General features: G+C 52.7%; 2 protein-coding genes and 2 long non-coding RNA genes across 4 annotated transcripts; 2 read left to right on the forward strand and 2 right to left on the reverse strand.

The window, feature by feature from the left end:
• The first annotated feature begins 9,076 nt into the window (after positions 1-9,076).
• LOC146764715 (uncharacterized) lies at positions 9,077-11,734 on the forward strand. Its single transcript, XM_085563626.1, has 2 exons — positions 9,077-9,088; positions 9,198-11,734. Exons 1-2 carry the CDS (start codon positions 9,077-9,079, stop codon positions 9,936-9,938), a joined length of 753 nt encoding a protein of 250 aa, XP_085419752.1. The 3' UTR covers positions 9,939-11,734.
• Positions 11,735-24,402: 12,668 nt separating this feature from the next.
• Positions 24,403-34,962, reverse strand: LOC144248461 (uncharacterized). Its single transcript, XR_013341741.2, has 2 exons — positions 33,534-34,962; positions 24,403-24,790 (listed from the first exon to the last, which is right to left on the reverse strand). It is a non-coding gene; the product is annotated as an uncharacterized LOC144248461 (long non-coding RNA).
• Positions 34,963-36,050: 1,088 nt separating this feature from the next.
• On the reverse strand, positions 36,051-44,542 carry LOC144248460 (olfactory receptor 14A16-like). Its single transcript, XM_085563690.1, has one exon. The coding sequence runs from the start codon at positions 41,692-41,694 to the stop codon at positions 40,762-40,764; it is 933 nt and encodes a 310-aa protein (XP_085419816.1). The 5' UTR covers positions 41,695-44,542; the 3' UTR covers positions 36,051-40,761.
• A 14,644-nt stretch (positions 44,543-59,186) lies between these two features.
• Positions 59,187-59,779, forward strand: LOC146764716 (uncharacterized). The gene is made up of 2 exons (XR_014950530.1): positions 59,187-59,319; positions 59,601-59,779. It is a non-coding gene; the product is annotated as an uncharacterized LOC146764716 (long non-coding RNA).
• Positions 59,780-62,438: the final 2,659 nt, after the last annotated feature.

Consider the following 62,438-nt stretch of genomic DNA (forward strand, 5'->3'; position numbering starts at 1 on the left):
AGATCTTCCTCTCTCCCTGAGGGCACAGGTTCTCATCACTCTGCTCTTTGTCTGTTCAAACTTCTCGTGGGATCACAGCTACTGCAACATTTGCTTACTTTAGCATGGAGGCCTTTGCTGAGCAAGTCATCTCCCCATACTTTTCAATGCCTTATAGTAAAAAGAGAGTCTGATGTATCAATGACATCCTTCTCCATAGCTTTAGCAGAGGATTTCAGCCCCAAGATCAAGGCATCTCCTCATCCCTCCCACCTGGGACTCAACTTCCTCTTCCCTGCCCTCGGTGTGTCCATGCTGCTCCTCTGTGTGCCTGCCCTGTGTCCTTTTCTCTCACTGGAGGGAGGATGGCAGCACTGGCAGAGTCAATATCTCCCGGGGCTGCAGATGGTTCCGTGAGCCCAGCTGAGCTTGGTGGCTAATTCTTGTTTTGGCCATGGTCCCTGGACATGAAGACCAGTTCTTTTCCACATGAATGAAGAAACAGAGTGCCACTGTTTTAGGGGTGGATGAGAGTTGACCACCAGAGGCAAAGGCCATCCAGAGCTGCCTGATTGTGTTCTAAGAGATACCCTTACAAATAGGAAATTTTTTAGGGAGGGTACCAATTTTGGCAATGGACATCTGAAATAGCAGACGGTTATTTCCATACAGAGAAGAGCACTGAGCCCCAGTGCTCCAGGAGCTGATGAGGGGCAGGCCTTGACATTCCAAGATCAGCTAGACCGGTCAGGTGGCCCATGGCAGGCCAAGCCAGCCAGACCTGGTCCATGTTCTCCTATCCCATGGGGCCCCACTGTGTCCCAATGGTCCCTTGCTTCCAGGAGGCCCTGAGGTGTCACAATGCCCCCTTGGTGACACCAGGCCCTGAAGGGTCGGAATGGTCTCCATGGTTCCATCAGGCCCCACTGAGTCATAATGGTCTCTGGGTCCATGAAGCCCCGCGGTGTCACCATGGCTCCTTGGTTCCATGGGCTCCAGTGGTGCCACAATGATCCCCTTGGTTCCATGAGGTGCCACGGCGTCACAGTGATCTCCATGGGAAGGAAAGAACCGAGCCCCAGTGTGGCAGGGGCAGCCACCAGAGGCCAAGGCCAGCCAGACTTGATGGTACTGGCAGATTTTGTCTGGGAGCAACCCTTGAATATAGGGATATTTAGAGGTGGCATCCTAGTTTCAGACATGGACACCCGGAGGAGAAGGTCTGTTCTTTGCATGGTAAGAAAAGCACGGAACACCGGTGTTTGTGGGGCAGATGAAAGGTGGCCACTAGAGGCCTAAGGCAGCCAGACCTCTCTGTCCTGGTAGCTTTTTTCTGAAAGCAACCCTTGGATAGAGGGAATTTTGGAGGTTGAATTCCATTTTTGGTCATTTCTTCATACATAAGGACAGTTAATTTCCATAGGAAGGAAAGCAGCAAGCCCCAGTGTTTCGAGGCAGGTGAGAGGCAGCCCCCAAGGGTCCAAGGGCAGCCAGACTTGTCTTTCCTGGCATTTCACTTGGGAGAAATCCTTGGCGGTATGTAGTTTTGGAGGTGGAATCCCAGTTTTGGCCATGGGCGCCTGGTCAAGATGGATGGGTTTTTTCCTATGGGTAAGAGAAGCGTGAACGCCAAGTGTTCTGGAAGAAGACGAGAGGTTGCCTTAGGCCAAGCCAGCCAGATCTGGCTCTCCTGGCCCCTTTTGTTTAGGGGCTATCCTTGGACATATGGCATTTTGGAGGTGGAATCTCAATTTTGGCCATTTTATTAGGAAGGAAAGCACAGAGCCCCCGTGTTTCTGAAGCAAATAAGTGCCAACTCTCAGGAAGACAAGGCCAGCCAAATTTGTCAGTCCTGGCACCTTTTTTCTGGGAGCTATCCTTAGATATAGGGAATTCTGGTGTCAAATACCCAATTTTGGCCATGTGCGCCTAGTTGAGGTGAATGTTTTTTCCCATAAGAAAGAAAACTACATGGTCCCAGTGTTTCATAGGCAGATGAGAATTGGCCCCTGGGTGGTCCAGGCAGCCAGACCTGTTCCATGTTCCATTGGTTCTGTGGGACCCCACAGTGTCACAATGGTCTCCTTGGTTCCATGACGACCTGGAGTGTTACAATGTTCCCCTTGCTTCTGCAGTGTCACAATGGCCCCATGCTTCCATGAGCCCTTGCAATATCACAATGGCTTTGTGGTTCCACAAAGCCCTGATGTGTCACAATGGCCCCTCGGCTCTGTGTGCCCTCGCTGTGACACTGTGGGCTGCACAAGGTCACCATGGACCCTTGGTACCTTGGGCTCTCTGAGTTCCACAATGGTCTTCTTGATTCCATGATGGAGCATGGTGTCACCATGGCTCCTTGGTTCCATGAATTTCTGCAGTGTCACCGTGGTGTCCTTGGACCTGGACTGTCACAACTGACCCTTAGTTCCATGAGGTTCTGCAGTGCCACCGTGGTCGCTGTCAGAGGCTGGATGAGATCCATGTCCCGAGACACCTTGGGATGCTCGGAATGCCCGTGTGGGGCCGGGGGCGGGTCAGGCCTTGGTTTGTGGTGGGACAGAGCCCCGCCCCCAGCCTGGCCTGGCAGAGCTGTCAATCACACAGCAGGGGCAGTGCTGATTGGCTGAGCTGTCAACCAATCACACACCAGCAGCTGGTGCCTACCCTGACTCTGATTGGTCAATCACCTGGCAGTCCCACCCCAGGGGCGGGCCCATGGAGGCCCAGGGGGTTAAAAGCCGGAGCACGAGGCCAGCCCATGGTCTGGATCCTGCCTTCTCCTGGGGTTCCTCTGTTGGCAACACTGGAACCTGAGAAGTTTGTGCCTCTGTGCGTCTTTCTATAGATCTTCTGTCTTTCTGATGTTCTCTATTTCTCCTCTTTCTAATCCTAATTACTTGGAACTATTTTGGGTAATTTAGCGTATTAAGGATTAAAGGTTTTTAGGTTAAATCGACTAAGTTAATGAAGTTAATGCTATGATAAGAGTTTTATGTTGAAGTGGATGTTGTATTAAACCCTTTGCCGAAGTCCCTTGATTGTCTATATTTTGCCAGAAAAATTTTGTGTTATTTTGGCCTCTTAGCTCTGTTGGTTGGAGCATGGTGCTGGTATCACTGGGGCTGTGGGTTCAATCCCTGTGTGGGCAATTCGCTTAAGAGCTGGACTTGATGATCCTCGTGGGTCCCTTCCTACCAAGAATATTCTTTGCATCTGGCTATTGTGAGAATATCTGGTTGGTGTTTCTCCTGTGCACCAAACTCAAGTAAAAGAACCTTTGGTGACCCCCAGCATTTCAGTGTTCTGGGGTGTTCCAGCCCTGCAGACTCACAATGGCCTCTTGTTTCCATGAGGCCCCACAATGTCACAATGGCCCCTTTGATCCATGGGCCCCAACACTGCCACAATGATCCCCTTGGTTCCACAACTTCCCACAGTGTCACATCGGACCCTTGGTTCCATGAGGATCTGCAGGGTCACACAGGTTTGTGACATTTGTCCCTGCTGCCCCTCACATCCCCCTGCCCCACAAACAGCCCTGAGCCACCCGTGAGGGACAGGCCCTGCTGTGCCTGTCTGGGCTCAGGGCTTGGCCTTTCTGCTTCCCCCAGCCAGCCCAGGCCTTGCTCAGCATTGCAGTTCCCTGCTCTGAGCCTTTGGATCCCTGCAATCCTGGCCTCAAGGATCTGCTCTCTCCAGTCCCTGGGGAGCCTTTGGCAGTCCCTGCCCTCAGTGGGGCCGAGTGATGCTCCAAGGGACTTGGAGTTTTGCTTCTGACTCCTTGAGCAGCTTCTTCAGCCTTCTCTCAGTGCCTCATGATCCTGGACAGGGGCCCAAATCAACCGCGGGGATCATGAAAATACAGAAAGCCCTTGGAGGCTCTTTTTCTTCCTTCAATCGTCTTCAGTGCTCCAGGCCTTGTGCAGCTGATTGGAGTCAGTCTGCAGTTCTGTTAAGGAGGAAGATTTCAAAGTACACATCATGATTTTTTTTTTCTTCAATCAAGTGAGTATTTTTTTATTTCCCAGTTTGGAGAAGAGCTGATAGAAGCATTTCCCAGGTGATCCTGACACTGAACTTCTCCAGAGGAGGTCTGGGCATGTACCAGAATGAGCCCCCTGAGGGCTGACTCTGTTTGGACAAGCTGCTCCTCACCCCCAGCCTCACCATGTCTGACATCGCCCACCTGGCACTGACATCCCTGTGCCCTGCAGCGGAACCTTATCCCTGAGCTCTGCAGCTCCATGTCCCAGCCCATTGCACCGTGTCCCACCTGCTCTCCTCAGGGCTCTGCCTGCACACAGACCCAAGAGAAGTTTTCCTGTTGGGAAGGAAAGAATGGAAAAGCCTGAGCAGGTTTCCTGAACAACAAACCCCACTCAGGAGCCACCTGCTCAGTACAGGCTGCCTGGAATGGTGTCACCTTTCTACAAGGGACAGTGTGACCAGAAATGATCACTGGAAGCAGAATTCTCTGAGTCTCCCAGCTGAATTCTCTATCCCAGCCCTTTCCCTGGATCTCTGTTGCAGATGGAAGCTGCTGGTGCCAGCCTCACCTTTAACCTCTCTTTGGAATGCAAACAGATGTTCCCAGCTGTGTTAAGCAGGATTTGCTCAATGTTTCTATAAATCTTTTGTGTTCCCCATTGAACGAAGGGGCCATTTTGGCACTGAGGGCATGACATGGAAGCAAGGAGTCAATTGTGACCCTGGGGTCCCATGGAACCAAGGGGCCACGGTGACACAACAGGGCCACGTGGATTCAGTGGTCCATTGTGACACTGTGGATCCAAGGAGACCATGGAGACACCCCCAGAACCTCATGGAACCAAGGAGTCCAAGGTGACCCAGCGGGGCTGCATGGAGCCAATGGTCCATGGTGACACTTCCCATCCAAGGAGGCCATTTGGATACTGTGGAAGCTCATGGAGCGAGGTAAGTAATTGTGACACTGAAGAACTTCATGACACCAAATATCCATGGGGACACAGCAGGGCATCATGGAACCCAGGAACTACTGTTGGCAGTGTGGAAACTCCTGGAACCAGGGGCTGTTGTGGCACTGCAGCACCAACACAGCTGCTGCACCTTGTCCCCTGCCCTGCACAGCTCCTTGGGAGGCACAGCAGGAGCAGCACCCTGGGAACCTTGGGAATGCCCTTCTGGGATCCGTGGCACACACTCCCAGGGGCTGGAATTCCAGTTCCCAGCCAGGAAAAGATGTTCCTGCCCTTGAAGGAAAAGCTCTTATGAAGGAGCCAAAAGCCAAGTAGAGCAGGATCCTACAGTGACATTTCACTGCCAGCCTTCCTAACTTCACCCATGGTTGTCGTAGCTCATGGATTGGGAATGAAATCAGGACAGGGTCTTTGGTGGGAGCTGCCCTGGGTCAAAGGAGACACTGAGAGAGAAACAGAGCAGGCAAAGGAAGGCAGGAGAGAAAGGAGGTGTTTTAGTTTGGAAAGACAGGTGTCTTCTAAGGAAGGCAGGAGCCTCCCCTGAAATGGAAAAATGTAGAATCTTTCAGAATTGTTATAAATTTGAAATTAAGGGGGCCTGTCAGGTAAAAAAATATGGGAGCAGGAATAACAGTTTTTTATTAGGGAAGAAAATAGAACTATAAAATAAACAATGCAGTAAACTAAAACAACAATGACAGAGTGAGAATACAATGTGACTCCCTGTTGGACAGGGTGTTGGCTGGAGTCCAATGGGAACTGTGGGTGCAGTCCTCCAGGAGTGTCAGGTGTGGTTCTGTTGGAGAAGTGATCCTGTAGGAATGGGTGTCTTCTTCTGAAGAGGAAGAGGCAGCTGTTCCTCTGAGAAATCCAGCCCAGAAAAAGCTGCGTTGGTGGGCCAGAATCTCAAGACTAGATGCAGGTAGGAATGCTTGGCTCCTCCCTCTGGGCGGAACATCTCACAATGGGGTGTTACAGTTCTTATCAGTCATGCAGTGACATTCAATAGCCCATTATCAGCAGCTGTCTCCCCTGAGGGAGGATTAACTGTGGAAGAGATAAGGAAAAACTGCCCACTTAACACAGGACAACTGCCATACAGATGGCAAATAGAACACATCTTGCTTTTCAGTCAGGGACAGGAGGACACAAACACAATCAGCTGAGAAGGCAGCAGTCTGAAAAGCAAACCAGAACTGACAGAAAATGAATGGGACAGAAATCAGTAATCCTGAAAGTTTTATTTATTATCAAAATAAATGACACCCACCCGTCCCCACACAATCCTGATCCCACACCCTCAAATTTGTATCTCACTTCTCCCAATCACCTTCCAACCCCATCTCATCCTGGAGGCTGAGGAATTGAGTAATTTTGGCATGGGAGTGAGGTGGGAACCAGCCATTTTGAGGTGGGATTGAGTCATTTTCGTGTGACAGACAAATCCACCTTGGCTTTTAGAGCGCAAAAATATGGAGAATACTCCCAGATAACGCCCAAGAACCCACAAATCCTCCAGAATATGTTACCAAACTGTAAATTCCACCTCAAATACCTCTTAAATGGTGGGACTTTTGACATCTCTGGTCAATACTCTTTTTAGTAATTTTTCAGGTGTTTTTAAATGATAAAGACAAATCAGAAGAAAATTAGAGCCAAACTGTCTTGGTTCGACAAGACAGGAGTCTGTAAAAGAGGGCAAAGCCTCCTGTGCAATGGAGAATGGCAAACCCCCCTCCCTCTGAATTACCAGGATCTTTAAATTAAAAGGCTCTCAGGCAAAGATATGGGAGTGGGAGTAACAATTCTTTACTAGGAGAAAACTAGACAACAATTTAAAAAAAAGGCAAATGCAATCGGTACAAACAAAACCAGTGAAAGAAAAAGTCCAGAACCTGAGGGATGCCAGTATCAGTTCTGCTGGGACAATTGCTTCCCTTGCAATAGTTGATGAGTTGCAGCTGCAGTGGTGATCTTTAGAAGGGTATAGTTTTCCTCGGAAGATCTGGTGGCAGTGGGGCCGGTCTTCCTCTGCGCCGGGGTTGCCTCTGAGCTCCGCCGCCGTCGGCTCAGCGCGCGCCGGCTGCTTCGCTGCGAGTGCCGCCGAAGAGAGAGCTAGAGAGAGCTGCTTCCCCAGGAATCCCGCGAAGAGAGAGAGAGCTGCTTCTCTCGGAATCCCACGAAGAGAGAGAGAGCTGCTTCTCTCGGAGTCCCGCCCAGAGAGCTGCCTCCTCTCCCCAAAAAGCTACCCCTTTAAACAACAATAGAGTGCTTGGCTTCCCCCCTCTGGGTGGGACCCCTCACGGTGTTACATTTACCAGCCCTTCATTGAATCAGTCAATGGTGTATAAACAAACCATTGCCTCTACAGGGCAAAACCATTGTCTCTGAGAGAGATAACAAAAACCTGTCCAACCGGTTTTGCCTTCAACAGATGGCAAATGGAATACAAGCTTATCTTACAACCCAGGACATAAACCAAAACCCAAGACCCCTTGAGCATCCCCTGAGCACTGGACAAAACAAATTCAGCAGAAATCAAATTTAACCCTCTATAAAATGCCTTGAGGAAGTTTTGCTCTTCCCACAAGTCACTTCTGATGGAAACACAAACAAATCCCAAATATTAATAGACCAACAACAGAAGCAATTCTGTGGTAATTCCAAATTTCATCAGTTCCAGCACAGCTCCAGCTCCGATGCTGGCAGGTTCCAAAAAACAAAACATTGAAATTTGTCCCAATACAGATTATTAAAAGGAAGGGAACAGTCTGTGTGGCTGTCACAAAGGTGACAGGGATGAAGAAAATAATGATTCTCCCCCCAATCTTTTGAATTCAGGAGTTATTTCGGAATAACTTGAGCTGGGCTTCTTGTAGGACTTTAGTAGCCTTGTGTTTCTCACCTTGGGGTGAATGATCCTTGTCAGTCTCGCTGGTATCATTTGTTCCCTTTCCTCCAGTGATTTTAACAGACTATTCAAAGCAGTTTTCAAAGCAGGAAAACAAAATATTTTCTTTACCCTGGCCACCCACAGCTTCCACTTTCCTCATAAGTTCTCCCAAAAGTTGCTCAGAGGAAGCTGCATCGAAGTTTCCAAGAGTTCCTTCGGAAAGAAGCAGAACCTCTGCAGAGGAGGGAACCATGCTGTTGTCAAAGACACTTGGGGTCAGCCAACAGTGCCCTGAACTCACTGTGCAAAGTAATATTGCAGTTTGGTTAATAAAATTGTTAGAGAGATGCCCCTGCCCCAAATAAGGTGCTAACAACACCAAATCCAAAGTGAATTTTACTGACCAGTAAATGTGAGGTAGAGAGAGATGGAAAGGAAGAGAAAAGGGGAGAAAGCAAGGGAGTGACAGGGACAGAGATCTCCCCTGGTGCAGGGCAAGTGTGACATTGTCCCCTGTGTGCGTGGCCTTCCCAGGGTGGGGGTTTTACACCTGAGCCAGTTTGGGTAAGGGGGGTGGTGTTCACCCCCCACCCCGAGCAGGGATTGCCTCACTGTTTCAGGTTACAGTGTCAGATGTAACCAAAAGTGTTTTCAGTCCCCATCTCCATAAACTGTTATCAACAGGTGGGGCAGTGTTCTTTATCTCTTCCATGGCTCAGCCCTGATAACGCCCTCCAGGGGCCATCTTCTGTTAATGGGCCACTGAGTGTCACTGCAGCACTGATAAAATTACATCATCCCATTGTGGGATGCTCCGCCCAGGGGGAGGAACCAAGCATTCCTGCCTGGATATAATCTCACCCTTGCAACACCACGATCACCTTGCCTACTGGATTCCCAGAGGACAAGAGCTCCATAAGCACCACTGGACCTTCAGAGGAAGACCAGACCCTTCTACAGGATCGCCACTTTGACAGAATCACGTTCATCACTCCAGCTGGACTGCAGCCACCATTTCATCAGACTGCTACCACCACCCTGACCAGCGGGGTATCAGGTTATATCCTGACTCTGTGAGTTTAAACCAGTGTTTCTGCATCATTGCCTTGATCTTAATTATCTTATTCAATTGTCCTTCTGGCTTAGACTGTCCCCCTGGTTTGCCTTCCAACCAGTAACAAACTCACTGTGCTCATCCCTTGTTTACCTCCCAAAACAGGATTTCCCATACCCAAACATTCGCCAGATGGAGGAGAAGGTTGCAAGGAAAAGAAAGATGCCCTGGGACACCGAGGCAGGTGAGGAGGAAGTCAGTGCCCCTTTCCCCCTCTCTCCTGCTCCATCTCCCAGCTCAGCCTGGCTCCCAGCTGCAGGACAGCCCCACTGCCGTTGTCCTCCTGCTGGGGACGCACTGTGGGAGATCTCCTTGCCATTCCATCTGGCACGGAGGCAAATCCCACCTACTCCTTGTCCTTCCTCCCCCAGACAAGGAGAAGAAGATAAAGACCAGGGAGGATAAATCTCCGCAGCAGAACCTCTTGGAAGAGGCCATTTTGAGCAGCTCCATGGTGCAGGAATACAACAGTGAGGAAAAGCCCCAGAGATGCCACAGGAGGAGGGGCTGCAATGCCAGCCCAGGGTGTTCTGAGGAGGAAAGTCCCACTCTGTGCCGGGAAGGTGGGCAGAGATTCAGCCAGAGCTCGGAGCTGGTGGTGCCTGAGCAGCATCATGATGGGGAGAAGCCCTACAAGTGCTTGGAGTGTGGGAAGAGCTTCAGGAGGAGCAACAACCTGATCCACCACCGGATGATCCACACTGGGGAATGGGCCTACGAGTGTGGGGAGTGTGGGAAGGGCTTCAGCTGCAGCTCTGCCCTTGTCACCCACCAACGCATCCACACTGGGGAGAGGCCCTACGAGTGTCCTGAGTGTCAGAAGAGGTTTCACACCAGCTCCACTCTCCTCCTGCACCAGCGGCTTCACACGGATGAGAGGCCCTTCTGCTGCCCGGACTGTGGGAAGGGATTCAAGCGCAACTCCACCCTCGTCACCCACCGGTGCATCCACACCAGGGAGAGAGGCCCTATGAGTGCGGGGAATGTGGGATGAGCTACAGCACAAGATCCAACTTGATCCGCCACCAGATCATCCACACTGGGCAAAGGCCATACAAGTGTGAGCAATGTGGGAAGGGCTTCAGCCAGAGGTCCAACCTCATCATCCACCAAATGATCCACACTGGGGAGAGGCCCTATGAGTGTCCTGAGTGTCAGAAAAAGTTTAAGACCAGCTCTAATCTCCTCTGCCATCAGCGGATTCACATGGATGAGAGGCCCTTCCGCTGCCCCGACTGCGGGAAGGGCTTCAAGTACAACTCCTCCCTTGTCAAGCACCGGCGCATCCACACTGGGGAGAGGCCCTATGAGTGTCCCCGGTGTGGGAAGAGCTTCACCCAGAGCTCTCACTTGACCAAACACCAACGGAGGCACTAGTAAGGGAAGCCCGGTGAGTCCCCCAACTGCATGAAGAGCTTTGTACACTGCTCCAGCCTTATCCCCCATGGGAAGACCCATGCTGTGCACAGGCCTGGTGACCCACATTCGCTGTGATCCATGTTGGGAAGACACCTGACTGGTCATCTTTTTGGTTTGGCCTTAACGTTCTTCAGATATGTCTTTATCAATTAAAACACCTGAAATAGGACTGAAAATAAAGTAATTATTCAGATATTCCCAAAGTCCAACCCTTTAACAGGTATTTGAGATTAAATTTATAGTCTGGGGACATATTCTGAAGGATTTGTGGGTTCTTGGGGGATTTCAGGCTGTGTTCTCCACAGCTTTGCACTCCTGAAGACAAGATGGATTGATCTGTCACCTCAAAATTACTCAGCCTCACTGAAAACACCTCAATCTTACCCCAAAAGAGCTCAATACCACATCAAAATGGCTTGTTTCCGCCTCAAAAAACTATAACCCATGACAAAATACCCAATTCCACAACCTCCAGGGTGAGATGGGGTAGGAGGGAAACTGGAAGAAGTGGGATCCAAATGTAAAGGGCGTAGGATCATGATTGTGTGTAGCTGGGTGTATGGGATATATTTTGAAAGTAAATAAAACATTCAAAATTATTGCTTCCTGTCCCATTAATTTTCAGTCAGTTCTGTTTTGCTTTTCAGAATGACACCTTCTCAGTTGATTGTATTTGTGTCCTCCTTTCTCTCCTGCCTTCCTTTGCCTGCTCTGTTTCTCTCTCAGTGTCCCCTTTGACCCAGGGCAGCTCCCACCAAAGACCCTGCCCTGATTTCATTCCCAATCCATGAACTCCAACCACCATGGGTGAAGTTAGGAAGGCTGGCAATGAAATGTCACTGTAGGATCTTGCTCCACTTGGCTTTTGACTCTTTCACAAGAGCTTTGCCTTCAAGAGCAGGAACATCTTTTCCTGGCTGGGAACTGTAATTCCATGCCCAAGGAGTGTGTGCCATGGATCCCAGAGGGGCATTCCCAAGGTTCCCAGGGTTCTGCTCCTGCCGTGCCTCCCAAGGAGCTGTGCAGGGCAGGGGACAAGGTGCAGCAGCTGTGTTGGTTCTGCAGTGCCGCAACAGCCCCTGGTTCCAGGAGTTTCCACACTGCCAACAGTAGTTCCTGGGTTCCATGATGCCCTGCTGTGTCCCCATGGATATTTGGTGTCATGAAGTTCTTCAGTGTCACAATGACCACCTCGCTCCATGAGCTTCCACAGTGTCCAACTGGGCTCCTTGGATGGGCAGTGTCACCATGGACCATTGGCTCCATGCAGCCCTGCTGGGCCACTATGGACTCCTTGGTTCCATGAGGTTCTGGGGGTGTCTCCATGGTCTCCTTGGATCCACAGTGTCACAATGGACCACTGGATCCACGTGGCCCTGCTGTGTCACCATGGCCCTTTGGTTCCATGGGACCCCAGGGTCACAATTGACTCCTTGCTTCCACGTCACCCACTCAGTGCCAAAATGGCACCTTCGTTCCATGAGAAACACAAAAGATTTATAGAAACATTGAGCAAATCCTGTTTAACGCACCTGGGAACATCTGTTTGCATTCCAAAGAGAGGTAAAAGGTGAGGATGGCACCAGCAGCTTCCATCTGCAACATGGATCTAGGGAATGGGCCAGGACAGAGAATTCAGCTGGGAGACTCAGAGAATTTTGCTTCCAGTGATCATTTCTGGTCACACTGTCCCTTGTAGAAAGGTGACACCACTCCAGGCAGCCTGTACTGAGCAGGTGGCTCCTGAGTGGGGTTTGTTGTTCAGGAAACCTGCTCAGGCTTTTGCATTCTTTCTTTCCCAACAGGAAAACTTCTCCTGGGCCTGTGTGCAGGCAGAGCCCTGAGGAGAGCAGGTGGGACACGGTGCAATGGGCTGGGACATGGAGCTGCAGAGCTCAGGGACAAGGTTCTGCTGCAGGGCACAGGGATGTCAGTGCCAGGTGGGCGATGTCAGACATGGTGAGGCTGGGGGTGAGGAGCAGCTTGTCCAAACAGGGTCAGCCCTCAGGGGGCTCATTCTTCTACATGCCCAGACCTCCTCTGGAGAAGTTCAGTGTCAGGATCACCTGGGGAATGCTTCTATCCGCTCTTCTCCAAACTGGGAAATAAAAAACCCCACTCATTTGATTGAAGAATAAAAGGTCATGAGGTGCACGTGGAAATCTTCCTCCTTAACAGAACTCCAGACTGACTCCAGTCAGCTGCACAAGCCCTGGAGGCTTGCAGACAATTGAATAAAGACAAAGCACCCGTGAGGGCTTTCTGTATTTTGATGATCCCCACTGTGGTTTTGGGACGGAGTCCAGGACCCTCAGGCACTGAGAGAAGGCTGAAGAAGCTGCTCAAGGAGTCAGGATCAAAACTCAAAGTGACCTGGAGCATCACACGGCCCCACTGAGGGCAGGGACTGCCAAAGGCTCCCAGGTTGTGGGAACTCAAAATGTCCCTCAGATATTTTTAGAGGTTCCAGGCCTTGGTCAGAAGCATTTTTGACCCTGGCAGACAGCTGGAAACAGCTGTGATTTTGTGTTTGAACCATGGAATGAATTACCAAATTTGAAGGTGGAACAAGCAGTCACAAAAGGTTAGATAGAATAGTAAAAGTAGTTACAAAGTAGAGGGGAAATTTTTGTTAGTATTGTACAGAGGGGTTTTAGCACATGTACAGGGGCGGGGTTTTCTATTGTACATGGGGGTCAGAAGTTCTAAGATGGATGAAAGTGGGCTGATCCCATTCTTCCTCCTTCTTCTTCCTTGCCTCCATGTTCTTGGTGATGTTGGCACTCACAGGTTGGTTTAGAGTAGAAAAGCACTTGGTAATATATGTAGTAGGTATCGGGGAATAACTGTAAACATGTAATACATAATATATCTCATAAAAGATAGCAGCAGCCCTGGGCTGGTAGAGAGAAGAAGACACTGGACAGTCAGGGTGTCAGGAGTGTGTGCGTCTCTACCCAGGCCGCTGATCAAAGGGCCGCAGCCCAAGAACCTAATCTGTTAGATAACTAGCAATAAATCCTCTTGAGACCGAACAACAAGAGGCTGCAGAGTATTTCTTTGGACGCACGGGTTGGAGGAGAAGCTTTACCACCACACGAGACCCCAAACCAAACCTGGGGTTCTCACATCTGGCGTCCCTGTGCGGGCATCAGCAAGAAGACCGAAAAGAAACATCAAACAACCTCCAATCTGCATTAGCGGAGAAGAAAAAAAAGAGAAGAGCAGAGCACACACACTCGCAGCAAATTCCAAGAAGAGAGGGAGCAGACAGCTCGAGATAAGAACCTGACCTTCACTGAAACAACTCATCTCGGGGACTTTCCAGGGAGGAGATGACCCAGAAGCGCGCCTGGGATCTCTCACCTGTGACCTGCTGGACGGTGATCAGTGCCATCTCCGGACTGACCTCAAGCCGACACAGCTTTTGGTGAGAACGGTCAAAATTAAGAACATGGGGGGGAATTCTCCCAAGAGGAAAAAGAAATAGTATCTGCCTTCCAGGGCATCATCTCTGCCCATCCGGTGGAGATTGCTCAAAAGGAGATGAAAGATTTATTATTGTGGGTGAGGTGTAACTTCCCACACTCAGATCCAGATTTATCGTTTGAGCCAAATTTTTGGCAGGAAATTAATAAGCAATTATATTATCAGGCTATAAGAAATAATAAGCTTGCCGCAAAACTTTTATCTTCAGCAAGAACAGTTTTAGAGTCACTCTCACAACGCGGCAGCTCAAGCCAGGCAGCTACGGCTCCTGGTGACAAACAGAGCGGGGGACAGTCCAGCCAGCAGCTTGGGACAGCCCCTCTCACCACAGACACAGGACAGGCAGGATTGCTTCCTGTGGAACATCAGGGAGATGATACCCCATCGCGTCCCGTGTCCCCGGGCTCTCACTGTTCCTCAGTTTCCCAAGAGTCCCTAAGCTCCTCCGATGCAGAAATTCCCCAGACAGAGGCAGGCGAGCCAGGCACAGCCGCGACCCTCGGTGGGAGGAAGACATTGCCCAAGTCCAAACTCATGGCAGGGATGGCAGCGGTGGCGGCTCCGGTGGGGGAAGGTGCGAACGTGAGTGCAGAGCAGGGGGAGGAGGGAGAGGAAAGCGCCTCCACATCTGCGCAGGCTGGGAGTTCAAAACAGCCCGCGCAGAAAGCGAGGCCGGGGAGAGCGGCGGGGGCGGGACGGATTGGGGTGAAAGCGGGGGATGCGAGTGCGACGGTGGTACGCTCGGAGCGCCCGGGGACGCGTTCAATGTCGAGAATCCGTGAGGCCGCAGAAGCGGCCGCCCAAAGGGCGTGGGAACTTGGCTCCCTGACCGCGGCAGCCAGGGCTGCTGAGGAAGCGGCAGAGGGACAGCGGGAGGCGTTCCTCACTGCAGCTCAGGCGGCGGGCACGTGTGTGAAGGTCGAGCAAAACCCGACAGCCACGGGTGGAGGGGATTTCTCACATTTCGAACGCGCGGGACAGGCACACAGGGGGCGGAGCCGGCGCGCGCGGGCTGTGGGTGCTGGCATGGAGCCAGGAGACGGGCAAAGTGAGACAGAGACATCAGGGTTGGAATGGGAACAGGAGGGCGGTTGTGTCAGCCTTGTGGGGGACGGCAGTGGCTCTGATTCGGAGGCGGTGCGGGGCGGAGCGAGGCCAAAGCATAGCCAGGGTCGGAGCAGGAGTGTTCACTCCCCTGAGATGACGCAGGCAGGGATGGGGCGTGGCCAGGAGGTAAACATTCCTCAGGGCACCGTTCCATCACAGTTCCCATGGCAACAGACAGCCCAAGGCCAGGGCCAATCCCTGTCTGCTTCTGACATGACCGAATTAGAACAGTTGTTACAACAAGAGTCAGTTTCATCAACTGCAGGGATTGCAAACGTGAATCAGTTGTTAGGAGAAATGCTCAAAGGTTTATCGGGAATTAGTGCGGGATTTGCAAATGTAAATCAGTTGACAGAAGAGATGCTAAAATGTTTATCGGAAGTGCAGATTGAAGAGCAGAGTGCGGTTCTGACCTCAGCTGGTCAGGCGGCAGCGCCATCTAGCGGCGGAACCACAACATTGCAACAGGCTTCGCAGAACTTGTCCGGTCAAGGCACTGCGCCACCCAGTGGTGGGACTGTGACATTGCAGGACTTTTTTCCAGTCTCTTATAAGAAAAACTCCAGGGTGAAAAAAGTCACATCTGCACGGCAGCAGGAACCTCCACTGACACCGGAACAGTGCGGGACTCAGGACACTTCTGCTGAGGTGCAGCAACGGGAGGAAACTATATGCATCACTGCTTCAGAGGGTGTTCCAGCTTGGACAGTTCCAAAATCAAGGTCTGCCAAACTTTCGGGGCAGGGAGAGTCAATTTTAATATCGAAGGGGGTTGTTGAATTTCTTTTACAATATTGAAGCACAGCCTTGGAGTCACAGCCAGAACTGTTGGTTCATCTTCCAAAAATTTTCCAAATAATGCAAGGCAGTCGTGTGTTCTCCTCCACAGCAGATGCTTCACTTTTCTCCAGAGACTTCCAGCCTTCATCTTCGCAGATGCTGCAGACGCTGTTGGTATCAGTGAGTGCTGCTGCACCAGAACTGCAGCCACAGCAGATGACTCCACTCTACAGGCAAGTACCCACTGAATTTACAGCTTTGCAGAGCGCAAAAGTGGACTGGCAGGACATTCGAGCAGAGTTGGAGAAAGAGAAAGGTTTATTGCAGGGCTCGGGAATTATAATGATGCCGGTGAACTATGACGCTCAGGGCCAAAACCCGAGATGGGAACGCCTGGACCGTGGAGCAATCAAAGATTTAGCTAAGGCCATTCGGGACAATGGGTTGTCATCACCATATTTCAAGCAAATGTTTAAAAGTATTTTTGGAATGTATGACTTAACACCGTATGATCTTAAATATCTTGCGACATCAGTTCTTACAGACACCCAAGCTCTCGTGTGGCAGAAGGCGTGGAGGAGATCCCTGGAGGAGCTGAGAGCCAGATACCAGGGCAGGCCGAATGCGAACCTCACCATGGTGCAGCTTGCTGGTGATCCTCCTGAGGACGATCCAACTCAACAGGCGGTGAGGCTCCTGTGTCACGTGCTCAGCGACATCAAAGAGGCAGCACGGAGGGCAATTCTTCAGATTGCTCCAGTGGGGATCCAGGACACAATCTACACCGAGATCAAACAGGGTCCTGCAGAGCCGTTTTCTTCATTTGTGGATCGTCTTTCTCAGGCGGTGGAGCGGCAGGTGAGCGAGGAGGGAGCGAAACCACACCTGGTCAAAAGCCTCGTGTTCTCCAATGCCAATCCGGAGTGCAGACGGATCATCAGCGTGATGCCGCACCAGGCCACTTTGGCAGACATGATCGAGGCTTGCAGCAAGGTGGGGACACCACAACATGTTGCTTCCATCATGGAGGAACACTTGGGGGATCGAATTGAAAAACGTGTTAGGGAAGCTCTTGCAAATTATACAAAGGGCAACCCTAATGCAGAAAGACGGTGCTTTGGGTGTGGGGCACAAGGACATATTAAAAGGAACTGCCCACAACATGCAAAGCCCAACAAGCCACCAGACCTCTGCCCTCGGTGCAGGAGAGGGAAACATCTCGCAAGTGAGTGTCACTCACAGACAGATATGGATGGGAAACTTCTTCCTATTCCGGGAAATGGAAAAAAGAGCGCAAATCAACGCCAGCGCGCTCAGACACAAATCCTGGCAGTGACACAGAACCAGCAGGGACAATCCTCGGGGAGCAACAAACAGAACCCCTCAGCAGAGCAATCTCCAAAATCCCCAGCAATCCAGACTTGGTACCACCCGGATTCCAATGCATCTTGGCAACCTCCAAATTGACGTGTCTTTTGGACAATAGCCATGCAGTGATACCTACAGGTGTCACAGGGACTTCTTGGAAAAGGCAGGATTTTTTAATAATGGCCAGGGACAGGAGCAGTATCCTTGGACTTGTTGTTTATCCATCTTTGATTTCAGCAAACCATATTGAGGAGTTGATGGTCACGGCAAAAGCCCTGCGACCACCTCTGACAATTCCACAAAACACACCGATTGCTCGAGCCATGGCTTTGCCATCTCATCCAGAAAGGCAAGCCATGCCGATGTTCAACAAACGGGACTCTTTTCCTGGTGATCAAGCAGAAGTGCATGCATCTTGGGTGAAACATTTGAGCCGAGATCGGCCCATTGTTACTTGTCAGTTGACTTGTAACGAGAAGACAATTGCTATTACAGGGATGCTTGACACAGGAGCGGATGTTACAGTTATTTCATACATTTTTAGGCCTCGGGAATGGGACTTGGTTGCACCTTTGGGTTCTCTCACAGGCATAGGGGGGAGTTCCCTGTGCATGCAAAGTGAGAACGCAATTGTTGTCACAGGTCTGGGAAAAAAGACAGCAGTTATCCGTCCTTTCATCGTGCAAAAGCCCATCACAGTATGGGGAAGGGACCTTTTGGCACAATGGGGACTGGAATTAGAATTGGATTTTTAACAGGGGTCACTGTGGCACTCACCACTCTGAAACTGACATGGAAAACAAATGATCCTGTTTGGGTGGATCAGTGGCCCCTGGAGCGGAAAAAATTGAGTGCATTGAAAAAGTTGGTCCAAGAACAGCTGCAGAAGGGACACATCAAACCAACAGACAGCCCATGGAATTCCCCAGTGTTTGTCATTCGCAAGAAAACTTCAGGGTCTTGGAGACAGCTTCATGATCTCAGGAAAATCAACGAGGTCATCGAGGACATGGGGCCACTGCAGCTTGGGCTTCCATCTCTCTCGATGATCCCGAGGGACTGGTCGCTTGTGATCATTGATCTCAAGGACTGTTTTTTCAGCATTCCACTTCATCCAGATGATGCTCCACGCTTTGCATTTTCTGTCCCAAGCATCAATAGAAAATAACCTTTGCAGAGATACCACTGGACGGTTCTTCCTCAGGGACAAAAATGGCACAAAGATCTCTCAATGTGGAAAGGAAAATCCAAAGTACCATACAAAAGTTAAGAATCTTAAAGTATTCATGAGCTCCACTGACTGTCAGTACAAAGTTCTCAAGGGACTCATTAAAGCAGATAAATGGGGCCATGATTGCACAAACCTCTCACAGAGTCTGTAGCAAAAGGGAAACACCAAGTACCTTCAGATAACTGAAGTACCTTGAAGCATTAATGGGCCCCACTGAGTGTTGTTACTGACAAAGCCTCTCCAGGGATTAATTACAGCAAAATATTGGAGGCCAGGATTGCAGAAACCTCTCAGAGACTCCAAGGCAAAAGCAAAAGCCAAAGCACTTTGAAAAAGGACATTGCAGTCCCTGGGAGCATGAACGAGCCCCCAGGGCCATTCCTGACCAAGGCTCCCCAGGGACTCCTTCCAGCAGATCCTTGAGGCCACTGGGATGTGGGCTAGGGGGGGATGCTGAGGGCAGGACCAGGGGCTGACAGTGCCCAGCCTGGCTGGGGCTGTGCCAGGAGGCCCCAGGGCCTCAGGACAAGGTGTCTCCTCACAGCCCTTGGTGGCACAGACCCTGCTGTGCCCCAGGGCACCAAGACTTGGCTTCTCTCTGTCCCCACCTGGCATCAGTGCCTCCAGTTCTCTGCTCTGCCTGGGGCCTGGGGACACTTTCTCAGTCGTGTCCCTCAGTGGGACCCATTAAAAGTCCAAGAAACTTTGGAGTTGGATTCTGACTTGGAGTTCTGGAGAGGTTTCTGCAGCTCCCTCTCAGGGCCTGATGTTCAGGGCTGAGCACAAAGCCCCAGAGGTTCATTAAAGTCCTTGTGCTGTGTCTGTGCTGCTGAGCTGGGCCGGGCTCCTGGCACAGAGGGTGATCCTGGTAACCAAGCAGAGCTTCAAAAGCACATTTCTTTTGCTGAGCAGCTCTTCTCCCAGCCCAGCAGGGCTGGGGCACTGCCTGCAGCCAGCCCGGGCACAGCACAGAGGCACAGAGAGCTTCAATCAGTCAGGGCTGGGAAGGGGCTGAGAAGTGCCCGGGGCAGAATCACTGCCAGCCCTTGGCACAGGAACCTCTGGCTGCAGGACAATGCAGCTGCAGCTCCTGCAGAGATCTCCTAAAGCTGGAACATGCCAATGCCCACAGAGCCTGTGAGTGCATTCTCTGCTCATCTCCTGTGCAGAGCAGCCAGGGGTGCCCAGGGCTGTCCTGCAGAGCAGGGTCCTGCAGCCCAGGGCGCTGTGCTGGGCCAGGGACTCTGCTGCCTGCCAGGGACAGCTCTCAGCCGGCCCTGGAGCTGCTCCCAGTACTGGGGGACAAGATCTGGGGGGAAGGAGACAGCTGGTAAGTCTTGGAATGTAATCCTTGTGTGGTGAGGATACTGTATTGTTCAGGACTGTTCCCAGCATGGCATTTAACTCCAGAACTTTTCCAAATGGATTATACAGGGAGCATAGCAAGACAGGAACTGCATAAATGGGAAATTTCTGCTTTCTTATGTACTAATCTTTGTTGCCTGGATGGGGAATTCCCCATAGATATGCATCTCTCAGTTCATATTGAGAAAAAGTTTTTTTTCACATCTGAATAAACCAGGCAGTAACAGAATTCAGCACAGGGCCTCTTAGATGCATCATCTTTGTGCTTTTTCCAGCCTGCTCAGGATTGCTCTGATGTTATCATCAGAGCTTGCAGAGCCAGAGCTGCTCCTGGGCAGTGCCTGAGCTGGGAGGGGTCTGCAGGGCAGAGCTGAGACCCAGGGCTGGGCTGGGCTCTGGCAGCTCTGGCAGGGCTCAGCCCTGGGCACAGGGAAGCAGCTGCTGACAGGGACAGCCCCAGGCAGCAGAGCCCTGGGCAGGCAGTGGGGGGAAGATGCCCCTAAGCTGTGCTGGGATATTTAAAGTCCTCTCCACACTCAACTATTCCATAATTCTTTTTCTTACTGATTCCCATGTGCAGCCACAGCAAATGTCCAACAGCAGCTCCATCAGCCACTTCCTCCTGCTGGCACTGGCAGACACGCGGCAGCTGCAGCTCCTGCACTTCTGCCTCTTCCTGGGCATCTCCCTGGCTGCCCTCCTGGGCAACGGCCTCATCATCAGCGCCGTAGCCTGCGGCCACCACCTGCACACACCCATGTTCTTCTTCCTGCTCAACCTGGCCCTCAGCGACCTGGGCTCCATCTACACCACTGTCCCCAAAGCCCTGCACAATTCCCTCTGGGACATCAGGATCATCTCCTACACAGGATGTGTTGCACAGGTTTTTTTTTTTCTTTTCTGTGCTGCAACAGAGTTCTATCTCCTGACCATCATGTGCTATGACCGCTACGTGTCCATCTGCAAACCCCTGCACTACGGGACCCTCCTGGGCAGCAGAGCTTGTGCCCACATGGCAGCAGCTGCCTGGGCCAGTGGCTTTCTCCATGCTCTGCTGCACACAGCCAATACATTTTCCCTGCCCCTGTGCCATGGCAATGCCCTGGGCCAGTTCTTCTGTGAAATCCCACAGATCCTAAAGCTCTCCTGCTCCAATTCCCACCTCAGGGAACTTGGGCTTCTTGCTGTTACTGCATGTTTGCTCTTCGGATGTTTTGTGTTCATTGTTTTCTCCTATGTGCAGATCTTCAGGGCTGTGCTGAGGATCCCGTCTGAGCAGGGACGGCACAAAGCCTTTTCCACCTGCCTCCCTCACCTGGCCGTGGTCTCTCTGTTCATCAGCACTGGCATACTTGCTCACCTGAAGCCCCCCTCCATCTCCTCCCCATCCCTGGATCTGTCCCTGTCAGTTCTGTACTCAGTGGTGCCTCCAGCCCTGAACCCTCTCATCTACAGCCTGAGGAACCAGGAGCTCAAGGCTGCAGTGAGGAGACTGATGACTGGATGCTTTCAAGGACATTAAACTGCCAGCCTAATTTCAGCAAATCACTTTAAATAAACATTATCTTTGATACTTTGTGTTGAATTAGATGTGGGGATTTTTTTCCTTTGTTTTACTTTTTTGATACTGTCCACAATAAATTTCATTTTTGTGCCATTTCTGATTTTGTTTCTCTCCACCTTCCCTGTGGCCACAGACTGTGTCAATGAGGGGCTGCGCGCTTGGTGGCTTTCAAGAAACTAAAGGATGTCCCAGCAGAGTTTTCTGCAGAGATGCCCTTTTGTTGCCTTCTCTGGAGCTGCAGCAGCAATGTCTGTGTGCAGAGCTGGGGCAGAGCAGTGCTGGCACAGCAGCTCTGGTCCTGCTGGCCACATCATTCCTGATCCAGGCCAGGAGCCATTGGTCTTCTTGGCCACCTGGGCACACGGCTGGCTCATGTCCAGCCTGCTGTCCATCAGTCCCTGCAGGTCCCTTTCTGCCTGGCTGCTGTCCAGCCACTCTGTCCCCAGCCTGTAGCGCTTGCAGGGGTTGTTGTGGCCAAAGTGCAGGACCCGGCACTTGGACTTGTTAAACCTCACCTTGTTGGATTTGGGCTCTGGATCCAGCCTGTCCAGGGCCCTGTACAGAGCCCTCCTACCCTCCAGGAGATCAACACTCCCATCCAGCTTGGTGTCATCTGCAAAGATGTCCTTGGTTCCAAGGGGCCCCTCAGTGTCATAATGTCTCTTTGGTTACACCAGGCCCTGCACTGTCACACTGGTCTCCTTGGTTCCATGGGGTCCCACAATGTGACAATGGATTCATTGGTTCCATGGGGTTCACAGTGTCACAATGTTCTCGTTGGTGCCGCAGTTTCACAGTGGCCCCTTGGTTCCATGGGGCCCCAGGGTGTCACAAAGGCCCCATGGTCACATGAGGTCCCACACTGTCACAGTGCTCTCTGTGCTTCCACAAGTCCCCTCAGTGTCACAATGGACTCCTTGTTTCCACGAGGCCACACAGTGTCACAAGGGCCTTCCAGATTCCCTGAGGCCCCAGAGTGTCACAGTGGCCCCTTGGTTACACAAGGTCCTGCAGTGTCACAATGTCCCCTTGGTTCCAGGAGGCCCTGCAGTGTCAGAATGGCCCCTTGGTTCCCCTGGGCCCTGGACTCTCCCAATGCTCTCCTTGCTTTGGCAGTGTCACAGTGGTGAAACCCCTCGGTCACACGAGGCCCCGCAGTGTCACCATGGCCTCTGTGGTTCCACCAGGACCCAGCGTCACGGGGACTCCCTGGTTCCATTGGGCCCCAGAGCACCACAATGGAGCCCTGGTTCTATGGGGCTGCACAGTGTCACCATGGTCCTCTTAGTTCCACAAGGCCCTGCAGGGTCACAATGGCCCCAGAGTGTCCCAATCATCACAGAATGACAGAATCAAATAGGCTGGAAAAGACCTTTGGGATCATCAAGTCCAATAAATGCCCTAATACCGCCTTGTCACCCAGACCATGCCACTGAGTGCCACTGGAGAGGGACAGTGACTCTGCCACCTCCCCCCTGGCCTGCCCATTCCAATGCCCACTCACCCTTTCTGTGAAGAACTTCTTCCTCTTGTCCAGCCTAAACCTCCCCTGGTGCAGCTGGAGGATGTGTCTTCTTGTCCTGCCCTCCAGCAGATCCACACTCACACCCAGCTTGGTGTCACCTGCAAATTTGGGGATGGTGGGCTCGATCCCCTCACCCAGATCATCGGTGAAGATGTTAAACAGGACTGGGCCCAACACAGATCCCTGGGGACAGCACCAGGGACTGGACACCAGCTGGGTGCAGCACCATCCCCACCCCTCTCTGGGCCCAGCCTCCAGCCAGCTCTTCCATCTCCCAGCCAGGAGGGAACCTGCCCAAGCCGTGGGCTGCAGCTTTTCCAGGGAATGCTGTCAGAGACAGTGTCCAAGGCTTTGCTGAAGTCCAGATGGACACATCCACAGCCTTTCCCACATCCACAGGTGGGTCACCTGGTCATAAAAGGAGATCAGGTTGCTCAGGCAGGACCTGCCCCTCTTAAATCCACTCTGGCTGGCTCTGACCCCTCGGCCATCCTGTGGGTGCCCTGTGGTGGCTCTCAAGGTGATCTGTTCCATAACCTTGCTGGGCACCGAGGTCAGGCTGACAGGCCTGGAGCTCCCCAGATCCTCCTTCCAGCCCTTCTTGGGGATGGGCTCACACTGGCACCTCCAGTGCTCTGGGACCTCCCTGGTGAGCCAGGACTGATGGTAAATGATGGGGAGCAGCTTGGGGAGCTCATCCGCTAGCTCCCTCACCCCCCTAGGATGGATCCCATCAGATCCCATCCACCTGTGAGCATCTGAGTGGCTCAGCAGGTCACCAGCTGCTTCCACCTGGATTACAGGGGCCTGTTCTGCTCCCTGTGACCATCTACCAGCTCAGGAGAACTCTTGTCCTGAGGACAATCTCTCCATATATTGAAAATTGAGTCAAACAAGGTATTAAGTAGCTCAACCTTTTCCTTATCTTTAGTTACTCTATTTTCCACTGCATCCAATAAAGAGTAGAGGTTCTCCTTATACCATGTTTTGCTATGAATTTATTCATAGACACATTTTTTATTATTTTTCACAGAAGTGGCCAGGTTAATCTCTAATTGAAATTTCACATCTTTCCTTTTCTCTTTCTGCATGATGTAACAACATCCTTAAACATTTGCTAAGTTGCCTGACCTTCTGTCCAAAGTTAATGCTCTCTCTGCTTTCCCCTGAGTTCCCACAAAAGCTCCATGGGTAGTCAGGACAGTGATTTTCCTCAGCAGATCATCTTTTGCCACACTGGGACAGGCTGCTCCGTACTCCTTAAGATTGCTTTCTCAAAATGTGTCCATCGTTCCTGAACCCCTTGGTTTTTAAGGGCTCTTTCCCTTAAAAAAATTCAGTACCTGATTTTGTACTCCCCAAACCTGCATCCTAAGTAGGCCAAAGTCTGCCCTTCCTAATTCCAGTGTTGAAGTTTTGTTGCTGCCCCTCCTTTTTGCACAGATCATTGAAAACTTGATTATTTCATGGTCCCTGTGCCCCAGGCAGCCTCCGACCCCCACATCTGCCACCAGCCCTTCTCTGTTTGTGAACAGCAGGAGACAGAGCTTTCCTTGTGAGCTCAGTGTTACCAAAAATTCAGTAAAACAGAAAACTCCTTAACACCAATGCAGCATTAAGAAGCAGCATTCTTTATTCAGCTGGATGCATGGGGGATAGCTCCTCCCAAAGCCGAGCATGCTGAGTACAGGAAAGTTTCTGTTCATATTCTGTATTTTGTACACATATCCATTGATTGTCGTGGACTAAACACACATCTGATAATCATTTCCCCAGAATCATTAACATACTTCCCCTCTCCATTACCCATGTGTTCTTCTGTCCTGGGGTTCTCTCTGGTGGTTTCTGGTGGTCGTGGACCCCAATGTTCCTATGGGCCTGGCTGAGCTGGCAGGACACTGAGGCTGGTGAACTTCCAGTTCCTCTTCTCACACAGTGGGCATTGTGTGGTTTCCATAGGCCTGGGGTTTGGAGAACAAGCTCCAGGTGTCAGCTCACCTGGTGGAGACAATTTATCATCTGGTAACAAGAGGTCACAGAGTGGGCTGTGACATCACAGAGTGAGGTCATTGAGAAGCTACAACATCATAGACTGTCCCTGTAACATCAAAGCTGGCTGTGACATCACAGGGCAGAGGTCTGACATCACAGAGCAGGTGATGACATCACAGAGCTCTATGTGACATCAGAGACCAGCTGTGTGAAATTAGAGAATGGGCTGTGACATCTCAGAGCAGACTGTGACATCACAGTGGGGCTGTGTGACATCCCAGCAGGGCTCTGTGAGGTCACTGGGTTGGTCACTCCACTCCAGCTCTCACTCACAGTTTCTCCCAACAAGTCCAATGCTGTTCATGCCCAGTGGGGTCCCTGTCCCCTGGTATCCCCCCAGTCCCCCTGCAGCCACAGCCTCCACCAAAGGATGTTCCACAGGATCCACCCCAGAGCTTGACATGGGGAAAAGGGGCCAGGGCTGTGTGCCCAGGACATCAAGGACGTGGTTTATCCAGGTCCCCGTGGCCTGGGTTGGGTTCCCCAGGGCAGGAAAGATGCCTGGCAGCTGGAGCAGGCTTAGGGAAGGGCCTCCAAGGTGGGATTGGAGCACTTGGGCTGTGAGCAGAGGCTGAGGGAGCTGGGCTTGTCCAGCCTGAGCAGGAAAGGCTGAAGGGCTCCTCATCCCAGCCTGGCAGTGCCAGCGAGGAGGGGATGGAGAACACAGAGCCAGGCTCTTCACCGGGGGCCTGGTGGGAGACAGAAGCCAATGGGTGTAAGGGGAAAGAGGGGAGATCAGCCAGGCCAGGAGGAGATGAAATGAGTCAGGCTGGTTTCAGCATTTCCCCAACACCAAAACCAGCCTGACCTCCCTTGTCCATCCACCACTGACAGCTTTGCAATTCAGGTATTGTTTGAGCTGTTTTGCCCACACTCCTGTCTAAGATCAATTTTAGCATGTAAGTCACTAGTGGATGGTGGACTCATCAGATGCTGCTGGGATGCTGCACATAGCTCAGGGAAGAGCGTGATTGTTATTAAATTGTGTCCTGTTCAACCATGGTCTGTTGGCCATGAGGAGAAAATTTCTGTGCCTTTGAGTCTCACCAGTTCCTGACCCCCAAAGGACACAAACCTGATGAGTTGTGGTTCCCACTCCAGTGGTGGCACATGGAGCTCCCTCCACCCCCAGAGCAGAGCTCCCTTGTCCCAGAAAGTCCCTGGCAATGCAGGGATGAAGGACAGGCTGTGGGGATCAAGGGCAGGACATGGCCAGGGATTTGGGGTGGTTGTGAGCCCAGGGCAGGACCTGGCCCTTGGCCTTGGTGAACCTCATCCCATTGTCCTGGGCCCATGGCTCCAGCCTGTCCAGATCCCTCTGCAGAGCTTCCTGCCCTCCAGCACAGCCACACTCCCACCCAGCCTGGGCTCACCTGGAACTGCCTGAGGGTTCCCTTGATGGCCTCGTCCAGATCAGCAATAAAGAGATTTCACTGACCTGGCCCCAGTCCTGAGCCCTGGGGACACCCCTGGATGTGACTCCATTCCTCAGCTGCTCTGAGTGCCAGGGGTGGGATGAGAGAAATGGTGGGGAGGGGTAGGGACAAAGTGTTATTGATTGTCAGCCATGAAGGGTCTTGATTTTCATATATGTTCAGACAGCGTTAAAAGGTGCTGGGGCTAAATATCAATTGGACATTGCTGATATCAGTCTATTAACAGGAAAAGAACAATTCTCTCTGCCCTGTTTTCGATATAGTATATTCACTTTGTATACATTTCTCAAATCTGTCTAATTAAGCACAGAAGAATTGAGGACTTGAATTATTCCCATGGGTTTTTCCTTGTTTTGGCATTTTGAACAAATGTTTATAAGCCTTTTGTCACTGAATTCCTGAACTGAAGAAATCAAGATAGAAGAGGCCTCTGGAGCAGTAAAATTCATCAGCAGCCTCCAAGTGGTTGAGGATCCATCCCAGAGCAGCAATGAGCAGAAATGGGCACAGCTTTGTGGCTGCCCCAGCTCTGGGATGGGCCCTGGGCCTGGAGCAGGAGCAGCTCTGGAGGGCCCCAGGGCCGGGGCTCTTGTGCTGGCCTGGGCAGATGGGATGGCAGGAGGGGCTGCAGAGCTCTCAGCACCTCAGGCAGAGGGGAGCAGGGCAGCCAGGGAGCTCCTTTGGCCTTGGCCAAGCCCCTTCCCCCATGGTGGGGCTGAGTCCTGGCTGAGCTGCAGCTGCTGCTGTGCCCTTGGCAGGGGCTGAGGCCGTGGGGCAGTGCCCAGAGCAGCCTGGGCTGAGCAGAGCTGTGGGGCCAGAGCCGGCTGGGCTGTGCTGGGGAGAGGCCCTTGGTGCTGCCCAGAGCTCAGGGCAGCTGGCAGAGCTGGCAGGGAGCTGGGCTGGGCTGGGAGAGCCTGGCACAGGAACCATCAGTGTCCATCTCAGCCTGGCTGAGCGGGCAGGGGCAGGAAGAGCATCCAAGGTCCACAAGTTCTCTGTGTGGGAGCTGAGCTTTTGACCCTCTGAGCCCTTCCAAGTGCTGGGGTTGCACCTCCAGCTCCAGAGGAGATGGGAACAGAGACAAATAATTCCTGCTGGATTCTTCATTGTGTTTGCTTATACAGGTGGCCTTGATCCATATGTAGACAAGGTGTTTTGTGTCAGATAACACTGGGAGAGTGATAAGAATAATATTTTTTAGCTGAAAATTATATTTCACACATAGTACACAATGAGGAATAAAAGACACATATGACCAGAAGAGCATCTGAGTTTTTCAGACGACAAGAGACTCATTGACATTCCAGCAGTCAAACTTGCTCAAATACTTTCCTCAGGGCTTCCTTGAGATGAGATGTGACCACCAGAGGCCAAGGCCAGCCAGAGCTGTCTGTCCTGGAAGATTTTGGGTGGGATTACCCTTTCATAAAGGGAATTTTTCAGGGGGAATATCAATTTTGGCCATGAGCACCTGGAAAGATGGATGGTTCTTTTCCATAGGAAGGAAAGCACAGAGCCCCAGTTCTCCAGGGGCTGATGAGAGGCAGCCATCAACATTCCAAGATCAGCTGGACCTGTCAGGTGGCCCTGGGAGGCCAAGCCAGCCAGACCTGTTCCATGTTCCCTTGGTTTCATGGCACTCTGCAGTGTCCCAATGTTCTCCTTGCTTCTGAAGTGTGGCCCCTTCCTTCCATGAGGCCCCCAGGGTGACAATGACCCTTGGGTTCCACAAGGCCCCACAGTGTCACAATGGTCTCACAGAAAGGAAACCACAGAGCCCCTGTATTTCAGGATCTGATGAATTCTTCAGTCACCGGAGGCCAAGGCCAGCCAGACCTGTCTATCCTGGCAGGTTTATCTGTGACCAACCCTTGGATATTTGGAATTGTGAATGTAGAATCCCAATTTCAGACATTTGTGCCTGGAGGAGAAGGCCAGTTCTTTTCCATAGGAAGGGAAGCATGGATCCCCTGTGTTTGGAAGGCAGGTGAGAGCCCACCTAAGGATGCCAAGGCCAGCCAGACCTGTCTGTAATGGCAGCTTTTGTGCAGGAGCAATCTTTGACTATAGGACTTCTGGAGGTGGAATCCCAATTTTGGCCATGGACACCTGGCCAAAAGAAGGAGACAGATGAAGAATGAAGAAGAAAGACAATTGTTTTTCATAGGAAGGAAAGAGCTAAGCCCCAGTGTCGCAGGGCAGAATAGGGAGACCACCAGAGGCCAAGGCAAGCCAGAGAAGTCTGTCCTGGCAGCTTTTGTCTGGGAGAAACCCTTGCACGTAGGGAATTTTGGAGGAAAAGTGTCAGTTTTGGCCATGGTTGCATGAGCAGGAGGGACGGTCCTATTCTACAGGAAGAAAAGCACAGAGCCTCAGTGTTTGAAGGCAGGTGAGAGCCAGCTCTCAGGAAGACAAGGCCAAACACACTTGTTAATGACAGCTTTTGTTTAGGAGCAATCTCTGGATATTGGGAATTTTGGAGGGGGTAATCCCATTTTGGCCATGAATGCTTGAATAAGAAGGACAGTTCTTTTCCATTGGAAGGAAAGCCCAGAGCCCCAGGGCTCTGTTTCAGGGGTACATGAGAAGAAACCCTCGACATGCCTAGGGCAGTTGGACCAGTCAGGCCAAGCCAGCCAGACCCGTGACCTGTTCCCTTGGATCCATGGGGCCCTGCAGTGTCACACCGGCCCCTTGTTTCCATGGGGCCCTGCAGTGTCACACTGGTGGTGTCATATTGGATCCTTGGTTCCATGAGGCCCAGATGTGTCACGCTGGCCTCTTGTTTCCATGGGGCTCCATAGTGTCACAATAGTCCCTTGCTTCCATGAGGCCTTGCAGGGTCACAGGGGTCTCCTTGGTGCCACAGGATCACAATGGACCCTTGGTTCCATGGGCACTCACAGTGTCAGAAGGGTCTCCTTGGCTCCATGGGGCCCTGCAGAGCCCCTTGATTCAACGAGGCCTCAAAGTGTCAGAATGGCCTCCAGGATTCCAACAGGCCCCACAATGTCACAATGGACCTTTGGTTCCGTGGGGTCCCACACTGTTCCATGAATCCTTAGTTCCATGGGGCCCTGCAGCTCCTTGGTTCCATGGTGCCACTCAGTGTGACAGCTGCCCCTTGGCCTGCCAACACTCCATAGCGTCACAATGGCCCCTGGGTTCAATGGGGCCTTGTGGTGTCACAGTGGCTCAGTGAGGCCTTTAGTGTCACATAGTGTCCCTGATTCCATGACTGTTGGAACCCTGGATGCTGAGAATGTTAAACTTGCTGTGCTGAAAGGCACAGACTTGCAAGAGAACACTGCATTTGACCTGAGGTTGTGGAGAAGGCTTCCAAAATTGATTAATAGCACTGGGGTTACGGGTGTGTAGTTGGTTAGAGGTGTATACTACCACAGGGTGGAAAAATTAGAGTTTGGGGTTTCAGAACATAGTAATAAATATGAAGCAAGATGGAAGTTTTAGGGTGGAGACACGTTCTTCTTATTTACCTTCTTACATTATTCTTTATGGCTTTGGGTGATATTTTGTGATTGGACAGAAAAGTCCGCATTGCTGACTTCGAGGGATCAGTTATTGGGTCAAAAGGGAAAATAATATAGGTGTCATTTCTTGGTTGGATAGTTTTTAAAGACCTTGTAACAAGAAATTATTTGGCCATTTTGTGACTTGCTAATGAAAGACTGCAGAACTCACAGTTGTGAGGCTGCAACACTGATAAGAAACAAGAAGCACCTGAGTCTGAACACGAATTATCGTCTCAGGCACCTAAAATCCTGACCAGGACACAAGTAGAAAAAACAAGCAGAGCACCCACACCTAAGGCCTGGCAGTGTGACAACAGACCATTGGTGTCACTGAGCCCCACAGTGTCATGATGGTCCCCTTGGCCCCATGAGGCTCTGAAGTGCCACAGAGGCCCTTTGGTTTCACAAGGCCTCAAAATGTAGGAATGGTCTCCATGGTTCCATGAGACCCTGCTGGGTCACAATGGACCTTTGGTTCCAGGATACCCCGGAGTGACACCATGGTGACACAATGGTTCCATTGGACCTTCATCCCATGGAGACCCACAGTGTTCACTGCAGTCCCCTTGATTCCATGAGGCCCTGCCATGCTGTCATGGCCCCTTGGTTCCAGTGGGTCCCAAAGTGTCAGAACAGTTTTCATTGTTCCATGAGGCCCCACAAAGTCACTGTGCTCCCCTTGGTTCCACAGGGCCCCACAGTGTCACAATGGACTCTTGGCTCCATGAGGTGCCACGCTGTGTCACAATGGCTCATGGTTCCAGGAGGCCACACAGTTTAACAATGGTCCCTTGGTTCCATGAGGCCTCCCCGTGTCACAATGGACTTGGGGTTCCGTGAGCTTTCCTACTGCCAAAAACAGTCTCCCTGGTTCCACAGTGTCACCATGGTCCCATTGTTCCATGAGGTTCCATGGCAGAACCTTGGTTCCATGGCCACCTTGGTTCCGTGTGACCTTGCAGTGTCACCATGGACCTGTGGTTCCACGAGGCCTTGCTGTGTCAGAATGGCCCCTTGGTTCCAAGAGGTTTCTCAGGGTCACATTGGTCTCCTTGGATCCGTGGTGTCACAATGGACCATTGGTTCAATGTGGCCCCAGTGTGCCAAAATGGATTTTGGTTCCATGGGGTTCCACTGTGTCACCATGGACCCTTTGTTCCATGAGTTTGCACAGAGTCACAGCTGACTCCTGGGTTCTGTGAGGCCCCATGGCCACCAAATCTCTGAAATATCAGAACAAGACTCCTTAACACTAATTTGCTATTTAAGAGGGGATCATTTATTCAGGCCTTGGGTCTAGTGAGGGATAACTCCTAACCGTATGTGGACATGTAACTCTACCTGTGTGTTGCTTATACACAGTCGCTAAATGTGTATTACAATTTACCCATTGCCATAAAACCCACCCCAAGTTCCCAGGTTCAGTCCTTGCTTTTTGTATCACTGCACCCTTGAGCCAGATGTCTTCTACACTTCCAACTGTCCTTGCTGGAAAAGCAGCTCCTGCACACCCTGTTCCTGTGTTAAAAGTTCCCAGGCAAGGTAAAAATGGAATAAACCCTTTTGGTATCAGCCCAAGGCTTTGTGTGGCCAGGCAGGGGCAGCAGGAGGCAGAGCTGCCAGCAAAGGAAGGGCCAGCGAGGTGGGGCAGCCAGGGGTGACGACAGCCTGCAGGGACAGAGGCGCAGGGCAGGGACACCGTGGGACAGCCTGGGCTGCAGAGGGCTCAGGGATGTGCAGCAGCTGCAAGGCCCTGACAGAGCCAACCTGTGCAGCCCTTTGGCCATGGCTGCTGGCCCTGGGCCTGAGGCCACCAGGGGACAAGTGACCCTTGCAGCCCTGGGGCCTCAGTGCCTCCTTGTCCCTGCTCAGCAGCCTGGCAGGGGCCGCCCCATGGTCCTGCCCTTGGCACTGCACATCCCTACATGCCAGTGCCCATCCCGGGAAGAGCCCTGAACAATGAGGGAGGGACAGGATCTGCCTTGCCAGGGGCTGGGGCTCAGGCCTGGGCCCTTTGCATTCCTGAAACACATCCAGGTTTGCTCAGCACCAGAGCCACCTTTCCCTTGCTTGTCCCCAGCTGTCATCACTGCCTCCAGTGTTCTGCTCTGACTGGAACCTGGGGACACTTTCTCAGTCCTGTTCCTCAGTGGGACCCATTAAAACTTCAAGGAACTTTGGAGTTTAAATTTAGCTTTGAGTTCTTGAGAAGTTTTTTGAAGACACTCTCAGGGACTGAGTCTGATGTAAACAACACCAAAGCCCTGAGAGGGTCATTAAAGTTTTCCTCTTCCAGTTGTGGAGAAAGATTTCAAAGAGCTTGTAAGAAATACACATTCCTGTTTTAAAGGGTGTATTTTATTACATTTCTCTTTAGATCAGAGGTGATTGCAGCATTCTGTGATTGATATTGAGCCAGGGTCTCCCCTCAGGAGCTCTGGCCTGCTCAGAGAAGCTGTGCCCTGAGCTCTGGCCCAGCGTGGACAACCTTGCTCCACTTTGCCCCAGCCCATCCTGTCTGTCCTCACTCACCTGGGACCTGCTGTGCTCGCAGAGCTGGCTGCACCCAGCCTAAGAGGGGCTTTCCCTTTTTCTATGTTTGAAGCAATCTAAAACTCCTGAGTTTCCCCATGGAAACAGACACCCTCCTCAGGTGTGTGCCAGCCCAAGGTGCCACCAAAACCACTCCAGACCGGCCCTGGGCCAGCTGTGAGGGTGGATCATCAGCCCCAGCTGCACTGGGCACTGCAAGGGGCTGTGGCCATGGGCACTGCACTGACCCCACTGCTGGGTTTGGCTGCCACGGCAGCCCTGAGAAATGAAGCTGTCCTTGGAAACACTGGGGAGGACTGGGACATACTGGGGAATACTGGGAATGCTGTGGGAGACACTGGGACATACTGGGAGTGATGCTGTGGAGGACTGGGACAGCCTGGGAACATGAGGAATGCTGAGGGGGAATCTGGGTGGGCTGGGATGGACTTGGGGGTACACTGGGACACACTGGGACATACTGGGAGTGAAACTGGGAGTGAAACTGGGGGATACTGGGACAAACTAGGGACATTGCGGGGAAGACTGGGCAACACTGGGGCATACTGTGGATGACATTGGGAGGAACTGGGAGGGCCTGGGAATAAACTCAGGTGTATTGGGAGGGACTGGGCTGTACTGGGAGGGATTGGAGGGGCACTGGGGCTGCACTGGGAATGGGCTGTTCCCGCCCCCGCCGCCTCCCATTTGCCGAGGCTCCCGCACATCATCACAGCCCCAACCAATCAGCGACAGGCATCATGGCTTTGGGGGCGGTGCCTGAAGTCAGCGCCATCTTTTCTTTTGCCTACATCTCCCATCATGCACCGCAGCCCAATAGAGCCCCATTAGGGCCGGGACTACAACGCCCGTCATGCCCCGCGCTCCACAGAACCCCGGTACCGCCCCCATCTCTCCCGTCAGTGCCCCCGAGACCCTCCGGGACCCCCAAGTGCCCTCAGCGCCCATTCGCGACCCCCCAAAAGCGTCCTCGGATCTCCTGAGTGCTCCCAGCCCCACAGATGCTCGGCACAGCCACTTCTGGGAATTCCTCTCCTCTCATCCCCCGTGGCCCCGGAGCCCCTCCGAACACAGTTCTGCGCCTAAAATTCCTGCCGCGCCCTGCGCCCTGAGGAACCCGGTTAAATCTCTCCAAGCTCCCCCGAGTGCTCCAGAGCCCCCGAGCACCTCAAGTCGCCGCTCGGATGCAAAAGTGTCCCCGAGGCCTTCCCGGATCGCAAACGTCGCGTCCGAGCCACTTCCGGGACTACAGCTCCCATCATGCTCTGCGGTGCACGTCCAGAGCTGTTCCATCCGTGACTTCATCTCCCGTCATGCACCGCACCCCACCGAGAGTCGCTGTACCCGCTTCTAGAACTCCCGTGATGCTCCGCGGCCCCGTTACCCCGCATTGTACCCGCGCCTACAACTCCCATCAGCCCCCGCGCCCAGAGAGCCCCGCCCGAGCCCCCCGAGTGCTCCCCCGGACCCCGAAGGGCCCCAAATTCCCCTCGCTGACCTCCAGGGCCCCGGACCCCCGAGTGCTCCCCCGGACCCCGAACTGCCCCTCAGGATCCCTGAGTGCCCCTCCAAGCGCCCGCCCGGCTCCCCCAGGGGCCCCCAGACCCTCAAGTTCTCTCTGAATTCCCTCCACAGACACAAAACTGCCCCAAATGTGCCCAGAAATGTCTCCGTGGGCCCCAAAGTGGCCGCTTTTACCCTGTCTGTGAACATAATAAAAATGATGACAAAAATAATAAAAATAAAGAAAATTAGAATAAAGAGGGCAAAATCAATAGCCAATAGTGGTAAATGAATTAATGAAGGGAATTGTGTTACCTAGAACCAATGACCAATCCGTTTTTGGTTGCAAAAAACATACAGAGATTTTTTTATAGAAGCATTAAGATGAAATGTTAAAATATAGAATAATATTTTTATGCATAAGCAATAAAATTTTAATTATTATTATCAAAAATCAATTAGTTTAATTAACTTAATTAAAAATTAACTTAATTTTAATTATTAAGAAAAATGCACAATTTAAGAAAACTGTTTTGGGATGTCAGTCCCAGGTGGGCAATATCTGGGGCTAAGGAGCATGTGGTAAATGGATGTGATTCATGCTAAGTTATTGTCCTATATTGCAAGACAAGATGTATTCAAATGCTGTCTGTTAGAGGTTGTTTCACTGTATTGTTTATTTTATCTTTTTATTTTCTTCCCTAATAAAGAACTGTTATTCCTGCTCCCATATTTTTGCCTGAGAGCCCCCCTTAACTTCAAATTTACAGCAATTCAGAGGGAGAGGATCTACATTTTTTTTCCCATTTCAGGGGAGGCTCCTGCCTTCCTTAGCAGACTCCTGTCTTTGCAAACCAGGACGGATTTTGGCACCCAACGTGTGGCTCGAGGGCACAGGAACAAAAAAGGGAATAACAGTTCTTGAGTAAACCAATTTTTTTGTGCTGCTACAGAAACCTCATTAAGCAGCACCCTGTGCTCCAGCCTGCCCTGGTTTGGGTGGCACGGAACCGTGGCTGCATTTCTCCATTTGCAGGCCCTGATCTAAACACGGCTCCTACAGCCAAGGCTGCTGTGGCTTTTCTCCGGTTTGTTTTATGGGTGAATAAGGGGAAGAATTCATGGATCTTTAACTTCCTCTGGGAAGCAGGCACATGGATTCACAGCTGTCATACACTGACTGTGTGCTTTTGGGGTTACTTTAATAGTGGCACCTACTGTGAGGAAATGACACCGGGGGAAATTTTGTCCCAAGCCTTTAACCATCTCTTTGGGTCTGCCCCACCAGTTTGTGAAGGGCTCAGATCCACTCCAAATACCAATGATATCATACAGGGGCTGTGTTGCTGTTAGCCCTGTTCTATTTGGCACTGAGAGACGAGGGAAGATTAACCTGGAAAACCCTGACACCCAGCCCAGAACCTGACATGGCCCCAGAGACCAGGGATGCTGCTGCCCCAGAGCCTGACCCTGCCCCACAGCCACCCCAGATATGAACCACCCAGACTGGGTGGGGTCTGGTGAGGGAGATGCAGGAGATGCTGAAGGAGTGCATTCCCCAGCTGGTGAGAAGCCCTCCCCCTGCCTCGAAAAAGGAGAGTCTGATGGGGCAGCAGTGGAACCCACAGATGTTACAACTGTCCAGGTTCAGCTGAGCCACAAAGGCAGCCACAGCCAGCAGCAGTCGCCCCTGTAGAAACAAGGAGGTCTAAGATGGAATCAGAGCACCCAGATAAGGGAAGGCCCTCACAACCCACAGGGGAGCCAGAGGTTGTGATCATCACGAGTCCCTGACGTACAAAAGTCTCTGTAACAAGGACATTGAACGACGGAGACGTGAGGCTTATACAACCTGACTGCTTCAAGTCTGAGACCTCATGGGTACAGGTGTCCAGCTGGATGGTGGTGAGGCAAGGAATTTGGGACCTTTAACCCAAGGCTCAGGTATGAATCAGATTTTTGTAAGGGAGCCAGGGTCTCTTTCCCTCTGGGAGCGGATTTTAATGAGTGTCAGAGAGAGGTTTGTCCACAGGGAGAGAATGCAGGAGCACCAGCACAGAACGTGCTGGGAAACCCTTGAGGAAGGGATCCAACAGCTGAGGGAAGTGGCAGCATTGGAGGTACTCTTTGGGAGGGATGGACAGCATGATAATGACCCCGACGAGGTCAGGGGCACAGGGCAAATGCTGTGGAGTCTGGCAAGGCTGGGGCCATCTCAGTACACCACCTTCACTGCCACGATTAATGCCGATAACAGCCGAGAGACAGTGGGCTCTGCTGCCAACAGCTGAGAAATTGTGAGAGTATGATCCATGGCCCAGTGCAGGCTCATGGCTCTGCTGTGGGCAAGGAACTCAAAGAGGAGTTGAGGGAGATGAGGGAGGAGGTGAGGAGGAACAGTTCCCACATTGCCCCAGTGTGAGTCACAGGCCCCAAAGTCAGAGCCCAACGTTCCCCAGCCAGAGAGAGAGGGTACACCCCACGGGCTGGCCTGGGGTTCTTTCTGCGTGACCATGGGGAAGACATGGGAAGGTGGAATGGGAAACCCATTTCTGTCCTGGCAGCGTGGGTGTGTCAGCTCAAGGAGGGAAGCACTGACCGAGGGAATTCCAGTGAAGTGAAGGCAGCCTCAACTCCCATGACTGAGCTGCCGAGTATGATCTGTCAGATCCCCTTTAAAGTACCTCTACCATGTATGCCTTGGAAAGAAATAATTACCAGGGTAGAGGGGCCCTGCCTCAAGCCAGGGAGAGGCACAGGAAAGCTGGATCTTTTGTTCAGTGTGGATCCGATGGCCTGGCACATCAGAGCCACAGAAATATGAAGCCTTAGCTGATACTGGTGCACAGTGTACCCTAATGCCATCGGGACATGTGTGGGCAGAACCTGTTTCCATTGCCGGGGTGACAGGGGGATCGCAGCAATTGACCCTGTTGGGAGCCGAGGTGAGCCTGGCTGGGAAGGAGCAGCAGAAACATCCATTGTGACCGGCCCAGAGGCTCCGTGTGTTCTGGGCATAGACTTCCTCCAGAACGGATGTTACAGAGACCCAAAGGGACTCAGGCGGGCTTTTGGCATAGCTGCTGCAGAGACAGAGGACATTAAGCTGTTGAACACCTTGCCTGGACTGTCAGAGAACCCCTCTGCAGTAGGACTCCTGAGGGTGGAAGAGCAACAAGTGCCAATTGCCACCTCGGCAGTGCACGGCCGGCAGTATTGAACGGATCGGGATGTTGTGATCCCCATCCACAGAATGATCTGTGAGCTGGAGAGCCAAGGGGTGGTCAGTAAGGCCCACTCACCATTCCACAGCCCCATCTGGCCTGTGCACATGTCTGAAGGAGAATGGAGATTGACTGTGGACTATTGTGGCTTGAATGAAGTGACTGCACCGCTGAGCGCTGCTGTGCTGGACATGCTGGAACTCCAGCACGAGCTGAAGTCCAAGGCAGAAAAAGTGGTACACCCCTGCTGACATTGCTAACGTGTTTTTCTCCATTCCTCTGGCAGCAGAATGCAGGCCTCAGTTTGCTTTCTCCTGGAGGGGCCTGCAGTACTCCTGGAACCGACTGCCCCAGCGGTGGAAACACAGCCCCACCATCTGCCATGGACTGATCCAGGCTGCACTGGAAAAGGGTGAGGCTCCAGAACACCTGCAGTACATCAGTAGCATCATTGTGTGGGGGAACACGGCAATGGAAGTGTTTGAGAAAGAAGAGAGGATCATCCAAATTCTGCTGGAAGCCAGCTTTGCCATCAAGAAGAGCAAAGTCAAGGGTCCTGCCTGAGAGATCCAGTTCCTGGGGTAAAGTGGCAAGATGGACAGAGTCAGATTCCAACTGAGGTCATCAACAAGATCACCGTGATGTCTCTACCCACCACCAAGAAGGAAACACAAGCTTTCCTAGGTGCCATAGGTTTTTGGAGAATGCACATTCTCAAGTATGGCCAGATTTTGAGCCCTCCCTACCTGGTCGCCCACAAAAAAAACAATTTCCACTGGGGCCCTGAGCAGCAACAAATTTTCACCCAGATCAAGCAGGAGATCGCTCATGCTGTAGCCCTTGGCCCAGTCAGGACAGGACCAGATTTCAGAAGTGTCTTCAAAGTGGATAGACTATATTGAAAACAATGCAGAGAGAATTGTTTTGTCCTTTTAACTTTTCTTTTCCTATTTATATCTTGATATCAGCAATATCCAATTGATATTGACCCCCAACACCTTGTTAAGCAATCTGAATACATATGAAAATCATGATCCATCATGGCTGACAATCAATAACACTTTGTCCCTACCCTTCCCCCACCATTTCCCTCATCCAGCCCCTGGCACTCCTATGCATCAGGAATGTTGTGGCCAGAAGGACCAGGGCAGTGATTCTTCAGCTGTGAGACAGAGTGAAAATTTAACAGGGTAGAAATCCATTTGGATTTAGGTGAAATGTGCTCCTTTGACCTTGTTAACATAAGTGAAATAAGCTGTTTAGTCTGGTAACTGCAGCACTAGGAAAGTTGCCCCAGCTAAAGAGAAAGAATGCAAATTTCCACACTAAAAAGAGATAAGAAAGACTCCTTGGGCCTTTAAACAGACCACACAGAGTGACCCAGGAGTTCTTTCTGTACTTTCTGACAGAAACAAGTGTAACTAGCTCTAAGTGTAACATGAAATCATGAGAATGAATATGCATGAACCTATTGTGAAATTCTATGCCTATGGAAATTAATTAAGAGTAATAAAAAAGGTTTGGGACTTCTCAGGGGGGCGCATGTCCATTGAAGGGCAATAAATCCCTACATGTGTCCAGCGCTGTAAATAAACATACCATTCCCTACAAATCTTTACTGTAATTGTGGGGTTTTTATTTTTCATCCGCATTTCACCTGTGCTGGGCACTGGTTGGGCAGCACCTCGAGTGCTGGGTCCAGTTCTGGGGTCCTCAATTTAGGAAGTGTCTAGGACACTGCAGCACCAAGGAATTCCTTGTGGCACTCTGAGGCTTCATGGAACCAAGAGGCCACTGTGACCCTGCAGGGCCTTGTGGAACCATGCAGAGCTTTTTGACAGAGCAAGACCTCGTGTCATGATGGGGCCATTGTGACCCTGCAGGGCCCTATGGAACCGAGGGGCCAGTGCTGCCCCTCAGGAACTCACGGAATGCAGGAAACATGTTTGACACCGTGGTGGCCCTTGGGACCAAGAGGCCATTGTGACACTGTGGGACCAAGGAGAGCATTGCTGCCCTGCCAGACTTAATGGAACCAAGGATCCACTGTGACACTGCAGGGCCTTGGGGACCACGGTGACATTGTGACACTGCAGGGCCCAAGGATCCAAGGGACTTTGTGACACCAAGGGGTCCCATGGAACCAAAGGGACATTGTGGCACTGGGAGGCCTCATGGAATCATGGAGACCATTGGGACACTCTGGGGCCTCCTGAAACCCTGGGGACACCAAGTTGTCTGGGAATGTTGATCTCCTGGAGGGTAGGAGAGCTTTGCACAGGGCCCTGAACAGGCTGGATCCAGGGCCCAAATCCAACAAGGTGAGGTTTAACAAGTCCAAGTGTCGGGTCCTGCACTTTGGCCACAACAACCCCTGCAGTGCTACAGGCTGGGGACAGAGGGGCTGGACAGCAGCCAGGCAGAAAGGGACCTGCAGGGACTGATGGACAGCAGGCTGGACATGAGCCAGCAGTGTGCCCAGATGGCCAAGAAGGCCAATGGCTCCTGGCCTGGATCAGGAATGGTGTGGCCAGCAGGAGCAGGGCAGTGATTCTTCCCCTGAGCTGGGCAGTGGTTGGGCAGCACCTTGAGTGCTGTGTCTGGTTCTGGACCCCCAATTTAGGAAGGACATGGAGGGGCTCGAGTGTGTCCAGACAAGGGCAACAAGGCTGATGGGGGGTCTGGAACGCAAGTCCTGTGAGGAGTGGCTGAGGGAGCTGGGGTTGTTGATCTGGAGAAAAGGAGGCCCATGGGAGTCAAGGAGGTGTCAGGGCACAGGTTGGACTTGATGATCTCCAAGGACTTTTCCAGCCTTGCTGATTCTGTGATTCCCTGAGACCACCCTAGGAGCAGTTGCAGAAGGAGCCCTGGGCCTCCTTTCCAGAAGCTCCAGCAGCCCAGATCTCTCAGATTCTCCTCAGAGCACCAAAGCCCATCCTGTCAGTCCTGCAGATCCTCTGCAGCTCCTCCTTCCCAGAACAGGAAGCCCCACAGCCAGACACAGCAGCCCAGATGTGCCGCCCTGGCCTGGGGTGCCTCTGGCAAGGGAGCAGCACCAGGCACTGTAGGAGCCTGCAGACAATTCCTGCAGCACTTGTGGGATGATCCTGCTCCCCAAGGGATGTTCCCATGGTGCCAAGTCAGGAACTGCAATGGGGAGTGGGGCCAGAGAAGAAAGGGAAAAACACAGATGGACTGTTTGCAGGGGAGGGAACAGGGGTGGGCAACAGGAAGAAATTGTATCAGACAGAGTAAAGAAAGCAAAGGTGAAGCCAAGGAAATGCTCAGGGCAGTTTGGGGATAGCTGCCAGGCAGCCCTGGCTCTGAGCAGCAGCGTCTGCAGTGGGACAGGAAACTCCCAGCTGATGGGAACAAACTTTCTGGCTGACTGCAGAGGCCAGGACAAAGCTGAGTGGTTTCCCTGGCGTCCCCCAGCCCTTCCTGGTCCCAGGGGCTGATGGCATTTGTGCTGCCTCAGGTTCATGTCCCCACAGCACCAGCATGGGGGTGCTCCCGCCTGCTGTGTGCAATGCAAACAGGGGCTCCTGATGTTTCTTTGTGAACAACATTAAAATGTACTACAAAGCAAAAGAACCTCAAAAGGAAAACAACAAGAAGTATCAAAGTTTACTTGTATTACAAGTGTTTTGCAGAAATTGGGCAGCAGTTTAATGTTCCTGAAAGCATCCAGTCATCAGTCTCGTCACTGAAGCCTTGAGCTCCTGGTTCCTCAGGATGTAGATGAGGGTGTTCAGGGCTGGAGGCACCACCAAGTACAGAACTGACAGGGCCAGATCCAGGGATGGAGAGAAGATGGAGGGGGGCTTCAGGTAGGCAAATATGCCAGTGCTGAGGAACAGAGAGACCACGGCCAGGTGAGGGAGGCAGGTGGAAAAGGCTTTGTGCCGTCCCTGCTCAGAGGGGATCCTCAGCACAGCCCTGAAGATCTGCACATAGGAGAAAACAATGAACACAAAACAGCCAAAATATAGAAGAGCACTTAGCACAATAAGCCCAAGTTCCCAGAGTTTGGAGTGTGAGCAGGAGATCTTGAGGATTTCTGGGATTTCACAGAAGAACTGACCCAGGGCATTGCCATGGCAGAGGGGCAGGGAAAATGTATTGGCTGTGTGCATGAGAGCATTGAGAAAGGCACTGGCCCAGGCAGCTGCTGCCATGTGGGCACAAGCTCTGCTGCCCAGGAGGGTCCCGTAGTGCAGGGGTTTGCAGATGGACACGTAGCGGTCATAGCACATGACAGTCAGGAGGCAAAACTCTCCTGAGATGAAGAAGGTAAAAAAAAATAGTTGGGCAGCACATCCTGTGTAGGAGATGTTTCTGGTGTCCCAGAGGGAATTGTGCAGGGCTTTGGGGACAGTGGTGCAGATGGAGCCCAGGTCGCTGAGGGCCAGGTTGAGCAGGAAGAAGAACATGGGCGTGTGCAGGTGGTGGCTGCAGGCTACGGCGCTGATGATGAGGCCGTTGCCCAGGAGGGCAGCCAGGGAGATGCCCAGGAAGAGGCAGAAGTGCAGGAGCTGCAGCTGCCGCGTGTCTGCCAGTGCCAGCAGGAGGAAGTGGCTGATGGAGCTGCTGTTGGACATTTGCTGTGGCTGCACATGGGCACCTGGTCATGGAGAAAGGACAGGGACAAGTCAGGAGAGGCTGTTTGGAGCCAAACCTGGGCCATTTGCTGTAGCCTGTCCTGCTGGGACTCAGCCACTCTTGTTCCTGCTCTGGAAAAACCTTTGGCTGCAATCAGAGCATAATCAGGCTTCTGGGCCACCCTGGGATAAACCAGATCCTGCCCAGAGCTGAGGGATCCCTGAGTGTCTCACCCTCTCCAAAAGTCTCTGGGCAAAGTCTCAGCACCCACTTCTGCCAAGGACAGACACTCACGGCTCCCCTGGCCAACCCAGAGGCATTTCCTCAGCTGTGGCAGCTCTGCATTTCCTTGTGGGACATTCAGGAAACTCTTATTGGCTCTGGCACAGATCTGCACCCAGGAGGGCAGCTCAGAGCTGGGAAGGGCACAGCAAGGATATCCCCGGCTGTACCCATGAGGGGATCTCAGGGTGTGGGAACTCAAAATGTCTCTCAGACATTTTTAGAGGTTCCAGGCCATGGTCAGACGCAGTCTGGACCCCAGCAGGCAGCTGGATTTAGCTGTGATTTCGAGTTTGAACCATGGAATGAATTACCAACTTTGAAGGTGGAACAAGCAGTCACAAAATGCTAGATAGTGTAGTAAATGCAGTCACAAAGTAGAGGGAAAAATTTTTTGGTAGTGTACAGGGGGGTTTTAGTGCATGTACAGGGGGGTTTTTACTTTGTACATGGGGGACAGAAGTTCTAAGATGGAGGAAAGTGGGCTGGACCCATCCTTCTTCTTTCTTCTTCCTTACCTCCATGTTCTTGGTGATGTTGGCACTCACAGATTGGTTTAGAATAGAAAAACACTTGGCAACGTAGGTAATAGGTATTGGGGAATAATTGTAAACATGCTATGCGTAATATATCTTATAAAAGATAGCAGCAGCCCTGGGCGAGGAGAGAGAAGAAGAAGACACCAGACAGTGAGGGTGTCAGGAGTGTGTGCCTCTCTGCCTGGGCCGCTGACCAAAGGGCCGCAGCCCGAGAACCTAATCTGTTAGATAACTAGCAATAAATCATCTTGAGACCGAACAACAAGAGGCTGCGGAGTTTTTCTTTGGACGCACGGGTTGGAGGAGAAGCTTTACCACCATATGAGACCCCAAACCAAACCCGGGGTTCTCACATCTGGCATCCCTGTGCGGGCATCAGCAAGAAGTCCGAAAAGAAGCATCAAACAACCTCCAACCTGCATCAGCGGAGAAGAAAAAAAAGAGAAGAGCAGAGCACACACTCGCCGTAAATTCCAAGATGAGAGGGAGCGGACAGCTCGAGATAAGAACCTGACCTTCACTGAAACAACTCGTCTCGGGGACTTTCCAGGGAGGAGACGACCCAGAAGCGCGCCTGGGATCTCTCACCTGTGACCTGCTGGACGGTGATCAGTGCCATCTCCGGACTGACCTCGAGCCGACACAGCTTTTGGTGAGAACAGTCAAAATTAAGAACATGGGGGGGGAATTCTCCCAAGAGGAAAAAGAAATAGTATCTGCCTTCCAGGGCATCATCTCTGCCCATCCGGTAGAGATTGCTCAAAAGGAGCTGAAAGATTTATTATTATGGGTGAGGTGTAACTTCCCACACTCATATCCAGATTTATTGTATGAGCCAAATTTTTGGCAGGAAATTAACAAGCAATTATATTATCAGGCTATAAAAAATAATAAGCTTGCCGCAAAACTTTTATCTTCAGCAAGAACAGTTTTAGAGTCACTCTCACAACGCGGCAGCTCAAGCCAGGCAGCTACGGCTCCTGGTGACAAACAGGGCGGGGGACAGTCCGGCCAGCAGCTTGGGGCAGCCCCTCTCACCACAGACACAGGACAGGCACGATTGCTTCCTGTGGAAAATCAGGGAGATGATACCCCATCGCGTCCCGTGTCCCCGGGTTCTCACTGTTCCTCAGTTTCCCAAGAGTCCCTAAGCTCCTCCGATGCAGAAATTCCCCAGACAGAGGCGGGCGAGCCAGGCACAGCCGCGACCCTCGGTGGGAGGAAGACATTGCCCAAGTCCAAACTCATGGCAGGGATGGCAGCGGTGGCGGCTCCGGTGGGGGAAGGTGCGAACGTGAGTGCAGAGCAGGGGGAGGAGGGAGAGGAAAGCGCCTCCACATCTGCGCAGGCTGGGAGTTCAAAACAGCCCGCGCAGAAAGCGAGGCCGGGGAGAGCGGCGGGGGCGGGACGGATCGGGGCGAAAGCGGAGGGTGCGAGTGCGGCGGTGGTACGCTCGGAGCGCCCGGGGACGCGTTCAATGTCGAGAATCCGTGAGGCCGCAGAAGCGGCCGCCCAAAGGGCGCGGGAACTTGGCTCCCTGACCGCGGCAGCCAGGGCTGCTGAGGAAGCGGCAGAGGGACAGCGGGAGGCGTTCCTCACTGCAGCTCAGGCGGCGGGCACGTGTGTGAAGGTTGAGCAAAACCCGACAGCCACGGGTGGAGGGGATTTCTCACATTTCGAACGCGCGGGACAGGCACACAGGGGCGGAGCCGGCGCGCGCGGGCTGTGGGTGCTGGCACAGAGCCAGGAGACGGGCAAAGCAAGACGGAGACATCGGGGCCAGAATGGGAACAGGAGGGTGGCTACGTCAGCCTTGGGGGGGATGGCAGTGGCTCTGATTCGGAGGCGGTGCGGGGCGGAGCGAGGCCAAAGCATAGCCAGGGTCGGAGCAGGAGTGTTCACTCCCCTGAGATGACGCAGGCAGGGATGGGGCGTGGCCAGGATGTAAACATTCCTCAGGGCACCATTCCATCACAGTTCCCATGGCAACAGACAGCCCAAGCCCACGGCCAATCCCTGTCGGCTTCTGACATGACCAAATTAGAACAGTTATTGCAACGAGAGTCAGTTTTACCAACTGCAGGGATTGCAAACGTGAATCAGTTGTTAGGAGAAATGCTCAAAGGTTTATCGGGAATTAGTGCGGGATTTGCAAATGTAAATCAATTGTCAGAAGAAATGCTCAAATGTTTATCGGAAGTGCAGATTGAAGAGCAGAGTGCGGTTCTGACCTCAGCTGGTCAGGCGGCAGCGCCATCTAGCGGCGGAACCACAACATTGCAACAGGCTTCGCAGAACTTGTCCGGTCAAGGCACTGCGCCACCCAGTGGTGGGACTGTGACATTGCAGGACTTTTTTCCAGTTTCTTATAAGAAAAACTCCAGGGTGAAAAAGGTCACATCTGCACGGCAGCAGGAACCTCCACTGACACCGGAACAGTGCGGGACTCAGGACACTTCTGCTGAGGTGCAGCAACGGGATGAAACGATACGCATCACCGCTTTGAAAGGTGTCCCAGCTTGAACAATTCCAAAATCAAGGTCTGCCAAACTTTCGGGGCAGGGAGAGTCAATTTTAATATCAAAGGGGGTTGTTGAATTTCTTTTACGATATTGAAGCACAGCCTTGGAGTCACAGCCAGAACTGTTGGTTCATCTTCCAAAAATTTTCCAAATAATGCAAGGCAGTCGTGTGTTCTCCTCCACAGCAGATGCTTCACTTTTCTCCAGAGACTTCCAGCCTTCATCTTCGCAGATGCTGCAGACGCCGTTGGTATCGGTGAGTGCTGCTGCACCAGAGCTGCAGCCACAACAGATGACTCCACTCTACAGGCAAGTACCCACTGAATTTACAGCTTTGCAGAGCGCAAAAGTGGACTGGCAGGACATTCGAGCAGAGTTGGAGAAAGAGAAAGGTTTATTGCAGGGCTCGGGAAACATAATAATGCCGGTGAGCTATGACGCTCAGGGCCAAAACCCGAGATGGGAACGCCTGGACCGTGGAGCAATCAAAGATTTAGCTAAGGCCATTCGGGACAATGGGTTGTCATCACCATATTTCAAGCAGATGTTAAAAAGCATTTTTGGCATGTATGATTTAACACCATACGATCCTAAATATCTTGCAACATCAGTTCTTACAGACACCCAAGCTCTTGTGTGGCAGAAGGTGTGGAGGAGATCCCTGGAGGAGCTGAGAGCCAGATACCAGGGCGGGCCGAATGCAAACCTCACCATGGTGCAGCTTGCTGGTGATCCTCCTGAGGACGGTCTAACTCAACAGGCGGTGAGGCTCCCGCGTCACGTGCTCAGCGACATCAAAGAGGCAGCACGGAGGGCAATTCTTCAGATTGCTCCAGTGGGGGTCCAGGACACCATCTACTCCGAGATCAAACAGAGTCCTTTGGAGCCGTTTTCTTCATTCGTGGATCGTCTTTCTCAGGCGGTGGAGCGGCAGGTGAGCGAGGAGGGAGCGAAACCACACCTGGTCAAAAGCCTTGCGTTCTCCAATGCCAATCCGGAGTGCAGACGGATCATCAGCATGATGCCTCACCAGGCCACCTTGGCAGACATGATCGAGGCTTGCAGCAAGGTGGGGACACCACAACATGTTGCTTCCATCATGGAGGAACACTTGGGGGATCAAATTGAAAAACGTGTTAGGGAAGCTCTTGCAAATTATACAAAGGGCAACTCCAATGCAGAGAGACAGTGCTTTGGGTGTGGGGCACAAGGACATATTAAAAGGAACTGCCCACAACTTGCAAAGCCCAACAAACCACCAGACCTTTGCCGTCGATGCACGAGAGGGAAACATCTCACAAGTGAGTGTCACTCACAGACAGATATGGATGGGAAACTTCTTCCTATTCCGGGAAACGGGAAAAAGCGCGAATCAACGCTAGCGCTCTCAGACACAAATCCTGGCAGTGACACAGAACCAGCAGGAACAATCCTCGGGGAGCAACAAACAGAAACCCTCAGCAGAGCAATCTCCAAAATCCCCAGTGACCCAGACTTGGTACCACCCAGATTCCAATGCATCTTGGAAACCTCCAAGTTGACGTGTCTTTTGGACAATAGCCATGCAGTGATACCTACAGGTGTCACAGGGACTTCTTGGAAAAGGCAGGACTTTTTAATAATGGCCAGGGACAGGAGCAGTATCCTTGGACTTGTTGTTTATCCATCTTTGATTTCAGCAAACCGTAATGAGGAGTTGATGGTCACGGCAAAAGCCTTGCGACCACCTCTGACAATTCCATAAAACACACCGATTGCTCGAGCCATGGCTTTGCCATCTCACCCAGAAAGGCAAGCCATGCCGGTGTTCAACAAACGTGACTCTTTTCCTGGTGATCAAGCAGAGGTGCATGCATCTTGGGTGAAACATTTGAGCCGGGATCGGCCCATTGTTACTTGTCAGTTGACTTGTAACGAGAAGACAATTGCTATTACAGGGATGCTTGACACAGGAGCGGATGTTACAGTTATTTCATACATTTTTTGGCCTTGGGAATGGGACTTGGTTGCACCTTTGGGTTCTCTCACAGGCATAGGGGGGAGTTCCCTCTGCATGCAGAGTGAGAACGCAATTGTTGTCACAGGCCCAGGAAAAAAGACAGCAGTTATCCGTCCTTTCATCGTGCAAAAGCCCATCACAGTATGGGGAAGGGACCTTTTGGCACAATGGGGACTGGAATTAGAATTGGATTTTTAACAGGGGTCACTGTGGCACTTTGAAACTGACCTGGAAAACAAATGATCCTGTTTGGGTGGATCAGTGGCCCCTGGAGCGGAAAAAATTGAGTGCATTGAAAAAGTTGGTCCAGGAACAGCTGCAGAAGGGACACATCAAACCAACAGACAGCCCATGGAATTCCCCAGTGTTTGTCATTCACAAGAAAACTTCAGGGTCTTGGAGACTGCTTTATGATCTCAGGAAAATCAACGAGGTCATCAGGACATGGGGCCACTGCAGCTTGGGCTTCCATCTCTCTCGATGATCCAGAGGGACTGGTCGCTTGTGATCATTGATCTCAAGGACTGTTTTTTCAGCATTCCACTTCATCCAGATGATGCTTCACGCTTTGCATTTTCTGTCCCAAGCATCAACAGAGAAGAACCTTTGCAGAGATACCACTGGACGGTTCTTCCTCAGGGTCTCAAAAATTCTCCAAGCATTTGCCAATGGTACGTGGCCCAAGCTTTGCATCCAGCACGAGAAAAACATCCAAAACCAAAAATTATCCATTATATGGATGATTTTCTCATTGCAGCACCAACAAAACAGGAGGTGCAAGAGGTTCATGACTGTGTGATTGTGCAGGTGCAAAAATCAGGACTGGAAATTAGTACACCAAAAATACAGGAAATTGCACCTTGGAAATACCTGGGATGGAAGATCACAAAACAAACAATAAGGCCACAGAAACTGAAAGTCAACACAAAGGTCACCAATCTCCAGGACTTGCAACAGCTTTTGGGGGAGATAACTGGATGAGACCGATCCTGGGAATCACCAATGATGACATCTCGTCGTTGCTCGACCTTTTGAGAGGGGACAATAACATCAAATCTCCCAGAACTCTGACGCCTGAAGCAAAAAGAGACCTTGAAAAGATCACAGACATGATTCAGCAGAGACAAGCACATCACTTTGTAGAATCATTGCCTTTTCATTTAGCAGTGTTGGGGGAAACAGCACAGTTATATGGGTTGATTTTTCAATGGGATTTGTCTCAAATGGACCCTCTTTTGTTGATAGAATGGGTTTTCTTAGCTTACAGGCCCTCAAAAACAATTCTCACAGATCTAGAAATGGTAGCACAGATTATTATTAAGGCGAGAACCAGGTTGCTGACAATGTCAGGCAGAGATTTCTCAGTTATTCATGTTCCTTTGAAAAAAGTGTATTTTGAATGGGCGATGCAGAAATCACAGGATTTTGCAATTGCTTTGTTAGGTTATCCGGGAATTTGTACAGTTAATTTTCCAGCTCACAGGATGCTGAATGCGAAAGTAAGTTTCAGGGAAAAGCCAAAAATAAGCCAGGAACCAGTGGATGGGGTGACAGTATTCACTGATGGTTCGGGAAAAACTCACAAATCAGTAGTTACATGGCAAAATTCAAAAACAGGGGAGTGGAAATCAGACATAAAAATGGTACAGGGTTCACCACAAATTGTGGAATTGGCAGCAGTGGCCAGGGTTTTTCAATTGTTTCAGGAACCTCTCAATCTGGTCACAGATTCAGCATATGTTGCAAATGTGGTCAAACGGCTAGAGGGATCACTTTTGAAACACACTGACAATGAAATTTTAAATTCATATTTGTCATGCATGAGGACAATTCTGGAAAATAGAGAACATGAATATTTTGTTACACATATCAGGGCACACTCATCACTCCCAGGGTTCTTAGCAGAGGGAAATGCTCAAGCAGACAGACTTACAATGACCATATCTCAGACATTGCCGGATATTTTTGAGCAGGCAAAATTGAGCCATGCTTTTTTCCATCAGAATGCACAGGCATTGATGGAATCCTTTTGCCTCTCCAAAAGTCAGGCGAGGGAGATCATCAATGCTTGTCCAGACTGTCAGCTTGTGCAGCCTCCTGCGTCTACAGGAGCTGTCAATCCAAGGGGATTGCAGAGTCTTCAGCTCTGGCAAGCTGATGTCACTAAATACCCATCTTTTGGGAGGCTCAAAAATATCCATGTCTCAGCTGACACATTTTCAGGGGCGATTTTTGCATCATTACATACAGGGGAAACCGCAGAACATGCCTGCAGACACTTTTTACAAGCATTTGCATCACTCGGGATGCCACAAGAAATAAAAACAGATAATGGTCCAACTTATACAGGCAAGGTGCTTGACAAATTTCTGAAAAAATGGGGAGTGAAGCACATTTTTGGTATTCCTTATTCTCCCTCAGGTCAAGCAATCATTGAAAGAACACATCACACCCTGAAATTCCTTTTGGATAAACAGAAAAGGGGAGAGGCAGGCTCAACACCTTATATGCAGCTGAACAAAGCTCTGTATGTATTGAATTTTTTAAATGGTTCTTTCTCAGAGCCCACACCACCAATTGTCAGGCATTTTACAAACAGTGCACAAGCAAAGTAAAGGGAAAATCCTTTGGTTTTGATCAGAAATCCAGAATCAGGACAAATTGAAGGTTCATTTACATTAATAACTTGGGGCAAGGGTTTCGCTTGTGTTTCCACAGAGCGAGGACCGAAGTGGGTGTCGGCGAGTTACATGAAACCTTTTCGGGTGCAGACGCAGGTGGACGCGGACTCGAGGAGCAAAGAAGAGAGCACGCAGACGGAGGCAGACAACGACGCTGCAGACGTCTCGTCGGACAACGATTGATTATTCAGAGACTTGGGGTTTTTTCAGGGAAATTAAGTGTCATTTGAACATTGCTGCATTGAGGGGTTTTTCACAGAGGTTGGGGACATGGACATGGAGTTTAGACAGGCAGTGTTCATGTGTCTCATTCTCTTGTCTGTTGCTTTGGACAATGAGACAGACTTTCCCATGAAACAACTGAGGGAAAATGTGTGGGAAACTTTGGCAAAGGCAGCGGGTCTGGACAGTATTTGTCTGACTCATTCAAAGCCAGGGAAACCATTTTCAACATGTTTGGTAGGTGTGCCAGTGAAGGAGTGGCCAATTCCAAAAAATATCCCTCCAAAGGTTTTGAAAACCTTTTCGGATCCTGTGGAAGGGTGGCATGTTTGGACACAATACCTTCCTGTGGCTCACCTGGAACCCCCAGAGTTAGACATTTTTGGGTCAACAAAAATGAAATACTGTATCAAATTTAATCCAGTGGGAGTGGCAAAGACAGATAATCACACAATAGATGTCACTTCGAATCAGTCTTTTTATAAAAATGCATCATCCTGGTGCAATTACACCAGGGTGACAAGAAAAGCATCCCTTCAACACCCAGTCACTTTACCAAAGGGAGTGTTTTTGATTTGCGGGGAAAGAGTTTGGCCTGCTATCCCTGCAAAAATCAAGGGCAGTCCATGCAGCATTGGGGAGCTCTCATTGATAACGCCTGATTTGAAAACTTTAAAGGAACAGACACGCAGGGGAAAAAAGATCTCTTGATCAATATAGTCCGAATTGTGATGATGATGTTTATACCTGGGACAAGGCTCAGAGAATTGCAGTTGCAATTTTCTCACCCCAAACAGCATCGGGGGTGGCCTTGACACAATTGGACCACATAGCTTGCTGGTTGAGTAAACACAGTTGTGCCATTTCATCTGCACTGAGTGACATGTTAACAGACATCAGCAGTGCAAGACAGGCAGTGCTTCAAAACAGAGCGGCAATTGATTATTTGCTGCTGTCATATGGGCATGGATGTGAAGAATTTGAGGGGATGTGCTGCATGAATTTGTCCGATCATTCAAAATCCATTCATGAAAATATAAAACAAATAGAAAGTAGTATCACCAAGTTGAAAAAAGTAACAGGGTCCTGGTGGGATGATTTCTTTAACCTTTTTGATCTCTCACTAGTGTGGAAAGAAATTTTGAAACTAATATCTTACATTCTTATAGGGCTTGTAGTTCTTCTGCTTGTCATGCCATGCATTTTCATGTGTATTCGAAGGGCCTTGAACAAAGTGGCAAAGCAGGTGTTTTTGGTTCAAACAGGGAGGGGAGATGTGGGAACTCAGAATGTCTCTCAGACATTTTTAGAGGTTCCAGGCCGTGGTCAGACGCAGTCTGGACCCGGCAGGCAGCTGGATTTAGCTGTGATTTTGAGTTTGAACCATGGCATGAATTACCAACTTTGAAGGTGGAACAAGCAGTCACAAAATGCTAGATAGAATAGTAAATGCAGTCACAAAGTAGAGGGAAAAAATTTTGGTAGAGTACAGGGGGGTTTTAGTGCATGTAGAGGGGGGTTTTTACTTTGTACATGGGGGTCAGAAGTTCTAAGATGGAGGAAAGTGGGCTGAACCCATCCTTCTTCTTTCTTCTTCCTTACCTCCATGTTCTTGGTGATGTTGGCACTCATAGATTGGTTTAGAATAGAAAAACACTTGGTAACGTAGGTAATAGGTATTGGGGAATAATTGTAAACATGTTATATGTAATATATCTTATAAAAGATACCAGCAGCCCTGAGCGGAGAGAGAGAAGAAGAAGACACCAGACAGTCAGGGTGTCAGGAGTGTGTGCGTCTCTGCCTGGGCCGCTGACCAAAGGGCCGCAGCCCGAGAACCTAATCTGTTAGATAACTAGCAATAAATCCTCTTGAGACCGACCAAGAAGAGGCTGCGGAGTTTTTCTTTGGGAACACAGGTTGGAGGAGAAGCTTTACCACCATATGAGACCCCAAACCAAACCCGGGGTTCTCACACATGGGTCCCACTGAGGGACAGGACTGAGAAAGTGTCCCCAGGTTCCAGTCAGAGCAAAATACTGGAGACAGTGATGACAGCTGGAGACAAGCAAGGGAAAGGTGTCTCTGGTGCTGAGCAAACCTGGATGTGTTGCAGGAATGCAAAGGGCCCAGGCCTGAGCCCCAGCCCCTGGCAAGGCAGATCCTGTCCCTCCCTCATTGCTCAGGGCTCTTCCCGGGATGGGCACTGGCATGTGGGGATGTGCAGTGCCAAGGGCAGGACCATGGGGCGGCCCCTGCCAGGCTGCTGAGCAGGGACAAGGAGGCACTGAGGCCCCAGGGCTGCAAGGGTCACTTGTCCCCTCGTGGCCTCAGGCCCAGGGCCAGCAGCCATGGCCAAAGGGCTGCACAGGTTGGCTCTGTCAGGGCCTTGCAGCTGCTGCACATCCCTGAGCCCTCTGCAGCCCAGGCTGTCCCACGGTGTCCCTGCCCTGCGCCTCTGTCCCTGCAGGCTGTCGTCACCCCCGGCTGCCCCACCTCGCTGGCCCTTCCTTTGCTGGCAGCTCTGCCTCCTGCTGCCCCTGCCTGGCCACACAAAGCCTTGGGCTGCTCCAGGCTCCTGCTGGGGACGTGCTGCACCACAGCCCTGCCCTGGGAGGGAAATTCCCTTCTCCTGGTGTCCAGTCTGGACTTCCCCAGCTGCATTTGTGGCATAATTTCTCTCCCTGCCTGATTCCCACTATGGAGAAAAGCTCCACCATTTTGGAATCCACCCTTCAAGCCCTGCCAGGCCACTCCTGATCTGTCGTCAGTCTCTTCACAGCTGAGCCCAGGCACATCAGCCTCCATACATGGGTTATGTTCTTGAGGTTTGCAAAACCCAGCTTGGGAGGTCTCTGGGCCCTGTCCAAGGTGTTTGCAAAGGAAAACATTCTGCTGATATCACCAGAGGCCAAGGCCAGGCAGAACTGTCTGTCCTGGCATCTTTTGTCTGGGAGCAATCCTAGGATAGATGGAATTTTGGCAGCCACATTCCAGCTCCTGCCATGGCCCCTGCACAAGAGGGTCAGTTCTTTTCTGCAGGAAGGAAGGCACCGAGCCCCAGTGCTTCTGAGGCAACTGAGATGCGACCATCAGAGGCCAAGGCCAGCCAGGGCTGGAAGGTTTTTTACTGACAGATACCCTTGCATACAGGAAATTTTTGAGGGGAAATACCAATTTTGTCCATGGGTGTCTGAAAAGAGGGACAGTTCTTTTCCATAGCAAGGAAAGCACAGGGTCCCAGTGGTTCATGGGCAGATGAGAAGCAGCCCTTGACATTCCAAGATCAGCCAGACCTGTCAGGTGGCCCCTGGGAGGCCAAGCCTGCCAGACCTGTTCCCTGTTCCCCTCATTCCATGGAGCCCCACAGTGTCCCAATGGTCCCTTGCTTCCAGGAGGCCCTGAGGTGTCACAATGCCCCCTTGGTGACACCAGGCCCTGAAGGGTCAGAATGGTCTCCATGGTTCCACAAGGCCCCACAGAGTCATGGTGGTCTCTGGGTTCCATGGAGCTCCGCGGTGTCACCATGGCCCCAGAGTGTCACAATGGACTCCATGGTTCCACCAGGTCCTCACCGTGCCACCATGGTCTCCACAGGAAGGGAACAACCCAGCCCCAGCGTTCCAGGGGCAGATGAGCCACAGCCACCAGAGGCCAAGTGTAGCCAGATCAGATGGTGCTGGCAGATTTTGTCCTTGGATATAGGGAATTTTAGAGGTGGAACCCCAGTTTCAGACCTGGCTGCCTGGAGGTGAAGGACGGTTCTTTTCCATAGGAAGGCAAGGACGGAACACCGGTGTTTCAGGGGCAAATGAAAGGTGACCATCAGAGGCCAAGGGCAGCCAGACCTCTCCGTTGTGGTATTTTTTTGTCTGAAAGCAACCCTTGCATATAGGGAATTTGGGAGGTGGAACCCCAATTTCAGCCATTTCTGCATTGTTAGGAAGGATGGTTCTTTTCCAAAGGAAGGAAAGCCCAGAGCCCCCGTGTTGCAGGGGCAGAAGCAGAGAGAGAAGGCTCCTGGGAGGCCAGGCCAGCCAGACCTGTTTGTCCTGGCAGCTTTGTCACTGAAAATTCCTTGGACCTAGGGAATTCTGGAGGAGGATTCCAAACTTTGGCCATGGGCATCTGGTCGAGATGGATGTTTTTTCCCATAGGAAAGAAAAGCGTGGAGCCCAGGTGTTTTGGAAGGACATGAGAGGTGGTCACCATAGACCAAGAGAGCCAGACCTGTCTCTCCTGGCACCTTTCATTTCGGGGAAATCCTTGGATATTCAGAATTTTGAAGGTGGAATCTCAGTTCTGGCCATGGGCACCTGGGCAGGAAGAAGAGTTCTTTTCATCAGAAAGGAAAGCACAAAGCCCCAGTGTTTCAAAGGCAGATAAGAATCAGCTCCTTGGAAACCAAGGCCAGCCAGACTTGTCTCTCCTGGAAGCTTTCACCTGGGAGAAATCCTGGGATATAGGGAATCCTGGAGGCAGATTCCCAACTTTGGCCATGGGTGCCTGGATGTGAAAGGTGCTTTTTCCCCATAAGAAAGAAAAGCACAGGGTCCCAGTGTTTCACAGGAAGATGAGAGGTGGCCCCTGGGTGGCCAAGCCAGCCAGACCTGTCTGTCCTGGCAGGTTTCATCTGGGAACAATCTTTGCATAGAAGCAAACTAAGAAGAGGAATCCAGATTTTGGCCATGGTCACCTGGAGGAGAGGGACAGTTCTTTCCACAGGAAGGAGAGCACCAAGCCCCAGTGCTCCAGGGGCAGATGAGCAGCAGCCCTGGACATGCCAAGGTCAGCTGGACCTGTCAGGTGGCCCCCAGGTGGCCCAGCCAGCCAGGCCTTGATGCCTTGAGAGGCCACCTGGAGCAGAGGCTGGACAGTGTTACAGGAGTAAAGTGGGGATTTATTAAAAAGGCCTTCAAAGGATTCACCTGGGCAGTACAAGGGCCTGGCTGAGCGTACACCCAGGATGGACGCCAGGTCACACGTTTACACACTTTTGTAAGATTTGGTTCATTTCCATATTGGGGTTAATTGTCCAATTACACCTTCAGATTATGCAGCCCTACCCTCCCAGTCTGCTCTCCTCAATTCGCTGGTGTTTTCAATTTTTGGGCCCGAAGCTGCAGTGGTGTCTTTGGTTCTTGGGCAGGAAAAGGATTGTTCTGTCTGACTACACTGTAAGAGAACATGCTGACACTCTGCATGAAGTTCAGAGTTACAGATACAGGACAGAATTGGGAAAATATGGAAGCTAAAACTTAAGGCATCAGCCTGTCCCATGTTCCCTTGGTTCCATGGGGACACACAGTGTTACAATGGCTCCTCCGTGACACTCTGGGCTGCACAGTGTCACCCTGGGCCCTTGGATCCATGGGAGCTTCCCAATGGTCCCCTCTGATTCCACAAGGTCCCCACAGTGTCACAACTGACCCATGGCTCCATGAGGTTCCCTGGTGTCACCAGGGTGTCCTTGGACCTGCCTTGTCACAACTGACCCATGGCTCCATGAGGCTTCATGAGGTTCCCCAGTGTCACCACGGTGTCCTTGGACCTGCCTTGTCCCAACTCACCCATCGTCCCATGAGGCTCCATGAGGTTCCCCAGTGTCACCGTGGTCGCTGTCAGAGGCTGGATGAGATCAATGTCCCCAGACACCTTGGGCTGAGCTGTCGATCAGTCACTCTGCTGGGACAGCGCTGACCCAGCTCTGAACACCTGAGATATCAGAAGTCCCAGCTGGGGGGAGGCCCACAAAGGCCCAGGGGCTTAAAACCAAGGAGCACAAGGTCAGCCCCTGGTATAGACTCTGCCTTCTCCTGGGGTTTGTGTCTCACCCACACTGGAGCCCCGGGAGCTGGGAGCCACATGTGTGTCTTTCTGTGGAGCTTCTGTCTTCCTGTCTCTCTCTCTCTTTCTTCTCCTTCTAATGCTCTTTATATGGAACAGTTTTGGGTACCTGAACAACTTCAGTGTTTAGGGGTTTCCAGGCTAAATGGGTGAGTGAATGAAGTTACTGCTATGACAAGTGATTTAAGTTGGATTGGATTTGTATTAAAAGCTTTTCCAAAGTTCCTTGTTCTTTTGTACTTTGCCAGTAAAATTTTGGGCGTCCCGAATGGGCGCTGAGGGGCACTTGGGGGTCCCGGAGGGTCTGGGGGACACTGATGGGACAGATGGGGGCGGTACCGGGGTTCTGTGGAGCGCGGGGCATGACGGGCGTTGTAGTCCCGGCTTTAATGGGGCTCTATGGGGTCGCAGAGCATGACGGGAGTTGTAGGCAAAAAAAAAAGACGGCGCAGGCCCCAGGCACCGCCCCCAAAGTCATGATCCCTGGCGCTGATTGGTTGCAATCGTGATAGGCGGGTGCCTCGGCAAATGGGAGGCAGTGCAGGCGGGAACAGCCATTCAACCCTTCCAGTCCCTCCCAGCCCAGCCCAGTTCATCCGCAGTACAGCCCCAGTGCCTCCCAGTACAGCCCAGTACATCTCCCGTGCCCCTCCAGTCCCTCCGAGCCCAGCCCAGTTCATCCCCATTACAGACCAGTACAACCCCAGTGCCCCTCCAGTCCCTCCCAGTACAGTCCAGTTCATCCCCAGTACAGCCCAGTACAGCCCCAGTGCCCCTCCAGTCCCTCCCAGTACAGCCCAGTCCCTCCCAATACACCTGAGTTCATTCCCAGGCCCTCCCAGTTTCCCCCAGTTCCATCCATATCCCGCTCCAGTGTCCCCCAGTCTTCCCCACAGCGTTCCTGCCCATTGCGGGGCAGCGGCGCAGACGGAATGTCCTGTGGCCCAAACCTCCTGCTCCTGCCACACAGCGCCAGCCTTCTCCCCTCCTCCTCCTCTCCCAGCACGGCACAAATTCCAGCTCGGAGGAGGCTTCCCCAGAGAGGGCTCCGGCTCCTGTCTCAGCCCGAGTGTCCCTGCAGAGGAACAGGGCATCTTTCAGGCACTTCCACAAGCTCAGGGTTCCCATTTCATGGCGAATCTGGGATGCCGGGGGAGAACGCCGGGGCATGGCCGGCCCGGGGCGCTCGGGCGGCGCTCGGGGCCGCTCCTGGCCCGGGCCGAGCGCTGACAGCCGCGTCCCGCCCGCAGGGAAGGCGCAGGAGGCCCGGCAGGAGCGGCCCCGGCGGGTTCGCTGCTGGGCAGCGGCGGCTGCGGCGGCGGCTGCGCGGCCACGCGGCTCTCGGACGGCGCCCGGGGAGCGGCGGGGCCGGCGGCGGGCACGGAGGAGGGGAAGGAGGAGGAGGAGGAGGGAGAGAAGGAGAAGGAGGAGAAGGATGGGGCTGTGCGGGGCAGGCGGCGAGCTCAGCCCGCTGCTGCCCTCGGCTCGCAGGTGGCCATCAAAAGGGTGCCAGGGAACCGCGTCCGGCGCCGGGGCGAGCTGGTGATGAGCCGGGCCAGCGGCAGAAGCCGGGCCGTGCCGGGCGGGGCTGAGCCGGGGCCCGGCAGGGTGGGAGCTGCCAGGATGCCTGGAGGGAGAGCGGGCGTGGGGCCAGCGCAGGGCGCAGAGCATCCCGGGCTGGCTGAGGGGTTCCCGACCCCCGGCACGGCATCAGCCCCACTGACGGCATCGTGCTCCTCCCGCAGCCCCACGGCACCAGCGCAGCCCTGGAGATCGTGCTGCTGGACAAGGTCTCCTCTGGCTATGCTGGTGTCATTCAGCTCCAGGAGTGGCCTCAGCTCCCCGACAGCTTTGTGCTGGTGCTGGAGCATCCGGAGCGGTGCCAGGACCTGTCGGGTTTCCTGGCGGAGCGGGGGTTCCTGCCGGAGGAGGAGGCACGGGGGCTGCTCCTCCAGGTGCTGGAGGCTGCAGCATCCCCCTGATGAACTGTGTCTGTGTTCCACAGGAACCCTGTCCTACAGCCCACCAGAGTGGATCCACCAGCAACACTACCACGGCGAGGCAGCGACGATCTGATCCCTGGGCCTCCTGCTGCACCACCTGGTCACGGGGAAGCTCCCATTCAGGAGGGGCCAGGAGATATCTGGGGTCAGATCTTGTTCCCACCATGGCTCTCTCAAGGTGGATCCTCATCTCTGGCCTCGGGAGCAATACCAGTGCTGGGAGACAGCAGCAGCTTATGGGCATTCTGCTCTGGCAGCTGCTGAGGAGGTGGCACATGTCCTGCTCTCCTGCTCTCCTCCAAACAGAAAATCCATGGGGAAGTTTAGGCCCACCTCTAAGCACACCCAGCATGGCCTGGGCACGGGAAAAGGGGGCAACTTCTCCAAATGACTGGTGATTTCTGGTTTCTCTCCCCAGAGTGCCAGGATGTCATTAAGAGGTGTTTGTCCATGCAGCCCTTGGACAGGCCATCCTTAGAAGAGATTTTCCGTGATCCATGTTCCTCTGCCCTAGAAGATGGGAGAGATCCAAGTGCACAGTTGGATCCAGGGGCCTGGCAGGTAACAGCTCCACACATCTCTTGGCACTCAGTAGCAAAGCCAACCAGACAGGTTTTGTCCTGCCTGTAGCTCTGAGCAGGGGTCAGCAGGAGGGAACACAGCTCATGGGCTGGAGCTGAGCTGGAGACCTGGTGTGGCAAGCACTGGTGGCCAACATCCCCCTGGTTTTGCCTGCCATGGTTCATGGATGGCTGGGGCCCTGGGCAGAGCCCTGACAGCCTGGTCTGGCCCAGGGAAGAAGGAGCCCCTGGAGAAGCTGTCCCAGGTGGGGCTGCTGCTGGGGACAGTGAGGACACAGGGGAATGCTCCCAGATTTAGGCATTGCACAGCCTGGCTGGGAACCAAAGGTTCCCCCTTTGCTGGGGCGGATGCAGCTGATCCTTCAGTCGGCTGCCAGGCTGCTTTTGGCAGGGCTGGGGGCATGGGCTGGGGTGGGTACGAAATGGGAGTGGGCTCCTGGCCCTGCCAACAGCCCCCAGCACCCACTGTGCCCCGGACTGGGGCTGGGCTGGGGCAGCCAGCCTGACACAAACAAACCCCCATGGTGGGAGCAGAGGTGGGACTCCAGACCCTGTGCAGGGGCTGCTTTGCTTTGCAGGCAAGGAAGGGCTTGGGCTGCTCCACTGCCCTTGTTTGCTTTGGGATCACCATGGGGGCAGTGCAGGGGAAGGGAGAAAGCCTGGGATTCCCTCCCCCATGGTGGGTTTTTCCCTGGCACGCAGGGGTTGGGCCTTCCTTAGGCCCCTGACAGAGATAAGATCTTTGACCTTTTTTCTTGTTCCCCTTTTTCTCTGTAACCTATTTTCCATAATTTGATGTTTGTCTTTCTAGAGGAAGCGTTTCAGGTGGAGTCCAGTCTGGATCAGGACGTGCTTGGGAGCAGCTGCAGCGTGGATGGGCTGTGCCCTTGGAGAAGGCTGAGGGCATCGTTTGGGACCAGCTTTTCTTCCAGCGGGGGATGGCGTGAGGTGGGTCCTGTCTGCTGGGGATGGTGGGATCAGAGCTCTGGGGAGATGGCAGCGAGCACAGAAGCGTCCTGCTCTGGGCAGCTGCTGAGGGCTGAAGGTGCCGTGGCTGGCTGCAGGCTGGGCACATGTCCTGCCCTCCTGCTCTGCTCCCAAAGGCAGCAGTGATGGGCAGCTCTGGGCACAGCTCTGGCACGGCCAACATGGCCTGGGCACCGCAGGTGGCTGGGACAAGGGGACAGGAGCCTTCAGCTGATGGGGCTTTCTGGTTTCTCTCCTTGCAGCCGGGCTCTGCGGGTGCTGAGGCTGGTCTGGGCTCTGCCAGGGCCCTGCTGGAGCTCAGCACGGGGCTGCAATCAGCCAAAGGAGAAATGGGGTGCCCTGCAGCACAGACTGGCTTGAGCATTTTAGCAATACAGCTCAAGAAAACATGCAGCCACCCAAAAAATAAACTTGTTCAATAACTTCTGAAATGAAATCAATCTGGGATGACCCCTAATGACTTTTTGCAGCTTGCTCAAGCAGTAGCTCAGCCCTTCTCTGAACTGTTCTCTCTTCTCCCTGCCTTTTACATCCCAACTGCTTCCTCTTTTCCCCCAGTGAGTTCCCAGCCTATTCCAGTCTCCATCACACTGTTCCCTTCCTTGGTGCCCCTCCCCATGAGGAAGGCTGAGCCCCAGGCTTAGGGACTCATCCTGTCACTGGCTGAGGAGCAGCAATGTCTCAGAGGTCTGGTGGGATTTTAGTGTCATTGAGAGCTGCTCTCCAGCCCCCAGCTCTCCTCACTGCTGAGTTCCCGCTCCTTTTTCCTCGTCCTTGCAGCAGAATGAGCTCTGTGAATCCCCTGGAGCCTCCCCACTCTTTCCAGCCCACGCACCCACCTCAGTTAGGCTGAAGCTGCAGCTTCTCTGTCTCCTCTGGCACACCAGTGCAGTCCCCTGTGCAGGGAGCCCCAGCCCCAGAGCACAGCACTCAGCAGTGCAGTTGGGGCTGGAGCAGCTGCCCTGCAGCCCTGCCTTGGCTCTTTGTGGCAGGGAATGCTCCCTGTTTGCAGCTGTCCCTGCAGGATGGCCCCAGGGCAGAGCCCAGCCGGGCTCCCACTGCAGCCCCTGAAGCTTGGGGCAGACAGTGGTCCCAGAGCTGAGGTTCACGGGGAGCCCCCGGAGCTGTGCCTCGCACTCTGGTGCCGTGTGTCACCGTGCAGGCTGGCTTGTACGGGGTGAATGTACCAGCCCTGGTTTGACTGACAGGGGCCGGGCCCATCACATCTCTCCCAAGGCTGCAGGCATTGCCCAGGCCAGAATCTGAAGGGACACAGAGATCAGAGCAGTGAAATCATCCAGACCGGGTTTTCAAAGGCCCTTTAGAAGGAAGGGCTTGAGAATAAACGTGCTCTGTTTGCCACACAAACATAAGGGTGAGTGGTCTCTTTGGCTCCAACACACTTTCCTCCCCGAGCCAACGTTACCCTCTCCCTCACACGTCCCCCTCGTGCCTTCCCACTGCCTTGTCCTGTTAGGGCTCCCGCAGCCCCTCATCCCTTTGTGGCCCCGTCCCCTCAGGGTCTCCCCAGCCCGGCCAGCCTGCCCGGCAGCAGCGCCACAGCCCCACAGGAGCTCCAGAGGAGCCCCAGCAAGAGGCACCTGGGAGCCCTCAGCAATCCAGCCAGCAACACACGGGCAGGAGGACACGGATGGCGCTTCCTGCCTGGGACAGGGCTTGTGGCCATCTCCAGGCACCGCTCTCACAGTGATCCCCACAGCTCCAGCCCCTGCCCATCTGCTCTGTGGGCAGCACAAGGGCTTCATCAGAGCCACCAAAGGCCAAGGGGCTTCTGGCCATTTTCCCTGCAACCCTGCAAGCCTGGGCAGCTTGCTGAGCCCAGGAACCCTTTTCTCCCTCTTCCCCTCAGCCCTGCAGAGCCTGGGCAGCCAAAGAAAGATCCTGGGAGTCTGTCTATAGCAACACATCCTATATTAACATGCTAAAGAAAAACAAAAAGAAAGAAAAGAACAATCTTAATGAAACAAAACATTCCTGCTGGCTCAGGTGGCCCCAGCAGACAGAGCCTCTGGAATCAGCTCTGTGCAGAGCTCCAGCAGCGCAGCCAGCCGAGCCTCGACAGACGAGGCCGTCTCCTCCATGCCCTGCAGAGCCGATCACGCAGGCTGTCAAAGATGGAATATGGAGCTCTTTCTGCTTCCTGGACGATGTATGGTGTTTGAACTGCCAGGCTTGCGACTTCGACACTGATGTCATTTTCCATGCCTTCAAGGGCTGAAAGAGAGAGGAACAGAGCCATGGTCAGTTCCCACATCTGAGGGGACCCGAGGGGACTCTGTGCCAGGGCCATCCCAGCTGGCTCTGGCCATGGCCAGCAGGGAGCAGGGACCAGCTGGATCAGCCCAAAGCTGCTGGCCACGAATCCCCCAGGTGCCCTGAAAGCTCTGTGTGCTCTGCCCACGCCGGCCCTGGTCCGCACAGGGAGCAGAGCCCTCCGCAGCCGGGGCAGGGCTCGCAGCTCCCCCGGCAGCCCCCGCTGGCAGCCCGCTGCCCTTGGTCACCCTCAGAGAGGAGCTGGAGCTCTTCCTTCCTCCCCCTCAGGTGCCGCCCGGCCGTCCCTGGGAACACAGAGCCTGTCAGGCCCAGGGCACAGCTCCCTGCCAGCGGCGCCGCCAGCCCTGTGCCCACACGCCCTCCTGGCCCGGCTCGTGGCTCACCCATGAACCTGACGGCCGCCTCTCGCAGGGGCTCCTGTGGGCTCTGCAGGTAGGGCAGGGCCCGGCGCAGGTGCTCGGCCATGCTGCTGCTGTCCTCTGCCAGCTGGAGAGAGCGGCAGGAGGGAAGGGTTGGCCCCGCAGCCCCCCGGGCCGGGGCTCCATGGGCACCCGGCTGGGGCCGCAGGAGCCTGGAGCAGAGCCCGGGCGGCCTCGGGCTGCAGCAGCGGGCAGGGGCACAGCTGCCAGCCCGCACACTGAGCACCGCGCTCAGGGGCTGCTCCAGGCTGGGGCTGCGGCTTCCCGGCCCTCCTTACCAGGCACTCGGGGAACTGCCACAGCTTCTGGTTCTTCACCAGCTGTTCAAGGTCCCTCCTCCTGAGGAACTCGGCTGCACAGAGCAGT

The sequence above is a fragment of the Lonchura striata genome, chromosome 31 (genome assembly GCF_050655825.1).
Source record: "Lonchura striata isolate lonStrDom1 chromosome 31, ASM5065582v1, whole genome shotgun sequence".
Lineage (NCBI taxonomy): Eukaryota > Metazoa > Chordata > Aves > Passeriformes > Estrildidae > Lonchura > Lonchura striata.

Bases quoted from the DNA above. Each gene is read 5' to 3' on its own strand.
- LOC144248460 (XM_085563690.1), bottom strand. From the start codon at position 41,694: ATGTCCAACAGCAGCTCCATCAGCCACTTCCTCCTGCTGGCACTGGCA.